The sequence below is a fragment of the Myxine glutinosa genome, chromosome 9, assembly GCF_964187855.1.
Source record: "Myxine glutinosa chromosome 9, kmMyxGlut1.1, whole genome shotgun sequence".
NCBI lineage: Eukaryota > Metazoa > Chordata > Myxini > Myxiniformes > Myxinidae > Myxine > Myxine glutinosa.
In genome coordinates this window covers 27292034-27364122 of record NC_136269.1, presented here as the reverse complement: position 1 = coordinate 27364122, position 72089 = coordinate 27292034, and the positions used below count along the sequence as shown (strand labels likewise).

At 45.7% G+C, this 72089-nt stretch overlaps 7 non-coding genes across 7 annotated transcripts; all 7 read left to right on the top strand.

Annotated features, from left to right (window-relative positions):
* The first annotated feature begins 35978 nt into the window (after positions 1–35978).
* TRNAK-CUU (transfer RNA lysine (anticodon CUU)) lies at positions 35979–36051 on the top strand. The gene has a single exon. It is a non-coding gene; the product is annotated as a tRNA-Lys (tRNA).
* A 6805-nt stretch (positions 36052–42856) lies between these two features.
* TRNAK-CUU (transfer RNA lysine (anticodon CUU)) lies at positions 42857–42929 on the top strand. Its single transcript has one exon. It is a non-coding gene; the product is annotated as a tRNA-Lys (tRNA).
* A 5712-nt stretch (positions 42930–48641) lies between these two features.
* On the top strand, positions 48642–48714 carry TRNAK-CUU (transfer RNA lysine (anticodon CUU)). Its single transcript has one exon. It is a non-coding gene; the product is annotated as a tRNA-Lys (tRNA).
* Positions 48715–54426: 5712 nt separating this feature from the next.
* On the top strand, positions 54427–54499 carry TRNAK-CUU (transfer RNA lysine (anticodon CUU)). The gene has a single exon. It is a non-coding gene; the product is annotated as a tRNA-Lys (tRNA).
* A 5744-nt stretch (positions 54500–60243) lies between these two features.
* Positions 60244–60316, top strand: TRNAK-CUU (transfer RNA lysine (anticodon CUU)). The gene has a single exon. It is a non-coding gene; the product is annotated as a tRNA-Lys (tRNA).
* A 3807-nt stretch (positions 60317–64123) lies between these two features.
* On the top strand, positions 64124–64196 carry TRNAK-CUU (transfer RNA lysine (anticodon CUU)). Its single transcript has one exon. It is a non-coding gene; the product is annotated as a tRNA-Lys (tRNA).
* Positions 64197–67660: 3464 nt separating this feature from the next.
* TRNAK-CUU (transfer RNA lysine (anticodon CUU)) lies at positions 67661–67733 on the top strand. Its single transcript has one exon. It is a non-coding gene; the product is annotated as a tRNA-Lys (tRNA).
* The last annotated feature ends 4356 nt before the right edge of the window (positions 67734–72089 follow it).

The following is a 72089-nucleotide window of genomic DNA, read 5'->3' as shown; positions in this document are numbered from 1 at the left end:
AAAGAAGTCGTAGCAGTGTCCATGTGTTTTATACCTCTCCCACACACCCCCCCCCCCCTTCCCACGCCTCCCCCACCCCAAGCCCTCTCCCTCCCACAGATCCCCCGATGTCCCTGCTCTCAAATATTGTGCTTGTGTGCTTTCTCTCTCCCTCCCCATCTTGTCTCCCACTCCCTTTATTATACTTTGTACCATTCACCGCACTCCGCTTTTTTTTTGTGATTAATGTTAGCTCTTACACGAGCCTCGATCTTGTATACCAAAAAAATCATCTGCAGCACATTATTTTTCTGCAAAGAAGGACTAAGCGAATGAATCGTACTTTGTGTGCATGCATCTGGCAGGTACAATGATAGCTTCGGAATCAGGAAACAAACATTTAGCAAGATAACCGTTACTAATTCTCCAAATGCTCCAATAATCCAGATTTGACCTTATGAAAGAAATGCCACTCGTTAAATGATGATCAATTGTATCTTTCATCACCTGCGTGTTCTTTTTTTGTGTTCTTCCCATAGTCACAGCGCAAGCCAATGAATGATCTGCTGCACATCCTCAGCAATTCCCCCATTGGTTTTCCGGCATGCAATTGCATCATCTGATGAACCATTTATCTTTTGAATGAAGTGAAAGCCTCATGATGCATAACACGGAAATACTGTATTTGCTTAAGCTTCTACGCTAGTATCTCGAGAACATAAATTCAATTGTGCTTCACTATACATGTATGTAAATCGATTCCATGTCATATTTTCATATAGCTTATGTATGCAGATGGATCCCTGAGGATTGACTGAGGATCCATATTGGAACAATGCGGCAGGACCCGCTGTATAATTATTGGCAAAATCGAAGATTCGCAGCTGTATTGGTTGGTCTGATCTGCTATTCTGTCTGTCTGTCTGGTTGTACGTCTGTATGTTAATCGCCTACAGGTCGCATTTTTACTCCAATCTTCACAAAACTTAACCACCTGATAGAGGTAGTCACAAGGAAGAAGCCTATTGTTTTTTTTATGAGGTAAATAGGTCAACAGTTCAAAGGTCAAGATCACATAAATCATCAATTTTCATCCGATTCACTTGATGTCTATAATTATACGGTGTATACTCGATATAAAACCGAAAACCATGGGCGGATGGTGAACCCTAGTCGAGGTGAAGCCTCAGTCGACCCATGTGAGTATGTCTATTAATTACATACAGTTTGAACTGAGTTGGGCTGTGAGTACGTCTATCAATTACGAAATCTTGGAAAGTACCTTTAAGACATTTAGACCCTTATACCCCTGAGACCTTTTCGACCTTTTAAGACCCTTTTAGACATTTTAAGACCCATTAGACTCCTGAAGATCTTTGTACCCTTTAGACCCATTGACCCTTAGAACATTTAGACCTTTACACCTTCTTTTGACACTTTAATCCTTAGACCCGTTAGACACCTTAGCTTAGACAAAGAGACAAAGGCTGGGTACTCTGCTAGGTTGAACAGAATTTACATATTGGGTCACTTAATTGGTTCACCAATCAAAACATGGAAATACATTGTTTCGTTGGATTTTGCAAGTACCGTGCTATTCACGACATATTTCTTGTTGTACACCGCTCCTTTTCTATTCCATCTCCAGGCGCTCAATGACGTCATTGCCGGGCACCGAAGGGGACCCGTCAATGACGTGCGCTAAAGCAGATACACAGTTTTCGCTCAGGTTTCTTTCTTGTTTTTTGTTTGTCCGGGCGATATCTCAGCCATCCTTTGAGCTAGGAAGCTGAAATTTCGGCACACTCGTGAGCAAGTGCTTTGGTAAAAACAGTATGTTTTGTTTTTTGATTAATCAATGAATTGATGAGTTACTTATTATCGATTAATTAAGTACTTATTTATTTATTTTCTCTTCTGGGTATTATCTCAGGCACCTTTTGAGCTAGGAAGCTGATATTTGGTCAAGACAATGACCAAGTGATTTGGCTGTAAAGGGTATTTTCGATTTAATGATTAATCAATTAATCGATTCATTATTTAATAATTCGATTAAAGACTTAATTAATTGGTTATTTTGAAGTCACAGGTTTGGATGAAACGGTGGTGGTTTAGGTATTCTATTAGCTAATTGATTAATTATTTAATTATTTTATGATTATTATTTATTTATTTTCATTATTAATAATTTCTTTATTTCCTTTCTCTTCTGGGCAATATCTCAGGCACCTTTTGAGCGAGGAAATTGATATTTGGACACGACAGTGACTAAGTGATGTTGCTATAAAGGATATTTTTGATTTATTGATTCATCAATTAATTAATGAACTATTTATTGATTCATCAATTAATTATTTGTTTTTTTCGATTAATGACTTCTTTAATTAATTTTCAAAAAGTTACAGCTTTGGATGAAGCACTGGTGGTTTAGGTATGCTATTAGCCAATTGATTAAGAAAATATTTTATGATCACTATTTATGGATTTTAATTATGCAAATAATTAATCAATCAATTATTGTACACCTCTCCCTCCAAATTCAGTCTCCATGAGCTGCATGGCGTTATCGCCAGGCACCGAAGGCGCCCCGGCAATGCCGCGCTGGAGGATATTTAATTATTTGGCGGTGTACTTTGAATGCATCTGTACTTGTTGTTATATTGTTTTGCTTCCATTAGCTTAGCTCACAAGACAAATTGGTACCTTTTGAATGCTGCATTAGCAGCATGGTGAGGTACCTTTTGCTGTACCTCACCATGCTGAGGTGAGGTACAGCAAATTTGAATCACCTTTTGAATCCTTGCAGCATGGTGAGGTACCTTTTGGCATTCATGGTATCGCGAAGAATGAAGGGACCTACAATCCTTTCCGAAGTCATTCCACACCACACCGTTACCTTGGGCCGATATTGCGTTTTTTCAGAAATAACACGAGGATCTTCTCCTGCCCAGTAATAGCAGTTGTGACGGTTCACAAACCCACCGATGTGAAATACCGCTTCATCAGACCAGAGGATATTTTTAAAGAGATCAGACCAATCTTCATACCAAGCCAGCATCACCTCCCCAAACTCCATGCGAATGTCGCAGTCTTCAGCAGAGAGTGCTTGACAGTAGTGCGGCTTCGAAGCATGCCATTTAAGCTCCTTTTTGAGCACAGTTCGTACTGTGTGAAAGGAGAGCCCACTTTCCCTTGCTGCTTGTCGAATTGACTTTCTTGGGCTATGTGTAAACATTTCTTGAACTGCTTGCACTGTCTCCGGGTCACTGGACTTGGAAGGGCGACCGCTTCTTCGAGTATCAGATACAGATCCTGTAGCCATGAGTTTTGCATGACAATTCTTGATCGTCTTTGCCTCAACTTGAGCATGTGCTCCTTTAATGGTCCTCCACCATCTTTGCACTTGAACAACGGATTTCCAAACTTCGTAACGTGCCGCTAGCTGGGCACGCTCTGCAGGGTAAGACGTCCAGCCATGTTTGTAGGGCTTCCGAATTTCAAACAAAAAAATAATCTGAAAAAGAACCAACACAGATTAAATTCTCATACATTAAGGAACAAACACTAAAAATTTGAGAAACATATTACAATAAATAAATAATTTCTAAATATTTTAAAATAGGGAGTTACTTTTCAATCACCCTATATATATACAGTATATATATATATATATATATATATATATATATATATATATATATACATATATATATACATATATATATATATATATATATAATTATATATATATATATATATATATATATATACATATTGCGAGGGACCTGCCATGCATGAACGCGGGCCCAAAGGGGCTTCGATTGTACTTACGCACATGAGCTTCAGGTTGGAGATGAAGAACTTATTCTACCAGACACACCAGCTCTCTCTCACTCTCTATATATATCTCTCTCTCTCTCTCTGCTTTGTCACTCTCCATGGATAGACCGTTGAGAGACCGTGAGCGCCATCTCCTGGCATCATCTCATGACCTTGCATGCAAAAATAAATATATTCACAATACACATCTTAATGAAAACTAGAATAATGCGGCTGTGTCGCCAATATGCCTCCGCCTAGTCCCAGAATGGGTAGATGCCATCACTCTGCATATGTATGGGTAGGGGATCACGTTTGTGAAGTTTCGTGTTAAGGTTCTTTTTTCTATATGAACAATGGTGTTAGATGACATTTGTAAAATTTTGGATTGATAGGGTAAGTGCTTTCAGAGATATAATTATTTAATATTTTCCTTCAATCCAAGATGGCTGCCAATCTACGTGACCTATGCCGTCATTTTCAAACTTCATGCAACAGTGCTGTTAGATGATATTTGTAAAATTTTGCATCGATAGGGTGAGCAGTTTCAGAGATATAATTATTTAAGATTTTCCTTCAATCCAATATGGCTGCCAAACCATGTGACCTATGATGTCATAAATTTAATATTTCAATACAAATGGGTCATATATCATGTGCATGCAATTTCAGATTTTTAGGATAAGGAATTCGATTAAAACATTTTTGGCTGGTATACCACTTCACCTATGATGTCATCATTATCATGCTTTTGTTCCCCATTGGGAGTACTTGTCAATGTGCCAAGTTTCAAATTTTTTCATTCAGCAGTTTCTGAGAAATCATTTTTTTATTATTATTATTATTATTTTTTTTTTTTGTATACTGAATCGAGGCTCGTGAAAGAGCTAACATTTACTTCACAAACAAATCAACCAGACAAACATAATATATAAAAAGAGGGAGCGGAAGACAAGATGGGGAGAGAAGGGGAAGCACACAAACACTTGAGAGCACACAACATTTGAGAGCAGGGAGATGTGTGGGAGGGAGAGGGCTTGGGGGGAGGAGGCGTGGGAAGGGGGGGGGGGGGGGGGGGGGAGAAGTATAAAACACAAGGACACCAAGGACTTCCAGGACAGAGTTGGTATTTCAAAAAAGTGGAATTGGGGTGAAATTAGCGGGGGTACAAAAGATCAAGGTTTTGGATGGGGGAAGATAAGAGATGGTGGTGAACAGCTGTTTTAAAGATCTGGAGGGAGGAGTGGGATTGAAGAGAGTGAGGGAGTTTGTTCCAGAGGCGGGAGAAAAGAGGAATGAAGGAGTGAAGGTGAGCAGAGAGTCTTGATTTTGGCAGTTTAACCATAAGAGGGTTGCAGGCAGATCTTGTGCGACCTGTAGGAATATTTGCGGGACAGAGCCCAGAGAGAGCTGGGGGGGGCTAGGCCAGAGAGGAGTCGGTAGAAGACAGAAAGACCACCAACCTGCCTGCGGTGAGTGAGTGAAAGGTGCTTGGAGTTAGCTTCATCACGGGAGATTCCAATGATTCTGAACGCTTTGGTTTCAACAGCGTGAAGATGAGCTAGGTGTGAGGCAGGAGCACCAGCCCAGAGGGGAGAGCAGTATTCCATTGAGCTGCGGATGAAAGCCTTGTATGTGGTGAGGAGCTCAGGTGTGCCAAGGAAGGACTTCGCACGACGGAGGATGCCCAGTCGGCGACTGGCTTTGGAGGCCAGATTTGAAATGTGGTTTTCCCAGGAAAGATCATGGCAGATAGTGAGACCCAAAAGCTTGAGTGACAGAACTTCTTGGAGAGGAAAATTATTTGCTTTTAATCCAAGATGGCTGCCATACCACGTGACGTATGACGTCACAATTATCATTAAAACATTCTGCATGGGTGTTACTCCTACCTTGAAAGTTTGTCTCAATCGGGCATATGGTTGCTGAGCTAAACGAGGTTTAGCCCGTACGGACGGACGGATGTACAGACGTATGGACAACCCGAAAACATAATGCCTCCAGCGACTTTGTCGGTGGAGGCATAAAAAGGTGGGAATAAGCATAGAGTGTTAAGGTGACAAGTGAAGGATAAAGTGTTGTGCAACACAAGGATACACAAGCAGATTGGATGCAGGAGGAGGCCATTCAACCCATCAAGGCTGAACTACATCGACACCACATGAATCCCATCCAACAGTTTATCAACTTAAATTCACTTAGGGAGGATGTAAGAGTGGGAAGGAGAACTTTGGGGGAAGCACATACATCACCAGGGTGTTTGATACACATACAAATATCACAAAAATACATTATTATTATTATTATTATTATTATTATATTTACAATTCTAAAATACATATATTTCTGGGGCAGGAGAGGGTATGAGGGAGTTGGAGGAGGGGGAAGAGCGAACAACGTTGCAAGGTGAGGAATGAACAAATGCAGCACATTCACCTTTTGACGGGACCATCTTGCAGACATCACAATCATAACACAGCTATACAATCCGCTACCCACCAATCCTGCCAATATCCATGTACACCTCTATCCTCAATACTACTAGGTACCTATCAAACACAAATTTAAACATATCTACTGTTTCTGCTGCCAATATCTTTCCAGGGAGACTATATCATGCATCTACTACTCTTTAAGTGAAAGACCACTACCTTAATACCATCTAACTCTCCTCATCATTACTCTGAAACTGTGGATCCATCACTATCCATGTTGCTGAAAAACTTTTAAAACTTTTTATTACCGTGTATTCTCCAACATCAGTCCCTATGCTCTCTGAGGTCTCCAACCTTCCCTAGCAACTCATGGATGCACCTATCTTCCAGGAACCCCCTCCAGGTTAAACTTCCAAATCTAGGCTGACTGGACACACCAACCATTATATTACTCGCTTCTCACAGCTATAGAACCACCTTCCAGAAGTTGTTCTGTCTCACTCTTCCCTCCAAGGCTTCAAGCAGCACCACCACCATGTGTCTTCCCCCATCTTGACCCATGGTTTTTATTTCCCCCAGTAAACAAACCTCTTACTTGCTGATTTCAATGTTTCCTCACCTTTTCTTTCTCTCTCTCTGTCTTTTTCCTTCCTGTTAGTTATCCCTTTGCTGGTTGTGCCAAATTTTGCTCAGCTACTCCACTGTAAATTTAATCTTGCTCTTCCATGATGATCGCTCTTGCATAAAAAGAACTCTCTTCTGCACTAATTTGTCTAATGCATCTCTATTAGATCCTCCTTTCATCTCCTTCATCATCTCCTTCATCTCCTTCAACCTTCCTTCACCTCAGCAATCAAAAGTCATCTCCTTCAACCGCGTATCCTAGCTTAGTCTAGTTAGGCCCGGAATCAGTCTCGTCTCTCTATGCTGAACCTCCTCTATTGCAGCTTTGTCCTTCTTCAGAAGTGGTGACCAAAACTGAACACATTATTCAAGATGAGGCCTCACTAAATTCCTGTAAATGAACACTACTTCTTTGAATTTGTCATTTGTATCCCTGCGAAGACACCCTAAAATCGTATTAGCTTTACCTCTAGCTACCTGGCGCTGTGCTGTCTGTTTACCCCCATATCTAATACCAAAACCCCCAAATCCTCCTCCTGCGTCACATGCCCCAAGACTGCTCCATGCGTTAGGTATTCCCTATTTTCACCCTTCTTATCAATCCCAGCATCTTATATTTCCTTATGTTAAACTGCATCTGCCAATATTTTTGCCCAATGTGTGAGAGCATCCAGACTTTCCTGAATCTGACCAAAACTCCCACTCTCTGTCTCTCTCTGCTGGATACCTGCTGGCTCCCTTATTACCTCCAAGCTTTGTGCTTCTGCAAATTTGAAAAGATGACTCCTAACCCCATTGTCCAAATCATTGGTGTAAATTGTGAATAATAAAGGCCCCAGTACTGAACCCTGTGGTACTCCACTACTTACATACATCCTCCAGACCCAACATCTTCCAATTCACAGCCACTCTTTACTTCCTATCACTAATCCAATTTTCCATTCAGTTAACTACACTATCAGCCACTCCACAAGCACTAACCTTTGTTAACAGCCTTCTATGTGGTATCTTATCAAATATATTCTGCAAGTCCAGATATACTACTCGTACTTCCATTGCACTTGACTCATCAACCAAATCAGAAACTACTTCGTATAATCTTACTATAATTCACCAAATGTCCGTCTGTCTGTCTGTCCGTCTGTCCATTCGAAGGTACCGCAAAAACGGTTTAACCGATCGCAACGATATTTTGGGTGGGTAATTCTGGGATCTCCTGGAGTAAAATAGGGTATATTGTTTTTCCTATTTCAGCTTTGGCCTCCAGCATTTTCAGGTTTGGACTCCCGTTCAACGTTATTTTCCCGGGTGCCGCACAAACGGCTGCACCAATCGCTGCACCGATCGGCTGCACAGATTGGACTCGGTAACCTCAGACAAAGAGCTTTTATAAGGACATGGGTTGAATCCCTGCTTGAGAGAATGCCAACCCCCTCCCCGCCATCACGGCCGTCTCTCTAACTCACAATCCCACGAGATATGTGGAAAGGACGACCCAAAACCAATTATCTTCTTTTTGATTCGTATATAAATATCATTAAAAGTAAATAATGACCTCGACCAAAGTTCAAACGACGTGAGTTTAATCTCTACATGAGAGAATTCCACATAGCTATTTGGGCAGTGTATACGCTAACAGATCGCTGTCTCCATCTATCTTGCCAAGGCCGTAACACCTATCGACTCAAAATCATTTTAACTGTTGACTTGGTAGTTTTTACAATGAAGGAAACATTAACAATGTTGTCAAAAGTTTATTTTGTGATTAATTTGTGATTGGAGAATTATGTTGTTTGGAATTTAAAAAAGAGATATCGAGTTCAAGTGAATGACGACAAGCCGTGATGGTTTCTACTTTCTGAACATGAACTTCGCGGATCGTCATATGCAGATTCGCCACAAACCCACGATCGATGTTTCTATATACGTGAACATACCCGTTTGTTTGCGAACGGGTACGTTTTTCATGGAAGTCCTTCACTAACTTGCTGTCCATGTCTGACGTGCAACTGAGGGTGCTACAGGAATGTGGAATTTATTGGTATCATGCTTTAGCATTCGCCGTATCTGCATTGCCTGTTTGCTTCTGGCCTCCCACCCGTGCGTAGCACGGGTATCTCACTAGTTCCAATAATTTGCTAAACATGATCTCCCTTTAGTAAATCTGCACTTACTGCCTTTAACTATAGTTTATATTTATCGAAATGGTTTCCCCTCCGATCCTTAATTAACATCTTTCACATCTTCCCCACAACTGAAGTCAAGGTAACTGGTCGGTGCAGGGTCAAGGCTCGTTATATTGCTTTCCTTTTCCTAGCTGCTCTATAACATCCTCCACTCCTACCTGGAACTCCTCTAAAAGCCCTTCCTCACCCCCCTAGATAGATGATCTCAGTTATTGGAAGTTCCCCCTGACTCTTTGACTGTTCTTACATAAATACTTCAGGAATGGCTGTTACTGTTCAATGTCTGATTTATAATTGTGTGGAGCATATTTGTGAAAAAGGTGTGTGTGTGTGTGTGTGTGTGTGTGTGTGTGTGTGTGTGTGTGTGTGTGTGTGTGTGTGTGTGTGTGTGTGTGTGTGTGTACATACGGGTGGTGAGTTATTTTACGTAACTGTACTGATTGATTGTAAAGGTTATAAAAAGCAAGTCTGTTAACTGGTGAAACCTTTTAAACTCAGGTGAGAGGGCATCTGTGAAATGGAATTTGGAATTCAGCAAGAAGGGAACAGGCCAAAGGTGATGTTGAAATAAGGTTATTTATATCTTTCGGCCGCAGGTGATTGCCAGCAAACAGAACATCAAGCTTAACGTGTCCTTTCTGTAAAACATTTGGACATCAGCTTGCACTTCGATCTTAAGCCATCAAAAAACAATCCAAACTAAAACGGCACTCGGTAGAGAGCATACCTCCGCCAAGCTGAACAGTTTATGTTTTGTATCCCACTGATAGGCCAGATCTGGATTCGTACCTGAACTAAAATTGAATCGGCGTTCCTGTCACCTACCCAACTCGTACACCAAATTTTGTCACAAGTTGTCCATAACCTTTGGAAATATGTTATTTCTCGTTTTTGGCCATATCACTCCATGGTGAACTATCACCTTGGAATTTTACAAACTCTCGTATCCGGATTCGGATCTTCACCAAAATCTAATTATTTCGTCCTTGTCACATACCCAACCTTTCCACCAAATTTCCAGAAAGATGTTGTGGACGATACTTGAAAAATCCACCCCCCCCCCCCACCCCACCTTGCTCCCCAAAAACGTTGCTACCACACTGCAAATTGTCCATTTCATTAAGATAAAGATTAACGATCTTAATTAATGCTCAGGTCAATTAGATGAAAATTTATGACTTTCGAAATTTTACTTTGAGTTGACCTTTGACCTTTTGACCTCAGAAATAGTTAGTTTCCCAATTCAGTGACTCGATATGCAAATCCTGTTCAACTTTGAAGTGAATCAGATGAAAAATGACGATTTCAGAAATCTGACCTCTATATGACCTTTGACCTCAAAATCATAGGCTTCTCAGTTGTGACTATCCTCTACAACTTGGTAACGTTTCATGATAAGTTTAGAATTGTGACCTGTAGGCGATGGACAAACAAACAGACAATCAAACAGACAGACAGACGGGTGAAAACATAACCTGCATCAAGATTTGGTGGTGGAGGCAATGAGACAACTCGAAGGTGAGTGCACAAGAAAAGAGCATACCTGTGATTTTTAGATTGTCAAATGGGATTTTTCATTTGCACCATGTTGGTAACTTACATACAGTAAACCAGTATTAACATTTTTAAAGTTTAGTAACATTCACAGGTTATACTTAATAAGTTGAATGGTAGCAGCCTTATTTTATCGGGTTTTTTAAAAATTGGCTAACCAGGTAGGGATGGTGGCTAACTTCAGGAGTTAGGTGCATGCAACCAAAATTCAACAGCATGTTGCAGGCAACATCATCAGGATTTCCAAAACATGAGGAATTCAGAAAAGACTTTAAGACATCCAAAAAAAATTTGGCTAAAACTTTTTATTTAAAGGCTTCCTTTCGCCAATCTCCGAATTCGATATTTACTCCTAACCGAAGTGGAATGTCAATCTTTTATAAAGAATGAATTTCCTTGTTTTTTCAATGAAATGAAAGTTAAGGCATTTTCTGGAGTAACCAACCATCTGGTTCTATTACTTTGTGACTCTCTCACAACAAGCATTTCCCCCATGAGGATAGCCATCACGAACCTAAACTGCAGGCAATCTGCACTTAACGTCGCATCTTGTCGAAGTGAATTTGACAAAATGTTTACATCCCATAAAAAGCCAGCAGAGCCATCAGCTCGATGACGTATTGCACATCAGAGCTGCTCATGGAACCGCAGTGCAATGATTTCCCTAGGGAGGTTACTTTTACAAAATTTACAGGGAAAATCCAATATTTTGAACTCACACATCTATTAAAATAGCCTACGATATTAATTTAAAGTTCAGGTACATTTTATGAGGTTAAAGGAAGCTTACAAACAATCCATTTCGAAACCACAAGAAAAGGCACAACGTGTTGCCTGCTTTGCAGTGACCAAATCAGCTGCGCAGGTTCAAGGGAGCCTCAGGACGACATATTGAAAAGAGCCAATATCGATAAAAACAATTCGTCAGTGGAACAAAACGTTTATGAGGACTGGTACATCCTGCAGATGAAGGGGCAGGCCGGCGAAGAATGTACAGTTGACTATGTAGTTCCAGAGAGTTATACGACGGCCTGTCTATCTACTAGGTGATGGGGGTTGAGTTGGCCACGCCGAGCGTCTTAACCCTTGCATGCAGTGATTGTGCCTCAGAGGCCCACAAGGTTTTTTTGTTGTTGCAAAAACTATGCTGTACAATTTTTTTGGGGGAATGACCCTCATTTTCACCGACTTTCATGTTGTTACACAAAATTCAGTGATATTAAAAAAAGAAATTCATTCAGGCTCGTGGGAAAATCTTCATTCGTCACTTATAACCTGAAAATCTGACACGAATGCAGGCCTGGGGCCTTCGAGGCCCCGCATAAATGTTGTTGTACTACTATGTTATATCATTCTTTTCTTGATATGAGCCTCATTATATGCTCCTATAACCTGGTTACAAAAAACCAGTGACAAAAATATGAAAATTGAAAAACTTTACACGAATACATTAGTGGGGCCTCCGAGGCCCAATGGCTGCATAGGTGCAGGATTTTTGACAGTTGTGGACATATTCATTCTAAATAAAAGGATTAGTGAATCATATTTTTTGAGCAAATACTCCTCCATGAGCCTCAACTTTTTAGAGAACAAAAAGTTGAAAAACCAAAAACAATTTTTTTTTTTTCCAAAACAAAAAAGATTAATTACTTGTATGGGATTCTTCCAACTAATAGGATCAATGATTCACATTTTCTGAGCAAATACACATCCATGAGCATCGACCTGGATTGAAAAAGGATATGAAAGAAAAAAAATCTATAAAAAATAAAATAAAACAAACATTACACGAATACATCCGTTGGGCCTCGGCGGCCCAATGGCTGCGTTTATGTAGGATTTTTGACGCCTGAATCTAAGAGTTAAAAGCAGAGGCTGGCAGAGTGGCACTCTTTGATGTTGCTCAGCCTCGAGTGAGATGGAACCCAAGACGCAGGAGCGTCTTACGTCTCCGCTCATGAAAGAGCGTGTGGGGTGCGGCCTGTAGCATCGGTCGTCAGGTTTAGACCCAAACGTTCCCAGTCCGGGTGTGGCATGAGGCACTCCAATGGTTGGCAAGTGCCCAAAGGCGCACGTCAGAGCAACGATTGCCAGATCACTCGTCCTAATGATCCACAGAGCATACAGGTGAGTAGTTGCATACAAGGACAACGGAGGAGACAGGAGACATAGGACTCGTGGCATACACGGTGATATCTAGACGTTAGGGCACCAGGTATGTGGAGCACCTCTGATCTACCTGAACAAGGGTGCAGTGCACTGAGAAATCGAGCACGTGTTCCCTGATGCCCTCGAGATGGAAGTGTACAAGTTCTCAGGTTGTATGTAGGGAGTGTCATTCTATCTATGCAGTGAGGTGCTGGGCATTTTGCGTGCCACTACTCAGTCTACCCGAACAAAATGGGGTACACTTTGCATACTTGCATACGGTACTTCGAGTGTTACCTGCAGCCCTCATGAAAGCCTGCGTGATTTAATTGAGGGAGTCCCTGGGACCTATCCCAGTATCAAGCAGTGGAAGGAAGAGTATGTGTAGAGTATGTGATTCGGGCAACTGAGGGGTTGGGGGCCAGGGAATAATGATGTGGGTTGTGAAGGTAGGGTAGAACCAGTATGTCGAAAAGGAGCTGGCCCAGTGTTAACGAAACCCGTCGGGTGGCGATGCCATCTTGATGGTCGATGGTCGTGCCAGGTTGTGGATTGAGGGCGAGGGGTTAACTTGGCTTGCATAGGTTTAATAATGGCCTCTCAGTGGTCAGATGGTGGGATCAGATATTGGGCAGTCCAGTGCGTCATTTTGCATCGGCCTATGGTCCTTGCAAAGCAATGATTTAGAGGTCATGAGCGGTGGAGGGATGCCATCTTACAAGCGGGATCGGTTGGTGGTGTCAGTAAAGGGAGGGCGTGTGGGGCATTGGTTGACAGAGGGGAGGCGGAGACTCCGGGCATACGGCATACTGATTGTCCATTGTGGTCATCCTCAAGCTGTGGTCCCTGCAAAACCATGGTCCAGGGGGAATGGGGTGGAGGGATGTCATTTCACAGGTGGAGTTGGATATGTGGTGTTATAAGACATATATATAGAGAGAGAGGGAGGGAGTAGGGCCTTGTGTCCTCCTGTAGATAGGGTATGTGGAGTACAACTCCTCAAAGGTACTCACTGTGGTTCTTCATGAAAGACAGATCGGAGGAGGCTACTTATTAATGCCTGGAGAACAAATACCACCAACAGTCGAAGGGAGGGTGCAGGCATGGAGCTTCTGCTTCATGCTGACGTGGGCCCACAAGCCTACAGCACGTGTCAGTGAATGTTCACTCTCTGGGGTGGACTGGTCTATAAAATTGAGAATTTGATTATATTCCTGGTCTTGGCTGCAGTACAGACCTATGGAAATGTCAGGACATGCAGCTCTGCTGAGCTCATGCCTAAAAGGTGGAGCATATGCAACTGTTTAGCCATAACAGCCTTTTTAAATATACCATATAACCCCGAAATTCGCGGATTCGTCATTCGCGGACCCCGCCTAATTACGGTTTATAAAACATGACCTGCTTCTACATCCGCAGCCCCTGTGCTCGGGCTCTTCACGTTTTTTGCGGGCATAAGCCACCCCCACGACCACCACCCACCACCACCCCCCAAAAACAATGGTCACACGACCGATCCCTCCATCTACCACACAACCCCCTGCATGTATCCTGGGTCTAACTCTTTCTTCTCATCCCATGGCTTTGACTTCTGTGATTCCTCGCACTTGTGAACTTTTGTGCTCGTTGTTTCAAGTCAATAATGGGGCCTAAGCGTAGAGTAGTGCAGGAGATGTGTCTACTCCCAAGTGGCAGAAAAAACTACAAAAGGGTGAGTGTGGCTTCTGTGGCAGGCACATGGTATGGACGAGTCCACTGTCCGATACATAAAGCACAATGAGAAGGCAATTCGTGAAAGTGTCGGAGCTAGCAACAGCACCTAGTGCCAAAATCATTACGCAGGGCAGGGATGTCCATTTGGAAAAAACTGGAGGAGGCATTGGATGTATGGCTTGAGGACAATGCACAGAAAAACATGCCTTTAAGTGGGTCAATCAGCCTGTTTTGGAAGAAAATGCCAACAATAACTTTCATTTCGACGCAAGAGAGGAGAGCATCGGGGTTCAAGGCTGCAAAGGACCGGGTATCTCTTCTGTATTATCCCTGACAAAGTGGACTGCATGATGACTGCATGATGAAGACGATGATGCTGTGCCATGCTCTGAACGCACGTGCTCTCAAGGGCAAAAAACTGCCATATTCATGGACTGGTTCCATAACTGTTTTGTCGCTCAAGTGGAACGGTACCTGACAGAGAAGAACCTCTCCTCCAAGGTCCTACTGCTAGTGGATAACGCACTTGAGGAAATGTTGGAAGGACTTCACATAGCTCACTGCATCATCACCACTCCTGTCGATGGGCCGAGCATGCTGCCAAAAATGGCGAGGCCTACTTTCCTTTATTTTCTTCTGCTTTGGAGTTATTTTTAAAGTATAAAGAAGATAAATAGCTATTTTAAGAGCCAACGCATTGTGTAAACCATAAACCATTTACTTTATTGTTATTCCACGATGGAAACTTTTTTTTTTTGTATACAAAGTCGAGGCTCGTGTAAGAGCTAACACATTAAACACATAAAACGTAAACAGGCGCATAAAACATGTAATAAAGGGAGCGGGAGACAATAGGGGGAGAGAGAGGGGAGCACACAAGCTCAACAATAGTAGGGAACAGGGACATCGAGAGATCTGTGGAAGGGAGAGGGCTTGGGTGGGGTAGGGGGAGGAGGGATACACGGTATAAAACAAGTGGACACACAACGAGGAATTTCAGCAATGAAGTCGGAGATTGAAAAAGGTGGATTTGGGGTGTATTAACAGGGGTAGAAAATATCATGGATTTGGATGGGGGAAGATAAGAGATGGTGGGTGAACACCTGTTTTAAAGACCTGGAGGGAGGAGTGGGATTGCAGAGATTGTAGGAGTTTGTTCCAGAGGTGGGAGAAAAGAGAAATGAAAGAGTGAAGGTGAGCAGAGAGTTTTGATTTTGGCAGTTTCACCAGAAAAGGGTTGCTGGCAGATCTTGTGCGTCCTCGAGGAATATTTCGGGTACAGGTCACAGACAAAGCAGGGGGAGTTAGGCCAGAGAGGAGTCTGTGGAGGATAGAAAGCCCACCAACCGGCCTGCGGTGAGAGAGTGAAAGGCCTCAGAATCAGCTTTATCGCGGAAGATTCCAATGACTCTGAAAGCTTTGGTTTCTACAGCATGATGCCGAGCTAGGTGTGAGGAAGGAGCACCAGCCCAGAGGGGAGACCATTATTCCATCGATGTTGTGGATGTAAGCTTTGTATGCGGTGAGGATCTCAGAGATGCCAAGGAAGGACTTCGCACGATGGAGTTTGCCCAATCGGCGACTGGCTTTGGAGGCCAGATTGGAAATGTGGTTTTCCCAGGAAAGATCGTGGCAGATAGTGAGACCCAAAAGCTTGAGTGACAGAACTTCTTGGAGAGGATTGTTGAGAAAGTGGATGGGAGGGTTGTCCAGACGGACTTTTCACAGAGACATTGTGAGAGTGTGAGATTTGTCAGGATTGAAAGACATGTTCCACTTGTTTGACCAGGCTGTGATTTTGTCCAGGTCGGCAGAGAGTGAGGAGGCTGAAGACTGCCGATCTGAGGGATGAGGAATGGAGAGGAAGAGTGTGGAGTCATCAGCAAAGAGATAGAGAGGACTTTCAACAGTCAGAGAGATCATTGATGAAGACCAGAAAAAGCACAGGGCCCAGAACACTGCCTTGGGGAAATCCAGCCTGGACAGGAAGAGGAGATGAGAGAAACCCATTCAGGGCCACACGTTGACTATGTCTAGAGAGGAAGTCCACCAGCCATGCGTGGAGATTTCCATGGATACCAAAAGAGGAGAGTTTGGTGAGCAGAGCGGGGTGGCAAACCATATTGAAGGCCCGAGACATGTCAAGGGAGACAGCTCTGATTTCCTGTTTGGCATTGACGACCTCCATCCATTGTTGAGACAGCAGAAGCTGCCTGTCCAGAGTAGAATGACCTGGTCTGAATCCAAATTGATGATCTGAGATCAAGCCATTGGAGAAGAGGAAAGATTTCATATCTGAAGCAATGATGGATTCCATGACTTTGCTGATGATTGGGAGCAGGCTGATTGGTCTGTAGTTGCAAGGATCTGTTTTTGCACATTTTTTGTGTAAAGCGGTAATGTTTGCTGATTTCCAAGATGCTGGTAGATGACCTTGAGCAAAAGAGAGGATGAAGAGAACAGAGAGAGGGTGTGAAGGAGAGGCAGAGCAGGATTTTAGGACCCGTGGGCTGATGCCGTCTGGTCCAGTTGCAGAATCAGAGTCGAGGATTGACAAAAACTTCTCCACCTTGTCAGGAGAGAAGGACACAGAGTCCAGGATTAGCTGAGTATGACTGGGTAAGGTGGGTACAGAGAGAGATGGGTTTGGGCACAATATTTTGAGGCAAACACAGAGTTTAGGTGTGCAGCTTTTTCACATGTGGTGTCAGCTGTGTAGCCATTTGAGGTAAGGGAGGGGATGGAATAGGAACAAACACCAGAAACAGATTTGACCAGACACCACCAGGATTTGGAGGATGGAGACAGGTTTGAGAGGAGAGAGATATTGTTTCCTGGCTCTCCTGAGGGTAGACACACACGTGTTCTGAGCTTTGTGAAAGGAATGGAGAATACCTTCTATTGGATTTGCCTTCCAGGAGGCAAAGGAAAGTTGTTTCAGGGCAACTGCCTCACCACAAGATTCAGTGTACCATGGATGGGAGGAAGGGTATGACAACTGAAGACGAGTTTGGATGAATCTGTGCATGAGAGAGCAATACTCTTTCCAAGTATTCCCAGGATTGGTTGATGTCAGCAACAATAGAGATGGGAGACCAGTCCAGATGTTTGATGTCTGCTTGAAGACCTTGCCAGTCGGCTTGAGAGAAATGCCAGACACACGACGCTGAGGAGGCTCTCTGAGAATGGCCAGAGAGATGTCCACGTTTACAAGCAAATGATCAGATTCACCGATTGGAGCAGAAGAAGAATGAAATGAATGAATGATCGTTTTAAGGCCATTTTCCCCGCTAGAGCAGGGGATAGCCTTGCGGGACCCATGACAATCATGGTTCCCTGTTTGAGGCAATGTTTTTATGGCCGGATGCCCTTCCTGACGCCAACCCTTGGTCACGCTCTTACAATGTGCAGGGATACAGTGTGCCTATTCTAAATTGGGGTACACACCGTGATCATTCATCCCAGCAAGCTGGTACTCAACTTGCCGACCTCGGAAGGATGACAGGCTGAGTCAACCCCCCTGGCGTTAATTCAGCGATCGACCGGGATTCGAACCCAGGATCCTAGGATCCCGAGTCGGCACCCTAACCGCTAAGCCAACACTAGGCTACCAGGAGCAGAAGAAGAAGAAGAGCAGATATTTGCAGGGAAGTTAGTCATAACCACGTCTAGAAGAGAAGATGCTCCGTTAACTGAGATCTGGGTCGGGAAATTGACAGATTGTGTTTGTCCCAATGAGTCTCAGAAGTCCTTTGGAGAGGTGCCTTGGCTGGTGCGATAGCTACCCACACCCAGCCAGCTGACATGTTGACAGTTGAAGTCACCACATATGAGGAATAGAGAGTTGGGATGAGTAGATAGAAGGTGGTCCATGTTGTCAGACAGCAAGATGTAAATGGAGTCATCACTGTTTGGTGGACGGTACAGCACACATATGAACAAAAGGTGGGAGTGGAGAGTAAGCCGCAGCCAAAGGTACTCCTGTGGGTGTGGTGGGGTGATGGGGGTAGATTTGAAGGGGAGATGTGAGGGGCGAGATTTGAGGGGGAGGTGAGAGGGTGGAGATTAGAAGGAGAGGCATGAGGAGGGACATTTGAGGGTGAGGGGTGAGGCGGGAGATTGGAAGAGGAAGGGTGAGTTGGGAGTTTTTAAAGACTTGAATGATTAATGATTAATCGAACATTTATTACAAACTGGGTTTCTTGAGATATTCAAATCAGAGAATCGTTTGAAAACGATTGAGGAGGGGTGGAATGAAGGTGAGTTTAGAGAATGAAAAAGGAAGAACTGTAAGAGATTTTAAAAAAACATTGTGATGGAAAGATTTGATGAGCAAATTGAAGACAGCCTTTTGAATAGGAAGAAGAGCGAGTTATAATATACAAATGAATACAACATGGCAGGGGGTAGTTTAAACATTTTAAAACAAAAGCATGAACAGTCTGGGAAATTCCCTGAAATGCAAAAGAAAAAGAGATTAAAAACAGCATTTAAATAAAAATTGTTAACTGTTCCCAAGTAAAAAAATTTAACCCAATTAATTGTTTAAAAAATGGGTGTTTTTTATTTGTAAACATTTTTTATGAAACTGTAATTATGTGCATTCGTGTCCTTAAACTTTAAAATATTTTCCCTCATCAATCATGAACCACTGTGAACCTATCCCCCTTTTTCCCAATGAAACAATGCCCCGCCATTTGCAGATTGACGATTCGGGGTAGTTTTGAGAAACATATCCTTTGTGAATGTCGGGGTCCTACTGTACTTGGACATGTTAAATAAGGTGGTGTGTAAGACACTGCATCAATGGTGCTAAACTTCCGGAATTTTTTCAATATGACCTTTAAAATCATTATTTTCTTTTAATTGAATTACATACTGGAACACTGTGGGAGGTAAGGTGTTCTAGGAATTGTCGAATTATGTAATGCAATGATGTTGGCTGACTTCCAAGCAGATGGAATATGACCGAGGGCAAATTATCGAGTGAAAATGGCAGAGAGAGGAAGTGCAAGAGCAGCGGAGCAGGTTTTTAGGAATTGTGAGCTTATGCCATCCGGTCGAGTTGCTGAATCAGACTCAAGAGTTGCCAGAAACTTCTCCACCTTCTCAGGTGAAAAGGACACTGTGCCCAGAATAAATTAGGTGCGACTTGGTAGACAGAAGGAAATGCAGGCAGACTGAGCTTAGGTGCATCCAATTTCCTTTGACCTTGAGATGTCTCTTCAACTTGATTGGAATCCACCTGTGGCCAATTCAATTGATTAGACATGATTTAGAAAGAAACACACCTTTCTATATAAGGCCGAACAGTTTACGGTGCATGTCAGAGCAGAAACTCCACAATGAAGTCCACGGAATTGCTCGTGGAACTCCAAGATAGAATTGTCAGGAGGCATAGATCTGGGGAAGGGTATAAAACAATTTCTAGATTGTTGAAAGTTCCCAAGAACACAGTGAGCTCCATCATTAGGAAATGGAAAGAATATGGAACTACCCAGACTCTTCCTAGAGCAGGCCGTCCGAACAAATTGAGTAGCCAGGCAAGAAGGACCTTTGTCAGGTATGTGACCAAGAACCCAATGATCACTCTGACAGAACTACAGAGTTCCTTAGCTGAGATTGGAGAACCTGCCGGAAGGACACCAGTCACTGCAGCACTTCACCAATCAAAGCTTTATGGGGGAATGGCCAGACAGAAGCCACTCCAGAGAAAAAGACACATGACAGCACGCCTGGAGTTTGCAAAAAAAACATGTGAAAGACTCTGAGAGCTGCTTTTCAATGGCAGAATATAGGGATGCTTTTCAGTGGCAGGGACTGGGAGAATTGTAAGAATATAGGGAACAATGAATGGAGCAAAATGCAGGCAAATCCTTGAAGAGAACGTGCTATTTGTTTGACATTAAATTGAATCACTCTATTTGAGATTGCCTTATTAAATTAAATCCCTCTGAGTTGGATTTATGACATTGAATCACTCTGTTTGAGAATTTTTTATTACATTAATTTCCTCTATTTCAATTTCATTGATTATATTTAATTCATCTATTTGAGTTGGATTTATTACATTGAATCACTCTATTTGAATGTCTCCAAATATCTGCCTCTTCACTCGCTTTTTGCATTTTTATACTACTTGCAGCTTCTAAAGTACATTCTCAGATTTCATACATTGATATTGAAGGCCAAACCTTATTGTGATCCTGTCACGTGTATTTGACAAACATTGAACACCAAAAATCCGGGTTATTAACCCACAATTATCAAAGAAAGTAGTGCAACTGAAATGCTGGTAACTGGGAACTGTTGCAGTGCCTTTAACAAATAACATCAGCTGAACTGTTGACAATGAATGAGAAGTTTGGCAACAATGTCAGTTTTAAAGGTTTTTGCAATGCTAGATATAAAGAAAAAGACAGTTGAGGAGTAGGCGTTTTCAGGTGGTGTTTTTGCCTCGGTTTCTTCCTGAACCCTGGTGAGGATGTGCCACGCGACGCCCAAACGTCTGCCTCATGTGAAAGGGCCTAGCGGGGGAGCAAACGCCCCGCAGATGGGAAGTAATCCGCCTCGGCCATCGTGCACTGTTATCCTTATGTGTCTTGCCGGTTACTGCTCAGTTCCCATGAAATCAAAAAGAGAGACTGCCTTACCCAAAGGTGTGAGTGGCGTGTTCGTGCCCATTGAAGCAAGCAATGCAAAACGTACGCTTTCCTGATGGCTTTGTGCACAATGTCACAAACAAGGATTTCCCTAAATATCTGAAGTATATAACAAGTTCGTCTGACTAGTAAGACTTTTATTGGACCTCCTATTATTGGTGACATTTCATCTTGCGACATGAAACGCATTTGTATAGTGTTGTTGTCAAGATAAAACGTTATTACTGGGATAATTTTACTCTTCTTATGTCATACAAGTTTGTTTGAGATATTAACAAAGCAGTAAAACAAACCAAATTGTTAATAATTAAGTTACAAGTTTGTTTGAGACATCAACAAAGCAGTAAAACAAACCAAATTGTTAATAATTAAGTTACAAGTTTGTTTGAGATATTAACAAAGCAGTAAAACAAACCAAATTGTTAATAATTAAGTTACAAGTTTGCTTTGAGATATTAACAAAGCAGTAAAACAAACCAAATTGTTAATAATTAAGTTACAAGTTTGTTTGAGATATTAACAAAGCAGTAAAACAAACCAAATTGTTAATAATTAAGTTACAAGTTTGCTTTGAGATATTAACAAAGCAGTAAAACAAACAAAATTGTTAATAATTAAGTTACAAGTTTGTTTTGAGATATTAACAAAGCAGTAAAATAAACCAAGTTGTTTATAATTAAGTTACAAGTTTGTTTTGAGATATAAACAAAGCAGTAAAACAAACCAAATAGTTTATAATTAAGTTACAGGTTTGTTTTGAGATATTAACAAAGCAATAAAACAAACAAAATTGTTAATAATTAAGTTACAAGTTTGTTTTGAGATATTAACAAAGCAGTAAAATAAACCAAGTTGTTTATAATTAAGTTCCAAGTTTGTTTTGAGATATTAACAAAGCAATAAAATAAACCAAATAGTTTATAATTAAGTTAAAAGTTTGCTTTGAGATATTAACAAAGCAGTAAAATAAACCGAATTATTTATAATTAAGTTACAAGTTTGTTTGAGATATTAACAAAGCAGTAAAATAAACCAAGTTGTTTATAATTAAGTTACAGGTTTGTTTTGAGATATTAATAAAGCAGTAAAATAAACCAAGTTGTTTATAATTAAGTTACAGGTTTGTTTTGAGATATTAACAAAGCAGTAAAACAAACCAAATTGTTTATAATTAAGTTACAAGTTTGTTTTGAGATATTAACAAAGCAGTAAAATAAACCAAGTTGTTTATAATTAAGTTACAAGTTTGTTTTCAGATATTAATAAAGCAGTAAAATAAACCAAATTATTTATAATTAAGTTACAAGTTTGCTTTGAGACATCAACAAAGCAGTAAAACAAACCAAATTGTTTATAATTAAGTTACAAGTTTGTTTTGAGATATTAACAAAGCAGTAAAATAAACCAAGTTGTTTATAATTAAGTTACAAGTTTGTTTTGAGATATTAATAAAGCAGTAAAATAAACCAAATTATTTATAATTAAGTTACAAGTTTGCTTTGAGACATCAACAAAGCAGTAAAACAAACCAAATTGTTTATAATTAAGTTACAAGTTTGTTTTGAGATATTAACAAAGCAGTAAAATAAACCAAGTTGTTTATAATTAAGTTACAAGTTTGTTTTGAGATATTAACAAAGCAGTAAAATAAACCAAATTATTTATAATTAAGTTACAAGTTTGCTTTGAGACATCAACAAAGCAGTAAAACAAACCAAATTGTTAATAATTAAGTTACAAGTTTGTTTTGAGATATTAACAAAGCCGTAAAATAAACCAAATAGTTTAAAATTAAGTTACAAGTTTGCTTTGAGACATCAACAAAGCAGTAAAACAAACCAAATTGTTTATAATTAAGTTACAAGTTTGTTTTGAGATATTAACAAAGCAGTAAAATAAACCAAATTATTTATAATTAAGTTACAAGTTTGCTTTGAGACATCAACAAAGCAGTAAAATAAACCAAATTGTTTATAATTAAGTTACAAGTTTGCTTTGAGACATCAACAAAGCAGTAAAATAAACCAAGTTGTATATAATGAAGTTACAAGTTTGTTTGAGATATTAACAAAGCAGTAAAATAAACCAAATTGTTTATAATTAAGTTACAAGTTTGTTTTGAGATATTAACAAAGCAGTAAAATAAACAAAATTGTTTATAATTAAGTTACAAGTTTGTTTTGAGATATTAACAAAGCAGTAAAATAAACAAAATTGTTTATAATTAAGTTACAAGTTTGTTTTGAGATATTAACAAAGCAGTAAAATAAACCAAATTATTTATAATTAAGTTACAAGATTGTTTTGAGATATCAACAAAGCAGTAAAACAAACCAAATAGTTTACAATTAAGTTACAAGTTTGTTTTGAGATATTAACAAAGCAGTAAAATAAACCAAATAGTTTATGATTAAGTTACAAGTTTGCTTTGAGACATCAATAAAGCAGTAAAATAAACCAAATTGTTTATAATTAAGTTACAAGTTTGTTTTGAGATATTAACAAAGCAGTAAAATAAACCAAATTGTTTTTAATTAAGTTACAAGATTGTTTTGAGATATCAACAAAGCAGTAAAATAAACAAAATTGTTTATAGTTAAATTACAAGATTGTTTTGAGATATCAACAAAGCAGTAAAACAAACCAAGTTGTTTATAATTAAGTTACAAGATTGTTTTGAGATATCAACACAGCAGTAAAACAAACCAAATAGTTTACAATTAAGTTACAAGTTTGTTTTGAGATATTAACAAAGCAGTAAAATAAACCAAATTGTTTATAATTAAGTTACAAGTTTGTTTTGAGATATTAACAAAGCAGTAAAATAAACAAAATTGTTTATAATTAAGTTACAAGTTTGTTTTGAGATATTAACAAAGCAGTAAAATAAACCAAATTGTTTATAATTAAGTTACAAGTTTGTTTTGAGATATTAACAAAGCAGTAAAATAAACCAAATTATTTATAATTAAGTTACAAGATTGTTTTGAGATATCAACAAAGCAGTAAAACAAACCAAATAGTTTACAATTAAGTTACAAGTTTGTTTTGAGATATTAACAAAGCAGTAAAATAAACCAAATAGTTTATGATTAAGTTACAAGTTTGCTTTGAGACATCAACAAAGCAGTAAAATAAACCAAATTGTTTATAATTAAGTTACAAGTTTGTTTTGAGATATTAACAAAGCAGTAAAATAAACCAAATAGTTTATAATTAAGTTACAAGTTTGTTTTGAGATATTAACAAGGCAGTAAAATAAACCAAATTGTTTATAATTAAGTTACAAGTTTGTTTTGAGATATTAACAAAGCAGTAAAATAAACCAAATTGTTTATAATTAAGTTACAAGTTTGCTTTGAGACATCAACAAAGCAGTAAAACAAACCAAATTGTTTATAATTAAGTTACAGGTTTGTTTTGAGATATTAACAAAGCAGTAAAACAAACCAAATAGTTTATAATTCAGTTACAGGTTTGTTTTGAGATATTAACAAAGCAATAAAACAAACAAAATTGTTAATAATTAAGTTACAAGTTTGTTTTGAGATATTAACAAAGCAGGAAAATAAACCAAGTTGTTTATAATTAAGTTCCCAGTTTGTTTTGAGATATTAACAAAGCAATAAAATAAACCAAATTGTTTATAATTAAGTTACAAGTTTGTTTTGAGATATTAACAAAGCAGTAAAACAAACCAAATAGTTTCTAATTAAGTTACAGGTTTGTTTTGAGATATTAACAAAGCAATAAAACAAACAAAATTGTTAATAATTAAGTTACAAGTTTGTTTTGAGATATTAACAAAGCAGTAAAATAAACCAAGTTGTTTATAATTAAGTTCCAAGTTTGTTTTTTTGAGATATTAACAAAGCAATAAAATAAACCAAATAGTATATAATTAAGTTAAAAGTTTGCTTTGAGATATTAACAAAGCAGTAAAATAAACCGAATTATTTATAATTAAGTTACAAGTTTGTTTGAGATATTAACAAAGCAGTAAAATAAACCAAGTTGTTTATAATTAAGTTACAGGTTTGTTTTGAGATATTAATAAAGCAGTAAAACAAACCAAATTGTTTATAATTAAGTTGCAAGTTTGTTTTGAGATATTAACAAAGCAGTAAAATAAACCAAGTTGTTTATAATTAAGTTACAAGTTTGTTTTGAGATATTAATAAAGCAGTAAAATAAACCAAATTATTTATAATTAAGTTACAAGTTTGCTTTGAGACATCAACAAAGCAGTAAAACAAACCAAATTGTTTATAATTAAGTTACAAGTTTGTTTTGAGATATTAACAAAGCAGTAAAATAAACCAAGTTGTTTATAATTAAGTTACAAGTTTGTTTTGAGATATTAACAAAGCAGTAAAATAAACCAAATTATTTATAATTAAGTTACAAGTTTGCTTTGAGACATCAACAAAGCAGTAAAACAAACCAAATTGTTTATAATTAAGTTACAAGTTTGTTTTGAGATATTAACAAAGCAGTAAAATAAACCAAGTTGTTTATAATTAAGTTACAAGTTTGTTTTGAGATATTAACAAAGCAGTAAAAGAAACCAAATTATTTATAATTAAGTTACAAGTTTGCTTTGAGACATCAACAAAGCAGTAAAACAAACCAAATTGTTAATAATTAAGTTACAAATTTGTTTTGAGATATTAACAAAGCCGTAAAATAAACCAAATAGTTTATAATTAAGTTACAAGTTTGCTTTGAGACATCAACAAAGCAGTAAAACAAACCAAATTGTTTATAATTAAGTTACAAGTTTGTTTTGAGATATTAACAAAGCAGTAAAATAAACCAAATTATTTATAATTAAGTTACAAGTTTGCTTTGAGACATCAACAAAGCAGTAAAACAAACCAAATTGTTAATAATTAAGTTACAAGTTTGTTTTGAGATATTAACAAAGCCGTAAAATAAACCAAATTGTTTATAATTAAGTTACAAGTTTGTTCTGAGATATTAACAAAGCAGTAAAATAAACCAAATAGTTTATAATTAAGTTACAAGTTTGCTTTGAGACATCAACAAAGCAGTAAAATAAACCAAATTGTTTATAATTAAGTTACAAGTTTGCTTTGAGACATCAACAAAGCAGTAAAATAAACCAAGTTGTTTATAATGAAGTTACAAGTTTGTTTGAGATATTAACAAAGCAGTAAAATAAACAAAATTGTTTATAATTAAGTTACAAGTTTGTTTTGAGATATTAACAAAGCAGTAAAATAAACCAAATTGTTTTTAATTAAGTTACAAGATTGTTTTGAGATATCAACAAAGCAGTAAAATAAACAAAATTGTTTATAGTTAAATTACAAGATTGTTTTGAGATATCAACAAAGCAGTAAAACAAACCAAGTTGTTTATAATTAAGTTACAAGATTGTTTTGAGATATCAACAAAGCAGTAAAACAAACCAAATAGTTTACAATTAAGTTACAAGTTTGTTTTGAGATATTAACAAAGCAGTAAAATAAACCAAATTGTTTATAATTAAGTTACAAGTTTGTTTTGAGATATTAACAAAGCAGTAAAAGAAACAAAATTGTTTATAATTAAGTTACAAGTTTGTTTTGAGATATTAACAAAGCAGTAAAATAAACCAAATTGTTTATAATTAAGTTACAAGTTTGTTTTGAGATATTATCAAAGCAGTAAAATAAACCAAATTATTTATAATTAAGTTACAAGATTGTTTTGAGATATCAACAAAGCAGTAAAACAAACCAAATAGTTTACAATTAAGTTACAAGTTTGTTTTGAGATATTAACAAAGCAGTAAAATAAACCAAATAGTTTATGATTAAGTTACAAGTTTGCTTTGAGACATCAACAAAGCAGTAAAATAAACCAAATTGTTTATAATTAAGTTACAAGTTTGTTTTGAGATATTAACAAAGCAGTAAAATAAACCAAATTGTTTATAATTAAGTTACAAGTTTGTTTTGAGATATTAACAAAGCAGTAAAATAAACCAAGTTGTTTATAATTAAGTTACAAGTTTGTTTTGAGATATTAACAAAGCAGTAAAAGAAACCAAATTATTTCTAATTAAGTTACAAGTTTGCTTTGAGATCTTAACAAAGGAGTAAAACAAACCAAATTGTTTATAATTAAGTTACAAGTTTGTTTTGAGATATTAACAAAGCATTAAAATAAACCAAGTTGTTTATAATTAAGTTACAAGTTTATTTTGAGATATTAACTAAGCAGTAAAATAAACCAAGTTGTTTATAATTAAGTTAAAAGTTTGTTTTGAGATATTAACAAAGCAGTAAAATAAACCAAATTGTTTACAATTAAGTTACAAGTTTGTTTTGAGATATTAACAAAGCAGTAAAATGAACCAAATTGTTAATAATTAAGTTACAAGTTTGTTGTGATATATTGACAAAGCAGTAAAATAAACCAAGTTGTTTATAATTAAGTTACAAGTTTGTTTTGAGATATTAACAAAGCAGTAAAATAAACCAAATTGTTTATACTTAAGTTAGAAGTTTGTTTTGAGATATTAACAAAGCAGTAAAATGAACCAAATTGTTTATAATTAAGTTAGAAGTTTGTTTTGAGATCTTAACAAAGGAGTAAAACAAACCAAATTGTTTATAATTAAGTTACAAGTTTGTTTTGAGATATTAACAAAGCAGTAAAATACACCAAATTGTTTATAATTAAGTTACAAGTTTGTTCTGATATATTGACAAAGCAGTAAAATAAACCAAGTTGTTTATAATTAAGTTACAAGTTTGTTTTGAGATATTAATAAAGCAGTAAAATAAACCAAATTGTTTATAATTAAGTTACAAGTTTGTTTTGAGATATTAATAAAGCAGTAAAATAAACCAAGTTGTTTATAATTAAGTTACAAGTTTGTTTTGAGATATTAACAAAGCAGTAAAATAAACCAAATTGTTTATAATTAAGTTACAGGTTTGTTTTGAGATATTAACAAAGCAGTAAAATAAACCAAATTGTTTATAATTAAGTTACAGGTTTGTTTTGAGATATTAACAAAGCAGTAAAATAAACCAAATTGTTTATAATTAAGTTACAGGTTTGTTTTGAGATATTAACAAAGCAGTAAAATAAACCAAGTTGTTTATAATTAAGTTACAAGTTTGTTTTGAGATATTAACAAAGCAGTAAAATAAACCAAATTATTTATAATTAAGTTACAAGTTTGCTTTGAGACATCAACAAAGCAGTAAAACAAACCAAATTGTTTATAATTAAGTTACAGGTTTGTTTTGAGATATTAACAAAGCAGTAAAATAAACCAAGTTGTTTATACTTAAGTTGGAAGTTTGTTTTGAGATATTAACAAAGCAGTAAAACAAACCAAATTGTTTATAATTAAGTTACAGGTTTGTTTTGAGATATTAACAAAGCAGTAAAATAAACCAAATTGTTTATACTTAAGTTAGAAGTTTGTTTTGAGATATTAACAAAGCAGTAAAATAAACCAAATTGTTTATAATTAAGTTACAAGTTTGTTTTGAGATATTAACAAAGCAGTAAAATAAACCAAATTGTTTATAATTAAGTTACAAGTTTGTTTTGAGATATTAACAAAGCAGTAAAATAAACCAAATTGTTTATAATTAAGTTACAAGTTTGTTGTGATATATTGACAAAGCAGTAAAATAAACCAAGTTGTTTATAATTAAGTTATAAGTTTGTTTTGAGATATTAACAAAGCAGTAAAATAAACCAAATTGTTTATAATTAAGTTACAAGTTTGTTGTGATATATTGACAAAGCAGTAAAATAAACCAAGTTGTTTATAATTAAGTTATAAGTTTGTTTTGAGATATTAATAAAGCAGTAAAATAAACCAAATTGTTTATAATTAAGTTACAAGTTTGTTGTGATATATTAACAAAGCAGTAAAATAAACCAAGTTGTTTATAATTAAGCTACAAGTTTGTTTTGAGATATTAACAAAGCAGTAAAATAAACCAAATTATTTATAATTAAGTTACAAGTTTGCTTTGAGACATCAACAAAGCAGTGAAACAAACCAAATTGTTTATAATTAAGTTACAGGTTTGTTTTGAGATATTAACAAAGCAGTAAAATTAACCAAATTGTTTATACTTAAGTTAGAAGTTTGTTTTGAGATATTAACAAAGCAGTAAAATAAACCAAATTGTTTATAATTAAGTTACAAGTTTGTTTTGAGATATTAACAAAGCAGTAAAATAAACCAAATTGTTTATAATTAAGTTACAAGTTTGTTTTGAGATATTAACAAAGCAGTAAAATAAACCAAGTTGTTTATAATTAAGTTACAAGTTTGTTTTGAGATATTAACAAAGCAGTAAAACAAACCAAATTGTTTATAATTAAGTTACAAGTTTGTTGTGATATATTGACAAAGCAGTAAAATAAACCAAGTTGTTTATAATTAAGTTATAAGTTTGTTTTGAGACATCAACAAAGCAGTAAAATAAACCAAGTTGTTTATAATGAAGTTACAAGTTTGTTCTGAGACATCAACAAAGTAATAAATTACATGTTTGTTGTGTGCAAGAGTTTTTCTTGAAATTTTTAAAAGTGATTCTTCACCCCTCAACTTCCTTTATAATTCCTTGATGTGTCCCAGGTAAGAATTATTGAAATGTCAGTAAATATGGGAATAATAATGTTTTAATTGGTGACATTAAATGCAAATTTCATAACAATTACTCTACCCGTATTGTTAAAATCTCAAAATGTTTGCTTTTAGAAAGTTTCAAATGTATACAATGGTGCATCTTAATTGCCCGCAAATCCAAAACCCACAATATTATTTCTGGAACGACTCCAATGATTCCCACATCCTTGAGGGACAGCTCACCTACATTTCCTGAAGGACACCGTGGGATCTTTATCATCCACCAACTAATGCTAGCAGACCAGATTTAATGTCTATTTGTCTATCCGAGGGACGGTGGACACATCGATGTCTGATCACCCTTCCTGTGAACACCAGGTGGCAGTTTATACCTGTTTAGAGATTTGAAGACACGTTGACAGCTCAGAGGTGAATGTGCAAAACTTTACGCTATCTTTTATTTATTTATTTATGCTTAGTATAATTGGTAATTGCTGAAAGTTTGTTTTCATCATTTTTATTTTTTTTTAAATTCACACTCCCAACCTCCAACTTTATCATATATAATTTTTTCTGTATTAATTTCATTTTATTTCCAGTTCTCCTCTTTTATTTTCGGCGCTTTTGACGGAACGAGTGGCGCCAAGAGGGAGCCAGCATTCGAGGTGTAGGCCTCTCTCCCATCGGGGAGCCTGTCGAGATGGCAGCATGAAGCACAGGCAATTCAATAGGCATAGACGAGAGTCCTATTGTTCCATTCTAATGGGCGGGTTCGTGACTCGGCCAGTAATCAGTTGCTGAACCTCCCCTTAACTGTTCAGACCTCACCATGGCGATTGAACATTTGCTGGTTACACAACACCTAGTTTTTAACCTCACCCCACTCGAAAAAATGTGGAAAAGTAGGTTCACTAATGTCAATTATTAAGTTTTTCTTTAAAAGCATAAACTGATTGATCATCCATAACCTCTGATTTATCACTACGTAAGCAAATAGAATCCTGATGTGACAAAGCCAAAGCACCAGCCCCTCATTTCAAATCACGTGGTCAATAAGAAAGAAGAAACAGCACACACACACAGATATATATATCTATATATTTATTTATTTATTTATATATATATATATATATATATATATATATATATATATATTATATATATATATATATATATATATATATATATATATATATATATATATATAATTATATATATAATTATATATATATATATATATATATATATATATATATATACATATACACCTGTATATACACAAAATTATCTTATAATAGAGCAACCATATATGGTAATGTTTGTATGTTTATTTGTGACCAAAAATATTTCTTCTTCTTCAAATAAAATTAACACCGACAACACAGTCCGTGAACTCTTAATTACGTACTGTTGGAATATACCTTTTGACCCTTTAGACTGCTGAGACCCCTCAGACCTTTGACGACACTTTGAGTCCCCCAAGACCCTTAAGACCACCAAGACCCCCGAAGACCCAAAATACCCTTAAAGACTGCAAAGACCCAAAATACCATGAAGACCCAAAAGATCCTAAAAGACCCCTAATACCCAAAATACCCTTAAAGATCCAAAAGACCTGAAAGACCTTGAATACCCAAAATACACCAAAGATACTTAAAGACTCAGAGGAACTAAAAGACCCTTAATACCCAAAAGCCCCAGAAGACCCCAAAGACCCAAAGACCTCGAAGACCCAAAACACCCCAAAGACCAAAAATACCCTTAAAGGCCCAGAGGATCCAAAAGAGCCTGAAGCCCCAAATGGCCCTGAAGAACCAAATGGTCCTGAAGACCCAAAACATCCTGAAGACCCAAAACACCCCAAAGACCCAAAACACCCCGAAGTCCCAAAACACCTTGAAGACCCAAAACACCCCAAAGACCCAAAAGACCCTGAAGACCCCAAAGACCCTTAAATACCCTGAAGACCCAAAAGACTCTAAAATACCTTGAAGAACCAAAATACCCCAAAGCTCCTTAAAGACCATGATGAACCAAAATACCCTTATGTTTCAAAAGCCCCAGAAGACCCTGAAGACCGAAAAGACCCTTAAAGGCCCAGAGGATCTAAAAGACCCTGAAGACCAAAAACACTGTGAAGACCCTGAAGACAAAAAAGACCCAAAACACCCCCAAAGACCCAAAACACCCCGAATACACTAAAGACTTTTAAAGACACCAAAGACCCTGAATACCCTTAAAGATCCAAAAGACCCCAAAGGCCCAAAATAGCGAAAAGACCCTGAATACCCTTAAAGACCCTGAAGTCCCAAAATACCACAAATTCCGAAAAGACCCTTAAAGACCACAAAAATACCCCAAAGACCCTTACAGACCAAAAATATCCCGAAGACCTAAAACACCTTGAAGACCCACAAATCCCTGAAGACCTAATTTTGGCCGCTCTCCCCCACGAGCCTCAGGGCCTTCAAGGTATTTTGGGTCTTTGGCAGTGTTTTTCATCTTTGGGGTCTTTAAGGGTATTTTGGGTCTTCACGGGTCTTGGTGGTCTTAAGGGTATTGGGGGACTTAAAGGGTCGTCAAAGGTCTGAGCGGTCTCAGCAGTCTAAACGTAATTAAGAGGGTGTTAATGTTAATTTGAAGAAGAAGAAGAAGCAGACGTTTTGGTCGCACATAAACACACCACTCGCAACAAACAGACAAACATACATAACTATATAGGTTTCCTCTATCATAATAAGATTGGTATCTCCCGTGATGAAGCTGAATGTGAGGGCCTTTCTCTCTCACCGTAGGCAGGTTGGTGGTCTTTCTGTCTTCCACGGACTCCTCTCCGGCCAAGCTGCCCCAGTGTGCTGTTGTGCATGGAAGGCACGCTCGAGGGGGCGTGCCCAATAGGAGGAGGGAGTTCCGGGTAAGGGACGGAGCATGGAGAGGATTGGAACGGGACGTGCGTCCGATGTTGGATTGAATAAAACAGTTGGACCTTACTGAATTCTTCATTCTTGGAGTACTTTACGACACAACACTCAGCTCTGTCTGTGCTCTGTCCCCCAAATATTATTGGAGTCCTTGGAGAGCCCTTGGAGACGCACGTATAGGCCTACACACACACATAAACTTTAATCAAACAACAATACAATTGTCCGGCTAGCTCAGTCGGTAGAGCATGGGACTCTTGGTCGCGGGTTCGAGCCCCACGTTGGGTTCGAGCCCCACGTTGGGTTCGAGCCCCACGTTGGGAGGTTTTTATGCCTCCACCGACGAAGTCATTATGCTATGGCATTGTGTTTTCAGGTTGTCTGTCGGTCCATCCCTGAAATGTTTTCGTTACGAGGATAACTTGAGAACGGCTAAAGGGATCCGAGTCAAACTTTGTGCAGGTATGTTTAATGACGTAAAGATGAACTGATTTGTTTTTGGGTCAAGAGGTCAAAGGTCAAAGTCTGTAATAGGTCCATAACTTGGGAACGGCTGAAGTGATCCATTTCAAGCCCGAGTACAGCATGTATAATGATGTAAAGATAAAGTGATTAGATTTTGGGGGTCCCAAGGTCAAAGGTCAAAGGTAATGTCAGGTAAAAATGTGATAACTTGTGAACAGCTGAAGGGGTTTAAATTAAAACATGGCGCAGGTATGTATAATGATGTAAACATGAACTGATTAAATTTTGGGGTCAATAGGTCAAAGGTCAAAGGTCATGTCACTTAAAAATGTGCGAACATGGGCACAGCTGAATGGATTAAAATCAAACTTGACACAAGTATTATAATGCTGTAATAATGTGGGCGGAGGCATATCGGTCGACGTCATGACGTCGAAGAGTGCCGTCCTAGTTATAATTTAACTCATCTCTCTCTGCACGTCGACTCGCAGTCGGGGAGTCGAATGAAAGTTTGCAAGATGGACAGTTCGAACACCGACAGTTATTCCAAATAGTTTCAATTTGGCAAGTGCTTCTTCCTTGTTTGGGGGTTAAAAAGGATGGAGCAATTGAGCATGGACAAACAACCATCGGTGGGCAACCATTGGGCAGGCCAAGATGGACGTTGTGACATCATACGTTTAAGTTCCTCATTTCAATGGAACATTGTTAAAATCATTATTATTTCCTCCGCCACCGAAGGTGAACAGACATGTAATCAATCACCCCTGTTTGTCTGTCTCCCTCTTGGTGAGAAGGATATCTCAAAATGTTATTGATTGATTCAGACGAAACGAGAACACCACTCGCAAGAGCACACACCTCCGCCAGGCTGAACAGTATATGTTTTGTATCCCACTGATGGGACGGATCTGGATTCGGACCTAAACAAAAATCTAATCGGTTTGTTGTTGTCAAATACCCAACCCACCCACCAAGTTTTGTCAAAACTCATCCACAACGTTTTGAAATATCATGCTACATGTCATTTTAGGCCCGATCACTCAATGGTGAAGAATCACTTTAAAAATAAAAACAAAGCCTCATATCCGGGAGTGTCGTGCCCAACAACCGAGCATCAAAGTAATAAATAACAGAGAGTTTGGTGGGCACTATATTCACCGTGGTTATAGGGGGACCTCGACACCTTCCAGATCCGCAGGTCGGCAGCTCGAGCACCATCCAGATGTGCGGGTCGACAGCTTGTGCACCCTCCAGACCCGCGGGTTGGCAGCTCGTGCACCCTCCAGACCCGCGGGTTGGCAGCTCGTGCACCCTCCAGATCCGCGGGTTGGCAGCTCGTTCACCCTCTATATCCACGGGTCGGCAGCTCATGCACCCTCCAAATCCGCGGGTCGCTAGCTCGTGCACCCTCCAGATCTGCGGTTGGCAGCTCATGCACCCTCCAGATCCGCGGGTCGGCAGGTCGTGCACCCTCCAGATCCGCGGGTCGGCAGCTCATGGACCCTCCAGATCCGCGGGTCGGCAGCTCATGGACCCTCCAGATCCGCGGGTCGGTCTCATCAGTGAAAACGTAATGAAGAGTGTGTTAATATTATTTGAAGAAGAAGAAGACGACGTTTTGGTCGCGTTTCAACATGCACACAAACAAACAGACAAACTAACATAACTATATACGTTTGCTCTATCATAATAAGATTGGTATAGTCAGGTTCACTCTGTTAACAAATATAATTTCGTTCAAAATTTTTGGAGATTAGCAAAACTACACATTTTTGGAATATTCAGAGCATGAGGAATCCAAAAATTAATGTTTACATTTGCGTAGACAACTTTGCGAAAATGACACTCAGGACAGTGATGAAGATAGTCAGGTTCACTAAGTTAACAAATATAATTTCGTTCAAAAATTTGGGAGATCAGCAAACCTGTACATTTTTGGAATCATCAGAGCATGGAGAATCTGAAAATCAATGTTGGCATTTGCACAGACACCTGTATGGCCGCCATTTTGGATTTTCAAAATGGCCGCCATAAAATACATATTTTGCGCTATCTCGGCTTCTAGTCAACCTAGAGACTTAATTAAATATGCTAATCCTATGTTTTCTGGGTCAAGGAATCCAATAAAGGCCTCAACACAGTGCTCAGGATTATAGAAAAGCAACAAACAAAGGTAATTGAAAGCCATTGTCTTTATATTTGTGATATAACTGTATTACATAATACATGATATTGCAAGTCCTTTGAAGTTATAGGTATGGGTTTATAAAGCAGGAAAGCAGTCTTGTTAGTATCAGATTGAACTACAAGTCCTATACACAGGATCTACTAGGTCTACACCGTTCAGTAATATGCTTTTACAGATCTTCATCATTGTCGTGAGTGTCATTTTCGCAAAGGTGTCTATGCAAATGCAAACATTAGTTTTTGGATTCCTCATGCGCTGAATATTCCAAAAATGTATAGTTTTGCTAATCTCCAAAAAATTTGAACGAAAAAACATAGTGAACCTGACTAGTATCTCCCGTGATGAAGCTGATTGTGAGGGCCTTTCTCTCTAACCGCAGGCAGGTTGGTGGTCTTTCTGTCTTCTCCCGACTCCTCTCTGGCCTCGCTCCCCCAGCTCTGTCTGTGCTCTGTCCCCCAAATATTATTGGAGTCCTTTGTGAGCCCTTGGAGACGCACGTATACACACACACACACACACACACACACACACACACACACACACAACAACAACAACAACAACAACAGGCATTTTTAGGCCATTTTCCCTGCAAGGGCGGGGGTGAGCCTTGCGGTCCCCATGACAATCCACACACACACATAAACTTTAATCAAACAAGAATACAACTGCCCGGCTAGCTCAGTCGGTAGAGCATGGGACTCTTAATCCCAGGGTCGTGGGTTCAAGCCCCACGTTGGGCGCATTGTCTTTATGCCTCCACCGACGAAGTGATTATGGCATTAAGTTTTCAGGTTTCTTGCCGGTCCAGCCCTGTAGTCAGGTTCACTATGTCAATAAACTATATTTCGTTCAAAATCATGGTAGATTAGCAAACCTATACATTTTTGGAAAGGTTATACCATAAGGAAACTAAAAATCAATGTTTACATTTGGAGAGATACCTGTATGACGGCCATTTTGGATTTTCAAAATGGCCACTGTAAAATACATATTTTGTTCTATTTCTGCCTCTAATTACCCTAAAAACTTTTTTAAAATATACGAAACCTATATTTTCAGGGACAAGGAATCCAATGAAAGTATCAAATTAGTGCTATGGGGAATGGTAAGACACGAATCAAAGGTTTTGAATTGCAAAATACTGTCTTCATATTCACGATAAGTTGCATAATCAAATACATGTTATCATTTTGTACAGGCAGTTAATAACATCAAAATGTGTCACAATAATTCATATCACCAAACATACACAGGCAGTCAGCAAAATCATATATACACATGCAGTCAGTATAACTTCACATCTACACAGGCAGTCAATGACAAAATATACACAGGCAGTCAATGGCATCAAACATACACGATTACAGAATATGCCATTTAGAGTTCGTCATCACTGTCCTGTGTGTCGTATCCGACAATATAGTCCGCATCGTTTTCACAGTCCGTTCCACACAAGCAAAGGTCGGTCAAATTGATTGGCAAATCGAATTGGTCGAATGGTCGATCGAATCGAATTCGATGAATCGAATCGAATCGAATCGATCGAATTGGTCGAATGGTCGAATGGTCGATCGAAACGATTGGTCGAATGGTCGAATTGGTCGAATGGAATTGGTCGATTGGTCGAATTGGTCGAATGGAATTGGTCGATTGGTCGAATTGGTCGAATTGGTCGAATCGAATTGGTCGGAATTGGCAAATGTAAACATTGATTTTCAGATTTTCCATGTAATAACGTTTCCAAAAATGTATAGGTTTGCTAATCTACCATGATTTTGAACGAAAAAACATGGTGAACCTGACTACTGATAGGTTTTCGTCACCACGATAATTTGAGAACGGCGAAAGGGATCCGAGTCAAACTTGGTGAAGGTATGTTTGATGACATAGAGATGAACTGATTTGATTTTGGGTTCAGGAAGTCAAAGGACAAAGGTCAGAGGTCATGTTTGGTAAAAATACTGTCACCGGCATAACTTGTGAACCAGTGATGGGATTCTGACCAAATTGGGAACACTTATGTAGAATGATGTAAAGATGAACTGATTATATTTTGGGGTGAAGAGGTTAAAGGTCAAAGTCTGTAATAGGTCTTTAACTTGAGAACGACTGAAGTGATCTAATTCAAACTAGGTACAGGCATGTATAATGATGTAAAGATAAAGTGATTAGATTTTGGGGGTCCCAAGGTCAAAGGCCAAAGGTCATAGGTCATGTTAGGTAAAAATGTGATAACTTGTGAACATCTGAAGGGATTTAAATTACAACATGGTGCAGGTATGTATAATGATGTAAACATGAACTGATTAAATTTTGGGGTCAATAGGTCAAAGGTCAAAGGTCATGTCAGGTAAAAATGTGCTAACTTTGGGCACAGCTGAATGGATGAAAATCAAACTTGATACAAGTATTATAATGATGTAATAATGTGGGCGGAGGCATATCGGTCGACGTCATGACGTCGAAGAGTGCCGTCGTAGTTATAATTTAACTCACCTCTTCACGTGGACTCGCAGTCGGGGAGTCGAATGAACGTCGGCAAGATGGACAGTTCAAACACCGACAGTTATTCCAAATAGTTTTAATTTGGCAAGTGCTTCTTCCTTGTTTGGGGGTTAAAAAGGATGGAGCAATGGAGCATGGACAAACAACCATCGGTGGGCAACCATTGGGCAGGCCAAGATGGACGTTGTGACATCATACGTTTACGTTCCTCATTTCAATGGAACATTTTAAAAATCATTATTATTTCCTCCACCACCGAAGGTGAACAGACATGGAATCAATCACCCCTGTTTGTCTGTCTCCCTCTTGGTGAGAAGGATATCTCAAAATGTTATTGTGTGGAGCTGTGCTCCCACGTCGAACTCCAACAATATGGACGCGACAACGAGCTGAGTTTCACAGAGCTGTTTATTCTGAGCTCGGCACGAATGCACTGAAAATGGCTACCCCGAGCGGCAATATATATTTCAAATTCAAACAGTAAGCCACGCCTCTCAACGGGGCGAGGTATGCAATCCGAGTCACCGCCGGCTGATTACGTCACCGGCCGGTACAAGAGAATTGTGTCCGGTAACCGCTACATGCGCCCCCCCCCCCCCCCCCCCCCAGAATTCACTTGTACAGGGAGAGTCAGTTTGTGGGGGGCCTTAATGACCCGGCCGAAACGACCCCTGGCGATTCGTGTGGGGGTGGGAGGCGGCTTGGCGGCGGATGGTCGGGCGGGGGGCTTGGTCGACGGGGGACGGCCCCGCCGTGGAGGAAGGGCCAAACGTGGAGGTTGATCGAGGTCCAAATGGGCCAGCTTGAGGCGGTCCACAGAGATATGGTCCGGTTTGCCGCCAATGTCGACGACGAATGACATGTCACCCCTCCTCAAGACCCGAAAAGGCCCATCGTACGGCGGCCGGAGCGGTCCCCGGTGCGTGTCGTTGCGCACAAAAACGTACTCCGCTGTACAAAGCGCTGGGGGGACATGAGGTTGAGGACAGCCATGATGAGACGTGGGCACTGGGGCAAATCTCCTGGCGGCCTCCTGGAGGACCGAGCGTTGGCGAGCCACGGACCAGGGGCCGGTGGCGTCGGGGATGAACTCCCCCGACACGCGCAGTGGTTGGCCGTAGACCAGCTCGGGAGTAGAAGCCTGGAGGTCTTCTTTAGGGGCCGTCCGGAGGCCCAATAGCACCCACGGGAGCCTGTCAGCCCAACTGTCATCCTGGAAGCTAGCCCTGAGAGCGGCCTTCATTGAGCGGTGGAACCTCTCGCACAAGCCGTTGGCCTGGGGGTGGTAGGCCATGGTGCGGCGAAGTTTGACCCCCAAGGCCTGAGCGACTGTGCCCCAAAGCTCAGAGGTGAACTGTGGGCCTCTGTCAGAGGAGATGTCCGAGGGGGCGCCGAAACGGGTGACCCAGGTGCCGATGAAGGCCTGCGCCACGTCGGCGGACGTCGTTGACGTCAGCGGGATGGCCTCCGGCCACCTGGTGGTCCTGTCCACCATCGTGAGGAGATGGGTGAAGCCCCGCGAGGGGGGAAGGGGTCCCACCAGGTCCACATTGACATGGTCGAAACGCCGCGTGGGCATGTCGAATGGTGCCAATGGGGCCTGGGTGTGCCGGTGGACCTTCACACGCTGGCAGGCGACACAGGCGTTGGCCCAGTCGCGGACGTCCTTCCGGGGCCCGTGCTAGATGAATTTTGCTGCCACGAGCTTCTGCGACGCTTTCCGGCCCGGGTGGGAAAGGCCGTGGATGGCGTCAAAAACGAGCCGTTGCCATCCAGCGGACACAATGGGACGAGGTTGGCCCAGGGAAACATCGCACAGGAGAACTGTGCCTGTGTCCTTGAAGGGGACGTCGGACAACCGCAGGCCCGTGTCCGCTGTCCGGAGGGCTTGCACCTCGGGGTCGGAGATCTGGTCGGCCGCCATGTGGGCGTAGTCCACGCCGAGGTGGACGGCGCCCGCGACGGACCGGGAGAAGCAATCGGCCACAGCATTGTCCTTGCCCGCGACGTGCCGGATGTCCGTCGTGAATTCGGACACGGCGGTAAGGTGGCGCTGCTGACGAGCAGACCACGGCTCTGAGACCTTGGCCATGGCGAAGACCAGGGGTTTGTGGTCCACAAACGCCGTGAATGGGCGGCCCTCTAAAAGGTGGCGGAAGTGGCGAACCGCCAGGTAAAGGCCGAGGAGCTCACGGTTGAACGTGCTGTATTTGCGCTCGTTAGGGCGGAGCTGCCGGCTGAAGAAGGCCAGCGGTTGCCAAGCCCCGTTAACCCACTGCTCGTGCACGGCGCCCACCGCGTAGTTGGAAGCGTCCGTGGTAAGGGCGATGGGTGCGTCGAGCGCCGGGTGTGCCAGCATGGTTGCGTTGGCGAGGGCCAGCTTAGCGCCCGTGAACACCTCGTCCATCTCCTCGGTCCAGGCGATGTCGTGCTTGGCCGGCTTACCCCTGAGGGCCTCGTACAGGGGGCGCATGAGTTGGGCGGCGCGAGGCACAAACCGGTGGTAGAAGTTCACCATACCCAAAAACTCCTGCAGGGCCTTGACGGAGCGGGGGCGCGGGAAACTTTTAACGGCCTCCACCTTGGTCGGCAGCGGAACGGCCCCGCGCTTCGTGATGCGGTGTCCCAGGAAGTCGACGGCAGCCATGCCAAACTGGCATTACGCCGGGTTGATGATGAGGCCGTGCTGGCTGAGGCGCTCAAAAATCGTGTGCAGGTGAAGGAGGTGCTCCGCCCGGGAAGTGCTGGCGATGAGGATGTCATCCAGGTAGACGAACAGAAAGGTGAGATTGCGCAGCACACTGTCCATCAGCCGCTGGAAGGCCTGGGCCGCGTTCTTAAGGCCGAACAGCATTCGGAGGAACTCGAAGAGGCCAAAGGGTGTAATTACAGCCGTCTTCGGAACGTTGGCCGGCCGTACAGGTACCTGGTGGTAGCCCCGAATAAGGTCGACCTTGGAGAAGATCACCCGCCCCGCCAAACGGGTGGAAAAGTCCTGGATATGCGGCATCGGGTACCGGTCGGGGGTGGTGGCGTCGTTGAGGTGGCGATAATCGCCACACGGTCGCCATCCGCCACCCAGTTTGGGTACGATGTGCAGGGGCGAGGCCCACGTGCTGTTCGAGTGCCGCACAATGCCCAACTGCTCCAGCGCGTCGAATTCCGCCTTTGCCACGGCGAGTTTGGCAGGGTCGAGGCGACAAGCCCTGGCGTAGACCGGTGGACCAGTGGTTGGGATGTGGTGTTCGACGCCGTGTTTGATGGCGACGGCCGAAAACGTCGGCCGCGTGAGGGCGGTGAACTCAGCGAGGAGGCGGGTGAAGTCGTCCGCGGCCGGGAGCGCGCAGGCTAGCTTGGTTGGTGCGGAGCCGCTCAACGAACAAGCGAGAGAGCTGAGGGTCTCTGCGTTGACGAGCCGACGACGTTTTACGTCAACCAAAAGTCCATGGGTGCAAAGAAAACCCGCACCTAACAAAGCCATGGGCACGTTCGCCGTGACGAAATCCCACTCGAAACGCTGGCCCCCGAAGCAGAGTGCGACGCTGCGTGAACCGAAGGTGCGGATAGAGGAGCCGTTTGCGGCGACCAAGGCGGGGCCGCAAAGCGCGGCCTGCTTGTCCTGCCCCGAGGCGGGTATAACGCTCCCCTGAACTCCCGTATCACACAGGAAACGTTGCCCGGACGCGGTGTCCGTAATGAACAAAAGGCTGCCGGAATGGCCGACACTCATGGCAGGAAGTGAGCGCCGGCCTGGTCGTTTCCCGACCCGCCGAAAGTGCACGGTGGGCGACACGTTCTGGCCTTCTGCCCGAACCTGGCGTGGTAGTAGCACATGGTCCGCCCCGGTAGTGGCCGCGGCGCCGGTCATGGCGGCCGCGGCCGCAAGGGGCGCTGAATCGGTCGGACCAGGGTTCCAGGCGGCCGCTCCGAAGTGCCGCCGGCTGAGAAAAATTTGTTGGCTTCCCTAGCCAGGGCGCGAGGGTCCTTGATTGCAGAATTAGCCAAAGTTAAGCGTACCTGCCCGTACCTGCCCGAACAGTATATGTTTTGTATCCCACTGATGGGACGGATCTGGATTCGGACCTGAACCAAAATCTAATCGGTTTGTTCTTGTCAAATACCCAACCCACCCACCAAGTTTTGTCAAAACTCATCCACAACGTTTTGAAATATCATGCTGCATGTCATTTTAGGCCCGATCACTCAATGGTGAAGAATCACTTTAAAAAAGAAAACAAATCCTCATATCCCGGAGTGGAGTGCCCAACAACTGAGCATCAACGTAATAAATAACAGAGCGTTTGGTGGGCACTATATTCACCGTGGTTATGGAGGGACCTCGACACATCTTCCAGATCCGCAGGTCAGCAGCTCGAGCACCCTCCATATCCGCGGGTCAGCAGCTTGTGCACCCTCCAGATCTGCAGGTGGGCAGCTCGTGCACCCTCCAGTTCTGTGGGTCGGCAGCTCGTGCACCCTCCAGATCTGCGGGTCGACAGCTTGTGCACCCTCCAGATCCACGGGTTGGCAGGTCGTGCACCCTCCAGATCCGCGGGTCGGCAGCTCATGGACCCTCCAGATCCGCGGGTCGGTCTCAGCAGTGAAAACGTAAAGAAGAGTGTTAATATTATTTGAAGAAGAAGAAGACGACGTTTTGGTCGCGTATAAACATGCACACAAACAAACAGACAAGCTAACATAACTATATACGTTTGCTCTATCATAATAAGATTGGTATCTCCCGTGATGAAGCTGATTGTGAGGGCCTTTCTCTCTAACCGCAAGCAGGTTGGTGGTCTTTCTGTCTTCTACCGACTCCTCTCTGACCTCGCTCCCCCAGCTCTGTCTGTGCTCTGTCCCCCAAATATTCTTGGAGTCCTTGGAGAGACCTTGGAGACGCACGTATACACACACACACACACACACTCAACAACAACAAGCATTTTTAGGCCATTTTCCCTGCAAGAGCGGGGGTTGGCCTTGCGGTCCCCATGACAATCCACACAAACACATAAACTTTAATTAAATAGGAATACAACTGCCCGGCTAGCTCAGTCGGTAGAGCATGGGACTCTTAATCCCAGGGTCGTGGGTTCGAGCCCCTCGTTGGGCGCATTGTTTTTATGCCTCCACCGACGAAGTGATTATGGCATTATGTTTTCAGGTTTCTTGCCGGTCCATCCCTGATAGGTTTTCGTCAGCACGATAACTTGAGAACGGCAAAAGGGATCCGAGTCAAACTTGGTGAAGGTATGTTTGATGACATAAAGATGAACTGATTTGATTTTGGGGTCAGGAAGTCAAAGGACAAAGGTCAGAGGTCATGTTTGGTAAAAATACTGTCACCGGCATAACTTGTGAACCAGTGATGGGATTCTGACCAAATTGGGAACACTTATGTGGAATGATGTAAAGATGAACTGATTATATTTTGGGGTGAAGAGGTTAAAGGTCAAAGTGTGTAATAGGTCTTTAACTTGAGAACGACTGAAGTGATCTAATTCAAACTTAGTACAGGCATGTATAATGATGTAAAGATAAAGTGATTAGATTTTGGGGGTCCCGAGGTCAAAGGCCAAAGGTCATAGGTCATGTCAGGTAAAAATGTGATAACTTGTGAACATCTGAAGGGATTTAAATTACAACATGGTGCAGGTATGTATAATGATGTAAACATGAACTGATTAAATTTTGGGGGCAATAGGTCAAAGGTCAAAGGTCATGTCAGGTAAAAATGTGCTAACTTTGGGCACAGCTGAATGGATGAAAATCAAACTTGATACAAGTATTATAATGATGTAATAATGTGGGCGGAGGCATATCGGTCGACGTCATGACGTCCAAGAGTGCCGTCCTAGTTCTCATTTCACTCATCTCTTCACGTGGACTCGCAGTCGGGGAGTCGAATGAAAGTCTGCAAGATGGACAGTTCAAACACCGACAGTTATTCCAAATAGTTTTAATTTGGCAAGTGCTTCTTCCTTGTTTGGGGGTTAAAAAGGATGGAGCAATGGAGCATGGACAAACAACCATCGGTGGGCAACCATTGGGCAGGCCAAGATGGACGTTGTGACATCATACGTTTAAGTTCCTCATTTCAATGGAACATTTTAAAAATCATTATTATTTCCTCCGCCACCGAAGGTCAACAGACATGTTGTGGCGGACACGATGGCTCGCTGGCGCGATGACATCATTCCGCGCACCAGAAGGGTGTCGGCCACGCCCGAGGGGTAGGCGTGGCCTCGGGATATACACGAGCCTCACAGCCCCGAGCACAGCAGTGCTGTAGTTTGATCCGTGGAATAAAGACACTTGTGGTTACATCGTTGTTGCTTCCTTTATTGGCAAGACAAGTCATGCGCATAGCACCGCACTACATTGGTGACCTCGACTAGTTCCGCCGACGCTGAACTACAGAACTCGCCATGATGAGCAGCAACGCGGTAGCGGTGAAACTCCCTGAGTTCTGGGAAGCTCAGGCGGAGATATGGTTTATGCAGGCCGAAGCCCAGTTTCAGCTTCGTGGCATAACGGCGGACGAGACATGCTATTTCCACGTCATCGCCGCCCTCGGGCCCGGCACAGCCGCCCACGTCATGTCCGTCCTGCGGAACCCACCGGCCGACCACAGGTACGAGGTGCTCAAGCGTCGCCTCATCGCCACGTTCGGCCTCTGTGAGGCCGAACGGGCCAACCGTCTCCTGGACCTTCCCGACCTTGGCGACACGCGACCATCGGTCTGAATGGAGCACATGCTGTCGCTACTGGGGGACAAAGCACCGGATTTTTTATTCCGGGCGCTCTTTTTACGCCAGCTACCGGCCCAGGTACGCCTCGCGTTGGCCGGTTCCAAGATAAAGGAACCCTGCGCGCTGGCGGTCGAGGCCGACATGTTTTTCGCGGCGTGTGACATGCGGGCGAGCTTCGGTGCGGCCGTCGCGGATCCCGGGGCTGACACTGATGCTGATGCACCACACCTCGTGGATCTCGAGGCTGATGCACACTGCGTGGCCGCCGCCACGCCCCGCCCACCACCACCGTGAAAGCCGCGGCCTCCGCCTTCGCCGCAAACCTGGTGCCATTTCCACGCCAGGTTTGGCCACAAGGCAAGGAATTGTTGCCCGCCGTGCTCCTTCGGCAAGTCGGGAAACTACAAAGCCGGCGCTCGGTAGCGGCCCTGAGCGTCGGCCATTCCGGCAGCCTCCTGTTTGTCACGGACACCTTGTCCGGGCGTCGCTTCCTCTGCGACACGGGCGCACAGGTGAGTGTTATCCCGCCTCCACATCCGACAAGCGAGCCGTGGGTCGGGGCCCCGCGCTGCTTGTAGCCAACGGTACGCCCATACGCACCTTCGGGAAGCGCTGCCTCTCCCTGTGGTTCGGAGGGCAACGCTTTCAATGGACTTTCGTAACCGCCAGCGTGTCCACGGCATTGCTCAGTGCGGATTTCCTGTGTGCAAATGGGCTGTTGGTGGATGTTAAGAACAGGCGCCTCATCCAGGCGGAAACGTTCAGCTCGCTGGCTTGCACGCTGAGCAGTTCGTTGGGCAGCTCCCTGAGCGGCTCACCGAGCGGCTCGCCAAGCGGCTTGCTGAGCGGTCCGATCCCGGCAAGATTGGTTTGTACACTCCCGGCAGCGGACGAGTTCACCCGCCTCCTCGCCAGCTTCCCGGCCCTCACGCGGCCCACCTTCTCGGCGGTGGCTGTCAAGCACGGGGTGGAACATCACATACCCACCGTCGGGCCACCGGTCTACGCCTGGGCACGCCGCCTCGAGCCGACGAAGCTCGCGGTGGCGAGAGCGGAGTTCGCTACGCTGGAGCGGCTGGGCATCGTGCGGCGCTCCAAGAGTGCTTGGGCGTCGCCGCTACACATCGTGCCGAAGCCTGGCGGGGGATGGCGGCCGTGCGGGGACTCCCGCCGCCTCAACGATGCCACCACCCCCGACCGTTACCCGGTCCCTCATATGCAGGACTTTTCCACCCGGTTGGCGAAAATGTCCTGCTTTTCTAAGGTGGACCTCATACGCGGCTACCACCAGGTTCCCGTCCGGCCGGAGGACATCCCGAAGACGGCCGTCATTATGCCATTCGGCCTTTTCGAGTTCCTTCGGATGCCCTTCGGTTTGAAGAATGCGGCCCAGGCGTTCCAACGTCTGATGGACAGCGTCTTGCGCGACCTGGATTTCGTCTATGTCTACCTGGACGACATCCTCGTCGCAAGCGCGTCCTGTGAAGAGCACTTCCGCCATCTCCGCATGCTCTTCGAACGCCTGGTCCAGCATGGCCTGATCGTGAACCCCGCCAAGTGCCGGTTCGGCGTCGCCGAGATCGACCTCTTGGGGCACCGCGTCACCAGGCACGGGGCCATCCCCTTACCAGCAAAGGTGGAGGCGGTCAAGGGGTTTCCGCGCCCCCGCACGATCAGGGGGCTCCAGGAGTTCCTGGGCATGGTGAACTTTTATCACCGTTTCCTGCCCCGCCTCGCCCAGCTCCTGCGCCCCCTGCACGAGGCCCTCCGGGGGAAGCCGGGCAAAGGTGACGTCGTTTGGACCGAGCAGATGGACGCGGCGTTCGCGGGCGCAAAGCTCGCCCTGGTTAACGCCACCATGCTTGCGCACCCGGCGCCCGATGCACCGATCGCCCTCACCACCGACGCGTCGGACTACGCGGTGGGCGCGGTGCATGAGCAATGGGTGCGTGGAGCTTGGCAACCGCTGGCGTTCTTCAGCTGGCAGCTTCGCCCGCACGAATGCCGGTACAGTACCTTCGACCGCGAGTTGCTCGGGCTCCACCTGGCGGTCAGGCACTTTCGCCATCTGCTCGAGGGCCGTTCGTTCATGGCCTTCGTCGACCACAAGCCCCTGGTCTTCGCGATGGCCAAGGTCGCCGAGCCGTGGTCGGCCCGGCAGCAGCGTCACTACAATGTAATCAATCACCCCTGTTTGTCTGTCTCCCTCTTTGTGAGAAGGATATCTCAAAATGTTATTGATTGATTCAGACGAAACGAGAACACCACTCGCAAGAGCACACACCTCCGCCCGGCTGAACAGTATATGTTTTGTATCCCACTGATGGGACGGATCTGGATTCGGACCTGAACAAAAATCTAATCGGTTTGTTGTTGTCAAATACCCAACCCACCCACCACGTTTTGTCAAAACTCATCCACAACGTTTTGAAATATCATGCTACATGTCATTTTAGGCCCGATCACTCAATGGTGAAGAATCACTTTAAAAAAGAAAACAAATCCTCATATCCGGGAGTGTAGTGCCCAACTACCGAGCATCAACGTAATAAATAACAGAGGGTTTGGTGGGCACTATATTCACCGTGGTTATGGGGGGACCTCGACACCTTCCAGATCCGCAGGTCGGCAGCTCGAGCACCCTCCATATCCGCGGGTCAGCAGCTTGAGCACCCTCCAGATCCGCGGGTCGGCAGCTCGTGCACCCTCCATATCCACGGATCGGCAGATCATGCACTCTCCATATCCGCGGGTCGGCAGCTCTTGCACCCTCCAGATCCACGGGTCACCAGCTCGTGCACCCTCCAGATCTGCGGGTCGGCGGCTTGTTCACCCTCCAGTTCTGTGGGTCGGCAGCTCATGCACCCTCCAGATCCGCGGGTTGGCAGCTCGTGCACCCTCCAGATCCACGGGTGGGCAGCATGTGCACCCTCCAGATCCACGGGTCGGCAGCTCATGCACCCTCCAGATCCACGGGTCACCACCTCGTGCACCCTCCAGATCTGCGGGTCGGCAGCTTGTTCACCCTCTAGATCCGCAGGTCGGCAGCTCGTGCACCCTCCAGATCTGTGCGACGGCAGCTAATGCAACGTCCAGATCCGCGGGTTGGCAGCTCGTGCACCCTCCAGATCCGTGGGTCGGCAGCTCATGCACCCTCCAGTTCTGTGGGTCGGCAGCTCGTGCACCCTCCAGATCTGCGGGTCGACAGCTTGTGCACCCTCCAGATCCGCGGGTTGGCAGCTCGTGCACCCTCCAGATCCGTGGGTGGGCAGCTCGTGCACCCTCCAGATCCACGGGTTGGCAGGTCGTGCACCCTCCAGATCCACGGGTTGGCAGCTCGTGCCCCCTCCAGATCTGCGTGTCGGCAGCTCATGCACCCTCCAGATCCACGGGTTGGCAGCTCGTGCACCCTCCAGATCCATGGGTTGGCAGCTCGTTCACCCTCTATATCCACGGGTCGGCAGCTCATGCACCCTCCAGATTCGCGGGTCGGCAGCTCATGCACCCTCCAGATCTGCGGGTCGGCAGCTCGTGCACCCTCCAGATCCGCGGGTCGGCAGGTCGTGCACCCTCCAGATCCGCGGGTCGGCAGCTCATGGACCCTCCAGATCCGCGGGTCGGTCTCAGCAGTGAAAACGTAATGAAGAGTGTGTTCATATTATTTGAAGAAGAAGAAGACGACGTTTTGGTCGCATAGAAACATGCACACAAACAAACAGACAAACTAACATAACTATATACGTTTGCTCTATCATAATAAGATTGGTATCTCCCGTGATGAAGCTGATTGTGAGGGCCTTTCTCTCTAACCGCAAGCAGGTTGGTGGTCTTTCTGTCTTCTACCGACTCCTCTCTGACCTCGCTCCCCCAGCTCTGTCTGTGCTCTGTCCCCCAAATATTCTTGGAGTCCTTGGAGAGACCTTGGAGACGCACGTATACACACACACACACACACACACTCAACAACAACAAGCATTTTTAGGCCATTTTCCCTGCAAGAGCGGGGGTTGGCCTTGCGGTCCCCATGACAATCCACACAAACACATAAACTTTAATTAAATAGGAATATAACTGCCCGGCTAGCTCAGTCGGTAGAGCATGGGACTCTTAATCCCAGGGTCGTGGGTTCGAGCCCCACGTTGGGCGCATTGTTTTTATGCCTCCACCGACGAAGTGATTATGGCATTATGTTTTCAGGTTTCTTGCCGGTCCATCCCTGATAGGTTTTCGTCAGCACGATAACTTGAGAACGGCAAAAGGGATCCGAGTCAAACTTGGTGAAGGTATGTTTGATGACATAAAGATGAACTGATTTGATTTTGGGGTCAGGAAGTCAAAGGACAAAGGTCAGAGGTCATGTTTGGTAAAAATACTGTCACCGGCATAACTTGTGAACCAGTGATGGGATTCTGACCAAATTGGGAACACTTATGTGGAATGATGTAAAGATGAACTGATTATATTTTGGGGTGAAGAGGTTAAAGGTCAAAGTCTGTAATAGGTCTTTAACTTGAGAACGACTGAAGTGATCTAATTCAAACTTAGTACAGGCATGTATAATGATGTAAAGATAAAGTGATTAGATTTTGGGGGTCCCGAGGTCAAAGGCCAAAGGTCATAGGTCATGTCAGGTAAAAATGTGATAACTTGTGAACATCTGAAGGGATTTAAATTACAACATGGTGCAGGTATGTATAATGATGTAAACATGAACTGATTAAATTTTGGGGGCAATAGGTCAAAGGTCAAAGGTCATGTCAGGTAAAAATGTGCTAACTTTGGGCACAGCTGAATGGATGAAAATCAAACTTGATACAAGTATTATAATGATGTAATAATGTGGGCGGAGGCATATCGGTCGACGTCATGACGTCCAAGAGTGCCGTCCTAGTTCTCATTTAACTCATCTCTTCACGTGGACTCGCAGTCGGGGAGTCGAATGAAAGTCTGCAAGATGGACAGTTCAAACACCGACAGTTATTCCAAATAGTTTTAATTTGGCAAGTGCTTCTTCCTTGTTTGGGGGTTAAAAAGGATGGAGCAATGGAGCATGGACAAACAACCATCGGTGGGCAACCATTGGGCAGGCCAAGATGGACGTTGTGACATCATACGTTTAAGTTCCTCATTTCAATGGAACATTTTAAAAATCATTATTATTTCCTCCGCCACCGAAGGTCAACAGACATGTTGTGGCGGACACGATGGCTCGCTGGCGCGATGACATCATTCCGCGCACCAGAAGGGTGTCGGCCACGCCCGAGGGGTAGGCGTGGCCTCGGGATATACACGAGCCTCACAGCCCCGAGCACAGCAGTGCTGTAGTTTGATCCGTGGAATAAAGACACTTGTGGTTACATCGTTGTTGCTTCCTTTATTGGCAAGACAAGTCATGCGCATAGCACCGCACTACATTGGTGACCTCGACTAGTTCCGCCGACGCTGAACTACAGAACTCGCCATGATGAGCAGCAACGCGGTAGCGGTGAAACTCCCTGAGTTCTGGGAAGCTCAGGCGGAGATATGGTTTATGCAGGCCGAAGCCCAGTTTCAGCTTCGTGGCATAACGGCGGACGAGACATGCTATTTCCACGTCATCGCCGCCCTCGGGCCCGGCACAGCCGCCCACGTCATGTCCGTCCTGCGGAACCCACCGGCCGACCACAGGTACGAGGTGCTCAAGCGTCGCCTCATCGCCACGTTCGGCCTCTGTGAGGCCGAACGGGCCAACCGTCTCCTGGACCTTCCCGACCTTGGCGACACGCGACCATCGGTCTGAATGGAGCACATGCTGTCGCTACTGGGGGACAAAGCACCGGATTTTTTATTCCGGGCGCTCTTTTTACGCCAGCTACCGGCCCAGGTACGCCTCGCGTTGGCCGGTTCCAAGATAAAGGAACCCTGCGCGCTGGCGGTCGAGGCCGACATGTTTTTCGTGGCGTGTGACATGCGGGCGAGCTTCGGTGCGGCCGTCGCGGATCCCGGGGCTGACACTGATGCTGATGCACCACACCTCGTGGATCTCGAGGCTGATGCACACTGCGTGGCCGCCGCCACGCCCCGCCCACCACCACCGCGAAAGCCGCGGCCTCCGCCTTCGCCGCAAACCTGGTGCCATTTCCACGCCAGGTTTGGCCACAAGGCAAGGAATTGTTGCCCGCCGTGCTCCTTCGGCAAGTCGGGAAACTACAAAGCCGGCGCTCGGTAGCGGCCCTGAGCGTCGGCCATTCCGGCAGCCTCCTGTTTGTCACGGACACCTTGTCCGGGCGTCGCTTCCTCTGCGACACGGGCGCACAGGTGAGTGTTATCCCGCCTCCACATTCGACAAGCGAGCCGTGGGTCGGGGCCCCGCGCTGCTTGTAGCCAACGGTACGCCCATACGCACCTTCGGGAAGCGCTGCCTCTCCCTGTGGTTCGGAGGGCAACGCTTTCAATGGACTTTCGTAACCGCCAGCGTGTCCACGGCATTGCTCAGTGCGGATTTCCTGTGTGCAAATGGGCTGTTGGTGGATGTTAAGAACAGGCGCCTCGTCCAGGCGGAAACGTTCAGCTCGCTGGCTTGCACGCTGAGCAGTTCGTTGGGCAGCTCCCTGAGCGGCTCACCGAGCGGCTCGCCAAGCGGCTTGCTGAGCGGTCCGATCCCGGCAAGATTGGTTTGTACGCTCCCGGCAGCGGACGAGTTCACCCGCCTCCTCGCCAGCTTCCCGGCCCTCACGCGGCCCACCTTCTCGGCGGTGGCTGTCAAGCACGGGGTGGAACATCACATACCCACCGTCGGGCCACCGGTCTACGCCTGGGCACGCCGCCTCGAGCCGACGAAGCTCGCGGTGGCGAGAGCGGAGTTCGCTACGCTGGAGCGGCTGGGCATCGTGCGGCGCTCCAAGAGTGCTTGGGCGTCGCCGCTACACATCGTGCCGAAGCCTGGCGGGGGATGGCGGCCGTGCGGGGACTCCCGCCGCCTCAACGATGCCACCACCCCCGACCGTTACCCGGTCCCTCATATGCAGGACTTTTCCACCCGGTTGGCGAAAATGTCCTGCTTTTCTAAGGTGGACCTCATACGCGGCTACCACCAGGTTCCCGTCCGGCCGGAGGACATCCCGAAGACGGCCGTCATTATGCCATTCGGCCTTTTCGAGTTCCTTCGGATGCCCTTCGGTTTGAAGAATGCGGCCCAGGCGTTCCAACGTCTGATGGACAGCGTCTTGCGCGACCTGGATTTCGTCTATGTCTACCTGGACGACATCCTCGTCGCAAGCGCGTCCTGTGAAGAGCACTTCCGCCATCTCCGCATGCTCTTCGAACGCCTGGTCCAGCATGGCCTGATCGTGAACCCCGCCAAGTGCCGGTTCGGCGTCGCCGAGATCGACCTCTTGGGGCACCGCGTCACCAGGCACGGGGCCATCCCCTTACCAGCAAAGGTGGAGGCGGTCAAGGGGTTTCCGCGCCCCCGCACGATCAGGGGGCTCCAGGAGTTCCTGGGCATGGTGAACTTTTATCACCGTTTCCTGCCCCGCCTCGCCCAGCTCCTGCGCCCCCTGCACGAGGCCCTCCGGGGGAAGCCGGGCAAAGGTGACGTCGTTTGGACCGAGCAGATGGACGCGGCGTTCGCGGGCGCAAAGCTCGCCCTGGTTAACGCCACCATGCTTGCGCACCCGGCGCCCGATGCACCGATCGCCCTCACCACCGACGCGTCGGACTACGCGGTGGGCGCGGTGCATGAGCAATGGGTGCGTGGAGCTTGGCAACCGCTGGCGTTCTTCAGCTGGCAGCTTCGCCCGCACGAATGCCGGTACAGTACCTTCGACCGCGAGTTGCTCGGGCTCCACCTGGCGGTCAGGCACTTTCGCCATCTGCTCGAGGGCCGTTCGTTCATGGCCTTCGTCGACCACAAGCCCCTGGTCTTCGCGATGGCCAAGGTCGCCGAGCCGTGGTCGGCCCGGCAGCAGCGTCACTACAATGTAATCAATCACCCCTGTTTGTCTGTCTCCCTCTTTGTGAGAAGGATATCTCAAAATGTTATTGATTGATTCAGACGAAACGAGAACACCACTCGCAAGAGCACACACCTCCGCCCGGCTGAACAGTATATGTTTTGTATCCCACTGATGGGACGGATCTGGATTCGGACCTGAACAAAAATCTAATCGGTTTGTTGTTGTCAAATACCCAACCCACCCACCACGTTTTGTCAAAACTCATCCACAACGTTTTGAAATATCATGCTACATGTCATTTTAGGCCCGATCACTCAATGGTGAAGAATCACTTTAAAAAAGAAAACAAATCCTCATATCCGGGAGTGTAGTGCCCAACTACCGAGCATCAACGTAATAAATAACAGAGGGTTTGGTGGGCACTATATTCACCGTGGTTATGGGGGGACCTCGACACCTTCCAGATCCGCAGGTCGGCAGCTCGAGCACCCTCCATATCCGCGGGTCAGCAGCTTGAGCACCCTCCAGATCCGCGGGTCGGCAGCTCGTGCACCCTCCATATCCACGGATCGGCAGATCATGCACTCTCCATATCCGCGGGTCGGCAGCTCTTGCACCCTCCAGATCCACGGGTCACCAGCTCGTGCACCCTCCAGATCTGCGGGTCGGCGGCTTGTTCACCCTCCAGTTCTGTGGGTCGGCAGCTCATGCACCCTCCAGATCCGCGGGTTGGCAGCTCGTGCACCCTCCAGATCCACGGGTGGGCAGCATGTGCACCCTCCAGATCCACGGGTCGGCAGCTCATGCACCCTCCAGATCCACGGGTCACCACCTCGTGCACCCTCCAGATCTGCGGGTCGGCAGCTTGTTCACCCTCTAGATCCGCAGGTCGGCAGCTCGTGCACCCTCCAGATCTGTGCGACGGCAGCTAATGCAACGTCCAGATCCGCGGGTTGGCAGCTCGTGCACCCTCCAGATCCGTGGGTCGGCAGCTCATGCACCCTCCAGTTCTGTGGGTCGGCAGCTCGTGCACCCTCCAGATCTGCGGGTCGACAGCTTGTGCACCCTCCAGATCCGCGGGTTGGCAGCTCGTGCACCCTCCAGATCCGTGGGTGGGCAGCTCGTGCACCCTCCAGATCCACGGGTTGGCAGGTCGTGCACCCTCCAGATCCACGGGTTGGCAGCTCGTGCCCCCTCCAGATCTGCGTGTCGGCAGCTCATGCACCCTCCAGATCCACGGGTTGGCAGCTCGTGCACCCTCCAGATCCACGGGTTGGCAGCTCGTTCACCCTCTATATCCACGGGTCGGCAGCTCATGCACCCTCCAGATTCGCGGGTCGGCAGCTCATGCACCCTCCAGATCTGCGGGTCGGCAGCTCGTGCACCCTCCAGATCCGCGGGTCGGCAGGTCGTGCACCCTCCAGATCCGCGGGTCGGCAGCTCATGGACCCTCCAGATCCGCGGGTCGGTCTCAGCAGTGAAAACGTAATGAAGAGTGTGTTCATATTATTTGAAGAAGAAGAAGACGACGTTTTGGTCGCATAGAAACATGCACACAAACAAACAGACAAACGAACATAACTATATACGTTTGCTCTATCATAATAAGATTGGTATCTCCCGTGATGAAGCTGATTGTGAGGGCCTTTCTCTCTAACCGCAAGCAGGTTGGTGGTCTTTCTGTCTTCTACCGACTCCTCTCTGACCTCGCTCCCCCAGCTCTGTCTGTGCTCTGTCCCCCAAATATTCTTGGAGTCCTTGGAGAGACCTTGGAGACGCACGTATACACACACACACACACACACACTCAACAACAACAAGCATTTTTAGGCCATTTTCCCTGCAAGAGCGGGGGTTGGCCTTGCGGTCCCCATGACAATCCACACAAACACATAAACTTTAATTAAATAGGAATATAACTGCCCGGCTAGCTCAGTCGGTAGAGCATGGGACTCTTAATCCCAGGGTCGTGGGTTCGAGCCCCACGTTGGGCGCATTGTTTTTATGCCTCCACCGACGAAGTGATTATGGCATTATGTTTTCAGGTTTCTTGCCGGTCCATCCCTGATAGGTTTTCGTCAGCACGATAACTTGAGAACGGCAAAAGGGATCCGAGTCAAACTTGGTGAAGGTATGTTTGATGACATAAAGATGAACTGATTTGATTTTGGGGTCAGGAAGTCAAAGGACAAAGGTCAGAGGTCATGTTTGGTAAAAATACTGTCACCGGCATAACTTGTGAACCAGTGATGGGATTCTGACCAAATTGGGAACACTTATGTGGAATGATGTAAAGATGAACTGATTATATTTTGGGGTGAAGAGGTTAAAGGTCAAAGTCTGTAATAGGTCTTTAACTTGAGAACGACTGAAGTGATCTAATTCAAACTTAGTACAGGCATGTATAATGATGTAAAGATAAAGTGATTAGATTTTGGGGGTCCCGAGGTCAAAGGCCAAAGGTCATAGGTCATGTCAGGTAAAAATGTGATAACTTGTGAACATCTGAAGGGATTTAAATTACAACATGGTGCAGGTATGTATAATGATGTAAACATGAACTGATTAAATTTTGGGGGCAATAGGTCAAAGGTCAAAGGTCATGTCAGGTAAAAATGTGCTAACTTTGGGCACAGCTGAATGGATGAAAATCAAACTTGATACAAGTATTATAATGATGTAATAATGTGGGCGGAGGCATATCGGTCGACGTCATGACGTCCAAGAGTGCCGTCCTAGTTCTCATTTAACTCATCTCTTCACGTGGACTCGCAGTCGGGGAGTCGAATGAAAGTCTGCAAGATGGACAGTTCAAACACCGACAGTTATTCCAAATAGTTTTAATTTGGCAAGTGCTTCTTCCTTGTTTGGGGGTTAAAAAGGATGGAGCAATGGAGCATGGACAAACAACCATCGGTGGGCAACCATTGGGCAGGCCAAGATGGACGTTGTGACATCATACGTTTAAGTTCCTCATTTCAATGGAACATTTTAAAAATCATTATTATTTCCTCCGCCACCGAAGGTCAACAGACATGTTGTGGCGGACACGATGGCTCGCTGGCGCGATGACATCATTCCGCGCACCAGAAGGGTGTCGGCCACGCCCGAGGGGTAGGCGTGGCCTCGGGATATACACGAGCCTCACAGCCCCGAGCACAGCAGTGCTGTAGTTTGATCCGTGGAATAAAGACACTTGTGGTTACATCGTTGTTGCTTCCTTTATTGGCAAGACAAGTCATGCGCATAGCACCGCACTACATTGGTGACCTCGACTAGTTCCGCCGACGCTGAACTACAGAACTCGCCATGATGAGCAGCAACGCGGTAGCGGTGAAACTCCCTGAGTTCTGGGAAGCTCAGGCGGAGATATGGTTTATGCAGGCCGAAGCCCAGTTTCAGCTTCGTGGCATAACGGCGGACGAGACATGCTATTTCCACGTCATCGCCGCCCTCGGGCCCGGCACAGCCGCCCACGTCATGTCCGTCCTGCGGAACCCACCGGCCGACCACAGGTACGAGGTGCTCAAGCGTCGCCTCATCGCCACGTTCGGCCTCTGTGAGGCCGAACGGGCCAACCGTCTCCTGGACCTTCCCGACCTTGGCGACACGCGACCATCGGTCTGAATGGAGCACATGCTGTCGCTACTGGGGGACAAAGCACCGGATTTTTTATTCCGGGCGCTCTTTTTACGCCAGCTACCGGCCCAGGTACGCCTCGCGTTGGCCGGTTCCAAGATAAAGGAACCCTGCGCGCTGGCGGTCGAGGCCGACATGTTTTTCGTGGCGTGTGACATGCGGGCGAGCTTCGGTGCGGCCGTCGCGGATCCCGGGGCTGACACTGATGCTGATGCACCACACCTCGTGGATCTCGAGGCTGATGCACACTGCGTGGCCGCCGCCACGCCCCGCCCACCACCACCGCGAAAGCCGCGGCCTCCGCCTTCGCCGCAAACCTGGTGCCATTTCCACGCCAGGTTTGGCCACAAGGCAAGGAATTGTTGCCCGCCGTGCTCCTTCGGCAAGTCGGGAAACTACAAAGCCGGCGCTCGGTAGCGGCCCTGAGCGTCGGCCATTCCGGCAGCCTCCTGTTTGTCACGGACACCTTGTCCGGGCGTCGCTTCCTCTGCGACACGGGCGCACAGGTGAGTGTTATCCCGCCTCCACATTCGACAAGCGAGCCGTGGGTCGGGGCCCCGCGCTGCTTGTAGCCAACGGTACGCCCATACGCACCTTCGGGAAGCGCTGCCTCTCCCTGTGGTTCGGAGGGCAACGCTTTCAATGGACTTTCGTAACCGCCAGCGTGTCCACGGCATTGCTCAGTGCGGATTTCCTGTGTGCAAATGGGCTGTTGGTGGATGTTAAGAACAGGCGCCTCGTCCAGGCGGAAACGTTCAGCTCGCTGGCTTGCACGCTGAGCAGTTCGTTGGGCAGCTCCCTGAGCGGCTCACCGAGCGGCTCGCCAAGCGGCTTGCTGAGCGGTCCGATCCCGGCAAGATTGGTTTGTTCGCTCCCGGCAGCGGACGAGTTCACCCGCCTCCTCGCCAGCTTCCCGGCCCTCACGCGGCCCACCTTCTCGGCGGTGGCTGTCAAGCACGGGGTGGAACATCACATACCCACCGTCGGGCCACCGGTCTATGCCTGGGCACGCCGCCTCGAGCCGACGAAGCTCGCGGTGGCGAGAGCGGAGTTCGCTACGCTGGAGCGGCTGGGCATCGTGCGGCGCTCCAAGAGTGCTTGGGCGTCGCAGCTACACATCGTGCCGAAGCCTGGCGGGGGATGGCGGCCGTGCGGGGACTCCCGCCGCCTCAACGATGCCACCACCCCCGACCGTTACCCGGTCCCTCATATGCAGGACTTTTCCACCCGGTTGGCGAAAATGTCCTGCTTTTCTAAGGTGGACCTCATACGCGGCTACCACCAGGTTCCCGTCCGGCCGGAGGACATCCCGAAGACGGCCGTCATTATGCCATTCGGCCTTTTCGAGTTCCTTCGGATGCCCTTCGGTTTGAAGAATGCGGCCCAGGCGTTCCAACGTCTGATGGACAGCGTCTTGCGCGACCTGGATTTCGTCTATGTCTACCTGGACGACATCCTCGTCGCAAGCGCGTCCTGTGAAGAGCACTTCCGCCATCTCCGCATGCTCTTCGAACGCCTGGTCCAGCATGGCCTGATCGTGAACCCCGCCAAGTGCCGGTTCGGCGTCGCCGAGATCGACCTCTTGGGGCACCGCGTCACCAGGCACGGGGCCATCCCCTTACCAGCAAAGGTGGAGGCGGTCAAGGGGTTTCCGCGCCCCCGCACGATCAGGGGGCTCCAGGAGTTCCTGGGCATGGTGAACTTTTATCACCGTTTCCTGCCCCGCCTCGCCCAGCTCCTGCGCCCCCTGCACGAGGCCCTCCGGGGGAAGCAGGGCAAAGGTGACGTCGTTTGGACCGAGCAGATGGACGCGGCGTTCGCGGGCGCAAAGCTCGCCCTGGTTAACGCCACCATGCTTGCGCACCCGGCGCCCGATGCACCGATCGCCCTCACCACCGACGCGTCGGACTACGCGGTGGGCGCGGTGCATGAGCAATGGGTGCGTGGAGCTTGGCAACCGCTGGCGTTCTTCAGCTGGCAGCTTCGCCCGCACGAACGCCGGTACAGTACCTTCGACCGCGAGTTGCTCGGGCTCCACCTGGCGGTCAGGCACTTTCGCCATCTGCTCGAGGGCCGTTTGTTCATGGCCTTCGTCGACCACAAGCCCCTGGTCTTCGCGATGGCCAAGGTCGCCGAGCCGTGGTCGGCCCGGCAGCAGCGTCACTACAATGTAATCAATCACCCCTGTTTGTCTGTCTCCCTCTTTGTGAGAAGGATATCTCAAAATGTTATTGATTGATTCAGACGAAACGAGAACACCACCCGCAAGAGCACACACCTCCGCCCGGCTGAACAGTATATGTTTTGTATCCCACTGATGGGACGGATCTGGATTCGGACCTGAACAAAAATCTAATCGGTTTGTTGTTGTCAAATACCCAACCCACCCACCACGTTTTGTCAAAACTCATCCACAACGTTTTGAAATATCATGCTACATGTCATTTTAGGCCCGATCACTCAATGGTGAAGAATCACTTTAAAAAAGAAAACAAATCCTCATATCCGGGAGTGTAGTGCCCAACTACCGAGCATCAACGTAATAAATAACAGAGGGTTTGGTGGGCACTATATTCACCGTGGTTATGGGGGGACCTCGACACCTTCCAGATCCGCAGGTCGGCAGCTCGAGCACCCTCCATATCCGCGGGTCAGCAGCTTGAGCACCCTCCAGATCCGCGGGTCGGCAGCTCGTGCACCCTCCATATCCACGGATCGGCAGATCATGCACTCTCCATATCCGCGGGTCGGCAGCTCTTGCACCCTCCAGATCCACGGGTCACCAGCTCGTGCACCCTCCAGATCTGCGGGTCGGCGGCTTGTTCACCCTCCAGTTCTGTGGGTCGGCAGCTCATGCACCCTCCAGATCCGCGGGTTGGCAGCTCGTGCACCCTCCAGATCCACGGGTGGGCAGCATGTGCACCCTCCAGATCCACGGGTCGGCAGCTCATGCACCCTCCAGATCCACGGGTCACCACCTCGTGCACCCTCCAGATCTGCGGGTCGGCAGCTTGTTCACCCTCTAGATCCGCAGGTCGGCAGCTCGTGCACCCTCCAGATCTGTGCGACGGCAGCTAATGCAACGTCCAGATCCGCGGGTTGGCAGCTCGTGCACCCTCCAGATCCGCAGGTTGGCAGCTCATGCACCCTCCAGTTCTGTGGGTCGGCAGCTCGTGCACCCTCCAGATCTGCGGGTCGACAGCTTGTGCACCCTCCAGATCCGCGGGTTGGCAGCTCGTGCACCCTCCAGATCCGTGGGTGGGCAGCTCGTGCACCCTCCAGATCCACGGGTTGGCAGGTCGTGCACCCTCCAGATCCACGGGTTGGCAGCTCGTTCACCCTCTATATCCACGGGTCGGCAGCTCATGCACCCTCCAGATCCACGGGTTGGCAACTCGTGCACCCTCCAGATCCACGGGTTGGCAGCTCGTTCACCCTCTATATCCACGGGTCGGCAGCTCATGCACCCTCCAGATTCGCGGGTCGGCAGCTCATGCACCCTCCAGATCTGCGGGTCGGCAGCTCGTGCACCCTCCAGATCCGCGGGTCGGCAGGTCGTGCACCCTCCAGATCCGCGGGTCGGCAGCTCATGGACCCTCCAGATCCGCGGGTCGGTCTCAGCAGTGAAAACGTAATGAAGAGTGTGTTCATATTATTTGAAGAAGAAGAAGACGACGTTTTGGTCGCATAGAAACATGCACACAAACAAACAGACAAACTAACATAACTATATACGTTTGCTCTATCATAATAAGATTGGTATCTCCCGTGATGAAGCTGATTGTGAGGGCCTTTCTCTCTAACCGCAGGCAGGTTGGTGGTCTTTCTGTCTTCTTCCGACTCCTCTCTGGCCTCGCTCCCCTAGCTCTGTCTGTGCTCTGTCCCCGAAATATTATTGCAGTCCTTGGAGAGCCCTTGGAGACGCACGTGCACACACACACACACACACACACACACACACACACACACACACACACACACACACTCAACAACAACAGGCATTTTTAGGCCATTTTTCCTGCAAGAGCGGGGGTTGGTCTTGCGGTCCCCATGACAATCCACACAAACACATAAACTTTAATTAAATAGGAATACAACTGCCCGGCTAGCTCAGTCGGTAGAGCATGGGACTCTTAATCCCAGGGTCGTGGGTTCGAGCCCCACGTTGGGCGCAACATTTTTATGCCTCCACCGACGAAGTGATTACGACATTATGTGTTCAGGTTTCTTGCCGGTCCATCCCTGATAGGTTTTCGGCACCACGATAACTTGAGAACGGCAAAAGGGATCCGAGTCAAACTCGGTGCAGGTATGTTTAATGACATAAAGATGAACTGTTTTGACTTTGGGGTCAGGAAGTCAAAGGACAAAGGTCAGAGGTCATGTTTGGTAAAAAAAAATACTGTCACCGGCATAACTTGTGAACCAGTGATGGGATTCTGACCAAATTGGGAACACTTATGTCGAATGATGTTCAGATGAACTGATTATATTTTGGGGTGAAGAGGTTAAAGGTCAAAGTCTGTAATAGGTCTTTAACTTGAGAACGACTGAAGTGATCTAATTGAAACTTAGTACAGGCATGTATAATGATGTAAAGATAAAGTGCTTAGATTTTGGGGGTCCCGAGGTCAAAGGCCAAAGGTCATAGGTCATGTCAGGTATAAATGTGATAACTTGTGAACATCTGAAGGGATTTAAATTAAAACATGGTGTAGGTATGTATAATGATGTAAAGATGAACTGATTAAATTTTGGGGTCAATAGGTCAAAGGTCAAAGGTCATGTCAGGTAAAAATGTGCTAACTTTTGGCACAGCTGAATTAGTCCGGCAGCTAAGCTAAATATTGCATAACAATTGTGCATTTTGTGAGGAAAGCACCAAATTTGGCACACTAGTAGACTATCATATTATGAAAAGATCTGGATATTGGGCCATCTCAGATTCAGAGATTTGATTTTTGCAAGATTTGCAGATTTGCAAGCTGAGATTGCAACGCCAGGGACGGCCGACTCCTTCCTGCGAGCTGCCCACGTCACCCGCACAAGAAGAGCTCATCAAATCACTGCAGCGGCACTGCACATCCTGCAACACCGTGCGTATGAACGCCACTGTATGACATATGCTGATGATGCAGAAGACCTGCCTGAGTTCGAAAACTGGTGTCACCAGAGAGGAGAAGACATTCCCAACTTTCAGTACTGGGCAACTGTGCAGGAAATAGAGATGTTGGTACTGGTCTACCTGCGGTCTCTGCGGCAGGCTTCATTCACGATGTACCTTGATGCCCTGACGGAACTGGTCCCATGGTTCCATGCCTTAGACCACACACACTATGCCAGGTGGGTCCCTGTTGCACATGGTTGCACTCCCAATGAAGCACCCAGATGTAGCCAGAGAATTCAGGGCTGGCAACTTCACTGAACAGAAGACGAAGGTGTTCTCTTCGATCCCAATCGAATCGAAATCTTGCAAAAATCAAATCTCTGAATCTGAGATGGCCCAATATCCAGATCTTTTCATAATATGATAGTCTACTAGTATGCCAAATTTGGTGCTTTCCTCACAAAATGCACAATTGTTATGCTAAGTTGCCCCACTAAATGGATGAAAATCAAACTTGACACAAGTATTATAATGATGTAATAATGTGGGCGGAGGCATATCGGTCGACGTCATGACGTCAAAGAGTGCCGTCCGAGTTATAATTTAACTCGTCTCTTCACGTCGACTCGCAGTCGGGGAGTCGAATCAAAGTTTGCAAGATGGACAGTTCAAACACCGACAGTTATTTCAAATAGTTTTAATTTGGCAAGTGCTGGTTCCTTGTTTGGGGGTTAAAAAGGATGGAGCAATGGAGCATGGAGCAAACAACCATCGGTGGGCAACCATTGGGCAGGCCAAGATGGACGTTGTGACATCACACGTTTAAGTTCCTCATTTCAATGGAACATTGTTAAAATCATTATTATTTCCTCCGCCACCGAAGGTCAACAGACATGTAATCAATCACCCCTGTTTGTCTGTCTCCCTCTTTGTGAGAAGGATATCTCAAAATGTTATTGATTGATTCAGACGAAACGAGAACACCACTCGCAAGAGCACACACCTCCGCCAGGCTGAACAGTATATGTTTTGTATCCCACTGATGGGACGGATCTGGATTCGGACCTGAACAAAAATCTAATCGGTTTGTTGTTGTCAAATACCCAACCCACCCACCAAGTTTTGTCAAAACTCATCCACAACGTTTTGAAATATCATGCTACATGTCATTTTAGGCCCGATCACTCAATGGTGAAGAATCACTTTAAAAATAAAAACAAAGCCTCATATCCGGGAGTGTCGTGCCCAACAACCGAGCATCAAAGTAATAAATAACAGAGAGTTTGGTGGGCACTATATTCACCGTGGTTATAGGGGGACCTCGACACCTTCCAGATCCGCAGGTCGGCAGCTCGAGCACACTCAATATCCGCAGGTCGGCAGCTCGAGCACCCTCCATATCCGTGGGATGGCAGCTTGTGCACCCTCCATATCCGCAGGTCGGCAGCTTGTGCACCCTCCATATCCGCGGGTCGGCAGCTTGTGTACCCTCCATATCCGCGGGTCGGCAGCTTGTGCACCCTCCATATCCGTGGGATGGCAGCTTGTGCACCCTCCATGTCCACGGGTCGGCAGGTAATGCACCCTACATATCCGCGGGATGGCAGCCTGTGCACCCTCCATATCCGTGGGATGGCAGCTTGTGCACCCTCCATATCCGTGGGTCGGCAGGTAATGCACCCTACATATCCGCGGGATGGCAGCTCGAGCACCCTCCATGTCCACGGGTCGGCAGGTAATGCACCCTACATATCCGCGGGATGGCAGCCTGTGCACCCTCCATATCCGCGGGTCGGCAGCTTGTGCACCCTCCATATCCGTGGGATGGCAACTTGTGCACCCTCCATATCCGTGGGTCGGCAGGTAATGCACCCTACATATCCGCGGGATGGCAGCTCGAGCACCCTCCATGTCCACGGGTCGGCAGGTAATGCACCCTACATATCCGCGGGATGGCAGCCTGTGCACCCTCCATATCCGCGGGTCGGCAGCTTGTGCACCCTCCATATCCGTGGGATGGCAGCTTGTGCACCCTCCATATCAGTGGGATGGCAGCTCGAGTACCCTCCATGTCCACGGGTCGGCAGGTAATGCACCCTACATATCCGCGGGATGGCAGCTTGTGCACCCTACATATCCGCGGGATGGCAGCTTGTGCACCCTACATATCCGCGGGATGGCAGCTTGTGCACCCTCCATATCCGCGGGATGGCAGCTCGTGCACCCTCCAGATCCGTGGGTCGGCAGCTTGTGCACCCTCCAGATCCGTGGGTCGGCAGCTTGTGCACCCTCCAGATCCGTGGGTCGGCAGCTCGTGCACCCTCCAGATCGGCTTGTCGGCAGCTCATGGACCCTCCAGATCCCCGGGTGGGTCTCAGCAGTCTGAACGTAATTAAGAGGGTGTTAAATTTTTTGAAGAAGAAGAAGACGACGTTTTGGTCGCATGCAAACATACCTACAAACAAACAGATAAACTAACATAACTACATACGTTTGCTCTATTATAATAACATTGGTATCTCCCGTGATGAAGCTGAATGTGAGGGCCTTTCTCTCCAACCGCAGGCAGGTTGGTGGTCTTTCTGTCTTCTGCCGACTCCTCCCTGGCCGAGCTCCACCAGCTCTGTCTGTGCTCTGTACCCCAAGTATTGTTGGAGTCCTTGGAGAGCCCTTGGAGACACACACACACACACACACACACACACACACACACACACACACACACACACACACACACACACACACACACACACAACAACAACAAACAACAGGCATTTTAAGGCCATTTTTCCTGCAAGAGCGGGGGTCAGCCTTGCGGTCCCCATGACAATCCACACACACACATAAACTTTAATCAAATAAGAATACAACTGCCTGGCTAGCTCAGTCGGTAGAGCATGGGACTCTTAATCCCAGGGTCGTGGGTTCGAGCCCCACGTTGGGCGCAATCCTTTTATGCCTCCACCGACGAAGTGATTACGGCATTGTAGTGCATTATGATATGTCATGACGCTCGATTTTTGTGCCAAAAGTGATTTTTTTGCAGTTTTGTCAACTTTGGGGGGTAAATTAACAGAAAAATTAGGGGTTGAATTTGTTCGCTAACTTTTGGGGTATTGGGGGCCCTTTCGGGGGCGGGGGGGAACCCCCCAAAATTGCAAAATCTATATCTCGGCTCCTAGACATGCTAGCTTCATGATCTTGGTGTCTAGGATCGGGTTTCTGGGGGCGCCGAGTTCAATTATGACATTTACAAGATGATCTGAGGTCAAGGTCATAGGCTCAAGGTCACCACAGGGTCATAAATAACCCCAAAATGTAAAATCAACCAAAATAACTGAACTATATCATATAGTACCATTTCATGTGGGTTTTGTTGGGTGAGAAATTCAGTGGTGACATCTTTTTTTACATTCGAGGTCACGATCAGGTTATAAACTAGGTCATGGTCAATGTCATTTGGGTGGGTGCAAATGTGGTGAAAACAAAAAAATGTCACATCTCATGATATACCGTGCAACTACAAAACATTAGTTTTGACACATAAATGCTGAGCAAGTACATATTATAATGCACCACATTCTTCATCTCATGACAGATCTATTTACACTTTGTTGAGTTACACTACGTCCAGTGTAATATAAGGTCTAATCGCACCAATATATAGGCCCTACTACACCAGTTTTACACTGCGTATGCATCAACTAAACAAATATCATCAATGTACCCATAATCAGCTATCAATTACAAAAATGGTACTTACAATTCCGATCCTTATACTTCTTCGTCCTCAATATCGAATTTCTCATGCCTGACGTTTTGACATCCTTGGTCATGGCACTTGCAAAGCGGCGTGCAGGGGAGGTTGTTCTTCGCACAAGAACAGTTGCGTGCGCAGACAGATGATTTACAGCCACATTTGATCAGTTCTAGAACCGCTTGTGGAGCAGGTAGTTCAAGACACCGTAGAGGGAAGATTGCACCATCTTTGATGACCCAACCGCAGTCTTCCAAACTAGGCGGTTGGGGATGTGTAGTGACATAGGCTTTGTTCACCATGCATACAAAGTTTGTCCGTTGAATATGAGGCAGCAATGTAGCTCGGGTGGGGGGCAGCATCTCAGACTCCATGTTTTTCGACCTGAAGAGCTCCCAGCGAAGTTGGGGGAGTGTTTGTGGGCCATTGGCAGAGTAGACGCGGCACACAAAGTGTTCGAGAGGCTGCATCACCTCAGGGAGTTTTCCGTCTATTAGTTCCGTCGATGAGAGAGGGCCATCTCCCAATCTCTGGAAGGCATCAATGATGGGATCATTGGGACCCAATTTGAAGTACTCTGTGATCCACCTCTTCTTTGTCACACCCACGAACTTACCACCCCTGTCAGCGCCAGTGAAGTTGTGTATCCCAATGAGACCTTGACATTTCTTACGGCTGATGCTCCTCACTCTCTCCACCACATCGATGTTTCTGAACCTGTTGCCATTTCCTGTGTGAAATTCCAATGTGGTCAAAGTTCCCAAACGTCCATGCGCTGTGAGGTCAATGAGGAGGACCAACACATCAGTGTCCAGAGATGCAACAACAATATGTCTGAATTCACAATCCTTGATGCAGTGAAGAACATGAAGGGGGATCTGTGAGCCAGCCTCCTCGTGCTCATGGGTAAAGAAGTCCTCTTCAAGCCTGTGGGGTGCATTGATTTTGATATTGGTGTCATATGAGACGAAACGTCGCATATCCTGTCCCTCAAACTCCCGTAGAAGTCCCTGGGCAAGAATCCTTGCAAGCTGACCTTTGGTCTTGGAGGAGGACAAGAGCTCCCGCAGAGGAACAGTCGTGATGCTCATTTCGTCATGGACCTCATATCCAGTGCTTGAAGCTTCGTCTGATGTCTCCCTCTTTGCCCTTGTCTTCTCTTTCAGACTGAGGGGAAGATATTGATCAAAGAGTACCCTGACTTCTTCGTAACCACCCTTATATGTACGCTTTTTAATGGTATTGATGAAGGCGTGCTTGAGGTGAATGATTTTCTTCATCCCTGGCGTTTTCTTCATCGCCTGCAGTACGGCCATTGCATCCAGGATATAAGTAGATGCTGTGGGATGCTGAACTGGATCTGGAGGGGCGGTTGAGAGGGCTGCACCTCAATGGCATGCATGAGGCTGGCCTTGTCAACTAGCTGGAGGAGTGTCCCATCAGGGGCAAACATAGAACGGGGCATCACTGACATCTCGTAGGTTCCAATTGTCTCCTCGAGTTTTGGTAGGAGCAACGGCCTTGACTGACTGATTATTACGCATCTCCAAAGGAGCTCCCGATCCTCCCGTAGTTTGATGACCTTGTCCCCAAACTTCACCTTACTCTTCGGCCTCCAGTTGCTGAAGGTCTTCTACTTTGGCCTGGTCATTCGATCCCAAATTGATAGTTTGGATGTTGGTAGGAGCCGCTCCTCCACAAACGTCTTATAGAGCTCTTGCCCCAGAGTCGGATAGTTGAGGATGTCATACTTGGCTTTCTCCAGGATAACGGCTGAGGAGAAAATGTTCTTGAGAGGCGTGCTCACTGTGGAAGGGTTTCCCTCACAGTGGAGGATGACACTGTCCCTCAGTTTGAGAACGTTCTGGCTTGACCTGATACATATATCTCCTGCCAGCTGGTAGTGCTCCTTCTTCTTCTCCTCTGCTGCTGAAGTCTTCAGGAAGGGCTGGAGATATTTCTGCACCAACCGCGCAAGGTGAGGCGTTGTAGTGACAAACCTGTCGATAGCAGCTTCGTCCTGTGTGATGCCAGGCAGTGCACCATGCTTCTTGAGAAGTTTGATCTCCTGCTTCAACCCCTGTTCTGTGAAGAGGTTGCAGAATGCCTGCATAGACTTGGTCACAACAAAGTCACCATTCTTGAGGGCTTCCCATGTTGTAGGATCATCGTCATTCAGCTGATACATCTGGGCCAAATGTGGAGGCATTAGTCTTGCGTAGTTGATCAGGCCATGGAAATGGAAGTATTTTGTGTTTTTCTCAATAGCAGCCAGGCAGCCTTCCCAGTCTCTCGACCTCGCCGCTGCAATGATTTCGAGAAGAGCCTCAACCTGCTCGAGGTAATTGTCAAAGAACTGACTCATCTCCCCACCTCCAATTGAAGCCTCTTCCTGTTGGATATTTTCTGAATAGTAGCTCCCTCGGTCTTCGTGGATGGATAGCATTTCTGGGTCACGCTCATGGAGGGTTATACGCAATGCTACACACAGTCCCTTGAGTGCACTTGGAGGTAGTTCTCCGATGACGACGTCCAGTTTAAGCAGGAGGATGGCGAGAGCCTGCAAGAACTCTGCAAGAGAGGGGGTCAGCCTTGCGGTCCCCATGACAATCCACACACACACATAAACTTTAATCAAGTAAAGATGCAACTGCCCGGCTAGCTCAGTCGGTAGAGCATGGGACTCTTAATCCCAGGGTCGTGGGTTCGAGCCCCACGTTGGGCGCAATATTTTTATGCCTCCACCGACGAAGTGATTTTGGCATTATGTTTTCAGGTTTCTTGCCGGTTCTGATAGGTTTTAGGTTTTCTTCATGAAAACCTGATAGGTTTTCGTCACCACGATAACTTGAGAACGGCTGAAGGGATCCGAGTCAAACTTGGTGCAGGTATGTTTAATGACATAAAGATGAACTGATTTGACTTTGGGGTCAGGAAGTCAAAGGACAAAGGTCAGAGGTCATGTTTGGTAAAAAAAATACTGTCACCGGCATAACCTGTGAACCAGTGATGGTATTCTGACGAAATTGGGAACACTTATGTCGAATGATGTTCAGATGAACTGATTATATTTTGGGGTGAAGAGGTTAAAGGTCAAAGTCTGTAATAGGTCTTTAACTTGAGAACGACTGAAGTGATCTAATTGAAACTTAGTACAGGCATGTATAATGATGTAAAGATAAAGTGATTAGATTTTGGGGGTCCCGAGGTCAAAGGCCAAAGGTCATAGGTCATGTCAGGTAAAAATGTGATAACTTGTGAACATCTGAAGGGATTTAAATTAAAACATGGTGTAGGTATGTATAATGATGTAAACATGAACTGATTACATTTTGGGGGCAATAGGTCAAAGGTCAAAGGTCATGTCAGGTAAAAATGTGCTAACTTTGGGCACAGCTGAATTAGTCCGGCAGCTAAGCTAAATATAGCATAACAATTGTGCATTTTGTGAGGAAAGCACCAAATTTGGCACACTAGTAGACTATCATATTATGAAAAGATCTGGATATTGGGCCATCTCAGATTCAGAGATTTCATTTTTGCAAGATTTGCAGATTTTGCAGATTTGCAAGCTGAGATTTCAACGCCAGGGACGGCCGACTCCTTCCTGCGAGCTGCCCACGTCACCCGCACAAGAAGAGCTCATCAAATCACTGCAGCGGCACTGCACATCCTACAACACCGTGCATATGAACGCCACTGCATGACATATGCTGATGATGCAGAAGACCTGCCTGAGTTCGAAGACTGGTGTCACCAGAGAGGAGAAGACATTCCCAACTTTCAGTACTGGGCAACTGTGCTGGAACTGGAGATGTTGGTACTGGTCTACCTGCGGTCTCTGCGGCAGGCTTCATTCACGATGTACCTTGATGCCCTGACGGAACTGGTCCCATGGTTCCATGCCTTAGACCACAAACACTATGCCAGGTGGGTCCCCTGTTCAGCTGAGGGACATGGTTGCACTCCCAATGAAGCATCCAGATGTCGCCAGAGAATTCAGGGCTGGCAACTTCACTATACAGAAGACGAAGAAGGTGTTCTCTTCGATCCCAATCGAATCGAAATCTTGCAAAACTCAAATCTCTGAATCTGAAATGGCCCAATATCCAGATCTTTTCATAATATGATATTCTACTAGTGTGCCAAATTTGGTGCTTTCCTCACAAAATGCACAATTGTTATGCTAAGTTGCCCCACTAAATGGATGAAAATCAAACTTGACACAAGTATTATAATGATGTAATAATGTGGGCCAAGGCATATCGGTCGACGTCATGACGTCGAAGAGTGCCGTCCTCGTTATAATTTAACTCATCTCTTCACGTGGACTCGCAGTCGGGGAGTCGAATCAAAGTCTGCAAGATGGACAGTTCGAACACCGACAGTTATTCCAAATAGTTTCAATTTGGCAAGTGCTTCGTCCTTGTTTGGGGGTTAAAAAGGATGGAGCAATGGAGCATGGACAAACAACCATCGGTGGGCAACCATTGGGCAGGCCAACATGGACGTTGTGACATCATACGTTTAAGTTCCTCATTTCAATGGAACATTTTAAAATCATTATTATTTCTTCCGCCACCGAAGGTGAACAGACATGTAATCAATCACCCCTGTTTGTCTGTCTCCCTCTTTGTGAGAAGGATATCTCAAAATGTTATTGATTGATTCAGACGAAACGAGAACACCACTCGCAAGAGCACACACCTCCGCCAGGCTGAACAGTATATTGTTGCGGATATGAGGATTGCATTTTTTTGATTGTGTTGTATTGTGGTAAATTGGTGATGAATATTGTTTATTCTGCGCCTCCTGCCTCCGGAGCTGTGTAAAGGTCAAAGGGCGTCCCATAATTAGTCCAAGAGCATGCACGTCAGCCCATCATAGAATAACCCTGTTCGATAGTTATATCTTATTATGTGTTTTAGGGTAAGGCTGTGTCTCCCATTAATTGAAATACTCCATTGCACCAGTGAAAGAGATCGATTCCCTTCATTCCCATTCCCAAAACTTTCATTTCCCCTTTCGTCATTGCCAGGCTTCAAGTGCCATTGCCAAGAACCTCCCCTCCAATTGCCGCCATTGACCACGAGGCAGGGTCGGAGAATAAAGGCGTGTCTCCACCTCGTCATAGAGGGGAGGAGTGAGCCAGCCCCACTCGACCAACCATGAGCCAGGGGTTTGGCTAGAGAGGGCCGAGGAAGAGCGATCGGGGAGGTTCGCAAAGGTTGAGGGGCGGGGCCTATATAACCCACGGCAGGGCGTTTCCCGAAGAGATGAGCTTTTACAGAGAGACGAGAGGGAGTCCAAGCAGTTGGGTCCAAGAGAGGCGCTTTGAGTTGAGTCCGAGAGAAGTCCAGAGTTGAGCTGCAGCTCGAGCCACCGAAACTGCATTTACTGCAGCTCGAGCCACCGAAACTGCATTTACTGCAGCTGGAGCCACCGAAACTGCAGCCACAGCAGCGTGAGGCCTGGATGGCAGTTTGGAGCAGGGCCACGAAGGAGCGGCGGCTGCCCAACGAGTCGATCGTGCTGCAGGACCAGTTGGACCTCCCTATCCCGCCAGCCATCCATCTCCCGCCAGTCCTATCATCATTCCCCGCGTGAGTCTGTCCTTGTTTGTTCTGTCCCTGGGTTAATTAAGCTTGTATAAGCTAAGGATTTCACTGTGTCACCTGCGTCTCACGTGCCTGTAAATAAACGTGACTGCTTTCTTCCTGCTTATATCCCGTCTGGACTACTGCAATAGCCTCCTTTATGGTTCACCCTCAACAATCACCAATAAACTCCAATACATTCAGAACTCCGCTGCCCGTCTACTCACCCATTCCCGGACCCGTGACCACATCACCCCCGTCCTTTACAAGCTTCACTGGCTCCCCATCTCCCAGAGAATCCAGTACAAAATCCTCCTCTTGACCTACAAAGCCCTCCATAACCTGGCCCCATCCTACCTGGCTGACCTCCTCTCCAGACACACTCCCACCCGCAACCTCCGCTCTGCTGGTACCAACCTCCTGACCCCCCCCCCCCCCCATCCGGACCAAATTTAGATCCTGGGGGGACAGGGCCTTCTCCATCGCTGCTCCCACCCTCTGGAACTCGCTACCTCACACCATCAGAGACTCCTCCTCACTCACCACATTCAAAACATCACTCAAGACCCACCTGTTCAACACTGCATTCAACATTTAACCCACAGCATCTAACCCCTGACTATCTCCTCTCCTTCTCCCTCCTTTGTGCTTTGAATATTTCCCTATTGATTCTTCTTTTTTTGCAATTGTCTTTATGTTTTGCTATGCATTATGTTTTGCACTCTGTCAAAGCGTCTTTGGGCTTCCTGAAAAGCGCTATATAAAATAAATGCATTATTATTATTATTATTATATGTGTAAATAATAAACCCAGTTACTCTTCTGTACGTCTTCTTCCTCTTTGCATTCGGTCGCTTTAGAGTTTTCCATATTGAGCAGCTGCGGTGCGATATGGCCAACGTTTGGGGTTGAATCGGGTTAGTCGGGGAATAACTGTTCGGCCGCGGTTACACCACCGCTCGGTCAAAATAACATCTTAACCGCGTCCATAACAATTGGTGTCGGGGAGTGAGATACGAGGCCCGAAGCGCGCTTAACGCGCTCAAAATTACAAGCAGCTGGAAATTGTTTTATTTTTAAAGGAAAACCCGAATTTTGAAATCGCGCCATGGCTGGTCAAGGCGATCGGATGCCGGTGGGTGAGATAGAGATAGACGGGGTGGAATCGACCCAGGACCCCAGGGAAGAAGTGGGGAAAATGGTGGAGGAGAGTAAAGAAGGTGCGGTCGTGGGGGTATCAGGTGCACAAAATGGCGCTCTCGCGCACGTGGTTACGGGCGCGCAAAATGGCGCCTCGCACATGGCTGCGGGGACCGCGCCCGCGACCGTAGCAGCGCCGCCGTTGGATTTGAACCTTTTGTTGCAACAAATCGTGACAGTACCCTTTGTACTACCAACGGTGGCCCAAATGCAAGCCCTCATGGCCGAAATGAATGCAAAAATGGATAGGATGGGGGGCGATTGGGAGGAAAGGGAGCAGAGGG